Source organism: Eretmochelys imbricata, chromosome 3, assembly GCF_965152235.1.
Source record: "Eretmochelys imbricata isolate rEreImb1 chromosome 3, rEreImb1.hap1, whole genome shotgun sequence".
NCBI lineage: Eukaryota > Metazoa > Chordata > Testudines > Cheloniidae > Eretmochelys > Eretmochelys imbricata.
The window spans coordinates 93397643-93469731 of NC_135574.1; positions in this window are offsets into that span (position 1 = coordinate 93397643).

The following is a 72089-nucleotide window of genomic DNA, read 5'->3' on the forward strand; positions in this document are numbered from 1 at the left end:
CTGCCTCCCTTTCTTGTTCCTTCTTCAGCCGCATGAGTTCTATCTGTCTTTCATGTTCCCTTTGTCTTTCCTCAGCCTGAAATTTGGCTAATTCCAGCTGTAGTCGAGCTGAGGATTTGGTCATTCTAACCTCTCTGTTTTTAACTAACTTTACACCCGAGGTTTAGAAATAAACAAACAAAACTTGGCTGTAAAATTTTGCTGTGCTGGAATAGAATACCTATTCTCTGATAGTGATTGTCAGCCTACAGAAAAAGACAATTCCCTTGTCTCTGTTCTGGGCCCAACTTAAAGCAAAAAACCTCCAAACTACTTGGAAACCTGCTTACCCAGCCCAAAGAAAAAGCAAATGGGTAGAACACACACCCCCTATTTACTTTTAGGAAGAAAAGAAAAAAAAAACCTCTGGGTTGGAAGACTGTGAATTTCCCTGCAGGAGTTAAGTACCCTGCCTCCAGGCAAAGAAAACCTGCAATTCACAAGATAATCCCCTTTTGTCTCTGCTTGGCCACAAAGCAGGGAAAACCCAAGATGCTTTCAGTTTCAAAGCTGCTTCAAAGCCACAGGAAAAAAAAATTCCTTTTTAAAATCTGTATTTCTAGTTCAAAAAATCTCAACTGGATCTCAAAATGATTTCAGGTTAATCCCACCACTATGCCACCATGTCAAGGTTCCTCCCCCACTCTGAACTCTAGGGTACAGATGTGGGGACCTGCATGAAAAACCTCCTAAGCTTATTTTTACCAGCTTAGGTCAAAACTTCCCCAAGGTACAAAGTATTCCACCCGTGGTCCTTGGAATGGCCGCTACCACCACCAAACTAATACTGGTTACTGGGGAAGAGCTGTTTGGACGCGTCTTTCCCCCCAAAATACTTCCCAAAACCCTGCACCCCACTTCCTGGACAAGGTTTGGTAAAAAGCCTCACCAATTTGCCTAGGTGACTACAGACCCAGACCCTTGGATCTTAAGAACAATGAACAATCCTCCCAACACTTGCACCCCCGCTTTCCTGGGAAATGTTGGATAAAAAGCCTCACCAATTTGCATAGGTGACCACAGACCCAAACCCTTGGATCTGAGAACAATGAAAAAGCATTCAGTCTTTTACAAGAAGACTTTTAATAGAAAATAGAAGTAAATAGAAATGAAGAAATCCCCCCTGTAAAATCAGGATGGTAGATATCTTACAGGGTAATTAGATTAGAAAACATAGAGAACCCCTCTAGGCAAAACCTTAAGTTACAAAAAAGATACACAGACAGAAATAGTTATTCTATTCAGCACAATTCTTTTCTCAGCCATTTAAAGAAATCATAATCTAACACATACCTAGCTAGATTACTTACTAAAAGTTCTAAGACTCCATTCCTGTTCTGTCCCTGGCAAAAGCAGCACACAGACAGACACAGACCCTTTGTTTCTCTCCCTCCTCCCAGCTTTTGAAAGTATCTTGTCTCCTCATTGGTCATTTTGGTCAGGTGCCAGCGAGGTTACCTTTAGCTTCTTAACCCTTTACAGGTGAGAGGAGCTTTCCCCTGGCCAGGAGGGATTTCAAAGGGGTTTACCCTTCCCTTTATATTTATGACACCTTCCTTTGAGGCATCTGTGGACACCTCAGTCCATCTCTTGCAATCATAAAATCTAAGGACAGGAGTCTTCTAAATTAGCGATTTCAAATTTTTAAATTCCCTCTCGAGATTGGCATCCCATGTCCACTGATTACGTGCAAGAGTGCTCTAAGGTTGCTGAGTTTAGCAGCCAAATGAGCAACACTAAGTTGACCATCCTAAGAATCGTTGTACTCCCTTATTTGTCTACTGGGGTGGCATGTTTGTAATTGCCAGGACTCTATGAGGATATATTTGGACTCCATGTTCAGTCAATCTTTCTCCCAAGTATGTATTATCTCAGACCTGAAATTTACATTTCTGCTTATTTAATATTAATTTAACTGCCCTATCCTTTTCCAGTGTTCTCTGTAACCTGTGGTTATGTTCTTCTTTTGTTCTTTCCTATATGAGAAACACATTAGCCACACCATCAGGGGCTCGTTCACCTACATATCTACCAATGTGATATATGCCATCATGTGTCAGCAATGCCCCTCTGCCATGTACATTGGCCAAACAGGACAGTCTCTACACAAAAGAATAAATGGACACAAATCTGACATCAGGAATCATAACATTAAAAAACAGGTAGGAGAACACTTCAACCTCTCTGGTCACTCAGTAACAAAGTTAAAGGTGGCAATTTTGCAACAGAAAAGCTTCAAAAATGGACTCCAACGAGAAACTGCTAAGCTTGAATTAATATGTAAATTAGATACAATTAACTTGGATTTGAATAGAGACTGGGCGAGGCTGGGTCATTACACTTATTGAATCTATTTCCCCATGTTAAGTATCCTCACACCTTCTTGTCAACTGTCTAAATGGGCCATCTTGATTATCACTACAAAAGTTTTTTTCTCCTGCTGATAATAGCTTATCTTAATTAATTAGCCTCTTACAGTTGGTATGGCTACTTCCACCTTTTCATGTTCTCTGTATACAGTGATGAGCTGCCAAAATCTTAACAACCGGTTCCCTATAAAAAGTTCTGATTTAAGGGATGTGCCAAGAGGTGGAGGGGGCGGGGGTGTAGTGCCAGGGAAGAGATGGCACAGAGGCAAAAGGGGCTCGTTGCAGGGCGTGCAGTGGCAGGGAGGGAATGGCACAACAGAGAAGTGGGCAGGAAGGGGTTGTTGCAAGGGGTTGGCAGGCGGGGGGTGTGTGTATGTGCCCGGGGTTGTTGCAGGGGGGTGAAGGTGGCAGGGAGGGGTTTGCACAAGGTAGGAATGGGCAGGAGGGAGATGGCAGGTCGGGGGTGGGGTCCAGAGGTTGATGCAGGCGTGAAGGTGACCGTGGCTGGCTGGGGGGCGGTGGGTTGCTGGGTGGAGGTTGCCCAGAGGCAAAAGTGGCAGGACAGGGTGGGTTATTGGGGTGGGGGGTGCACAGGGGAGAAGGTAGCTAGTCAGTGGGCATTGGAGGGGGTGGCACTGGCTGGGGGAAGGGTGCCCTGGTTGCTCAGTGGCAGCAGTGGCAGCCGCCGCTGAGAGCCCCGGGGGTGGCGGGGAGCCCGGCTTGGCCCACAAAGTGGGGAAGAAGGCGTAGCTGCTAGCACTAAACCCTCCCCTTCCTCGCTCCACCGCCGGCTGCTCCCCCAAGGGGAGGGACTGGCCACACCGTGGGCGGCCCCTGGAGCCAGGAGGTGGGCAGCAGCGGCAACCTTGTGCGCCTCTGTTTAAAAAAAATATGGGGGCCCCCAACCACTAGGTGCCCTAGGCAGCCGCCTAATCAGCCTAGTGGTTGCACCGACCCTACCCGACAGACCCCCCGGAACTCCCTCGCCTACCCAACCCCTCCCCATTCCCCGTCCCCTGACCGCCCCCCCAGAACCTCCACCCCCTCCAGCTGCACCCTGCCCCTTATCCAACCCCTCCTCCCAGCCTCAGCCCGGCCCCCTGACCGTGCTGCTCAGGGCAGCGTGTCTGGATGCCGCGCGGGCTGCTGGAGCTCACAGCCCCACCCCCTGACCATGCCGCTCAAAGAGTCAGGAGCTGTAGAGCGGCCCAGGAGCGGTCCAGAGCACTGTCGCCGGCGGCACGGCACGCTGAGGCTCTGCGAGAGGGGGGAGGGCGGGGGAGGGGCCGGGGGGAGGCTTCCCCGCCGGGAGCTCAGGGAGCCGTAACAATTTTTAACAACCGGTTCTAAAACTGGTTCAAAATGTAACAACCCGTTCACTCAAACCCATGAGAACCGGCTCCAGTGCACCACTGTTTATATGCAAAAAGAAAAGGAGTACTTGTGGCACCTTAGAGACTAACCAATTTATCTGAGCATGAGCTTTCGTGAGCTACAGCTCACTTCATCAGATGCATACCGTGGAAACTGCAGCAGACTTTATATATACACAGAGAATATGAAACAATACCTCCTCCCACCCCACTGTCCTGCTGGTAATAGCTTATCTAAAGTAATCATCAGGTTAGGCCATTTCCAGCACAAATTGGGGTGGGAGGAGGTATTGTTTCATATTCTCTGTGTATATATAAAGTCTGCTGCAGTTTCCACGGTATGCATCTGATGAAGTGAGCTGTAGCTCACGAAAGCTCATGCTCAAATAAATTGGTTAGTCTCTAAGGTGCCACAAGTACTCCTTTTCTTTTTGTGAATACAGACTAACATGGCTGTTACTCTGAAAACTGTTTATATGTACATATATATCTTCTTACTGTATGTTCCATTCTATGCATCCGATGAAGTGGGCTGTAGCCCACGAAAGCTTATGCTCAGGTTAGTCTCTAAGGTGCCACAAGTCCTCCTGTTCTTTTTGCGGATACAGACTAACATGGCTGCTACTCTGAAATTTATATCTCAGCACCTTCTATACCTTTGAATATTTGTTGCATTGTCCTATGAAATACCTTGGGTGCAGATCTTAATCTGAATGGCAGCCTGCAAAAGCAGTCTGCAAAAATTCCCAATGGTGAATTAAAAGTGCATAAATATGTGCTACTCACATCTAAGGAGATTTGCCAAAATTCTGCTGATGCATCCAATGTGGAGAAATATTTCGCACCAGCCATTTCTTTAGAAAGTTATTCCCAAATGGGCTTGGGAAAATGTGCTCTTTTGACATATGCGTTAAGTTCTTTATGATCTAAGCATAATCTAAGGATTCCATCTTTCTTTTCTACAATTACTAAGGAAGGAACCCATTCTGCAGGCTCTTCTACTTTCCTGATTATCTCTAGTACCAATAATTTGTCTAGTTCCTCTCAGGTTTTTTTCCCCCACTCAGGGCTAGAGAAGTATTCCTAGGGGAATGTATGATGGGAAAATAAGGCTCTGTTAATTCAATTTGATAACCTACTGGCAGTTTTCCTATGCTCTTAAAGACATCTTGAAACTGCTTCTTAACATCTGCCTCCCCTTGCCCCCTAATGAGTATAGTCTCTGTATTAACCCTCGAGCTTGACATGTTTTCAAGCCCAGTATAGGCACATTTTTTCTTGGCGCAATTATAATTTTTTATTATTTCTCTCTTATTTTTTAACTTTACCTCTAGCTCATATGTGCCGAGAGTCGGAAGGAGGTCGCCAGTGTAAGCCCTTAACTTTACTCATCTATTGTCAATCTACCCCATTTTTTTCTTTAGACCCATTAAAATATATGCTGTTACCACATTTGCTTGAGCACCGCTTAAAAGTCACAAAAGTGCCATTCGTTTCCAAGGTAATAGTCCAAACACTTGGTGCTGCTGCTTCATTCAAAGCTCCTAAAGAAAACTCTTCTCCTGTATTGCTAGCATGGTTCTCTTGGTACACAGCATGCTTACGGTGTTTCTTTTTTTGTTCCTGCTTGCACACTCCTGCAAAATGATTGACTTTGTTTCATTAGTTGCAACCTTGTCCAAAGGTGGGACATTTCTTGGGTCTGTGTTTGCGTCCACACTTTGACCAATTCTTTTTTGTTGCCCTCAACAAACTCCTTTCTTGCAAACTTGCTTTCTGCAGGCTTGTTGTACATTTCTGCTCTGTACTGCCTTTGTGCTTTCCCTTTGCATTGAGGGTTAGTGATTCTGTCCATCAAAGCAGTGTCTTGTTTTCCCTCCAAAAGTGCCAATTTGTTCTGGGTAACCTTTGCTTGGCATATTCTGACTACCTTCTCCAGGTTCAAATCTGGATCTTCCAACTGTCTTTTTCTAATCTTTGAATCTCGAATACCCATCACTATTTGACCTCTGACTATTGAATCTGTGAGCTGTTCCTAATTACATTTGGCTCAATTGTTTGAAATCCAACATACATTTTTCAAACGGTTCTCCTTCTCTCTGAGTTCTGATGTGAAATTTATATCTTTCAAAAATGTAATTTGTCTTGGGTGCACAGTAGTCTTCAAACTTCTGGATAACTGTCTTAAAGCAGACTTGCTTTGCCTGACTGAACTGCACTGTTATAAACATCTATCTCTTCTGGCCCTCCAATATTTTTTAAAAAAATATATTCTGATAATTTTCTTTTTCAATGAAGCTGCTTGCTTTCATGTACAGGCTGAAATCTCTGTTGAAATCTCTTCCTGTTATCTGCTGCATTGCCAGATAACTTCAACTCTGGTGGAGCTCTCAGCTGTTCAATTTTCTACACCTCTTTTGTCCTGTATTCTCTTCTCACTCTTATCCATCCTCTCCTAGTACCATGTGGTGTTTGTGGGTTCTGCGTAAGGACACTCGGTCAGGACTTTAGGAAGATCAAAAGATATCATTTAGTGTAGATTCAGCTTGGCAACTCAGAGTCTAGTGTTACTACTTAGATGGCTATATCAGAACTCCTTGCAGCTCCCCCAGTGTATCTATTCAGCTAAGCTGGGTACAGCTGTTAAAGGGACATAGGGGTCTTGGGGGAAGGGGTGGGGTTGGGTGGCGTGTTGGATCACATTAAAGAAGTTCTGTAGTAAAATCACAAATGAGTTTGATTCCCCATAGTTTAAATTCCAGGGTATTACTAATTAAGAGGTCTCTTGGTTTTTGGTACTGTTTCTCTCCCTCTATGTGTTAAACTTGCAAGCTGCTAATTGCGTTAGTACATTCTAAGACAGAGTCTGTTCTCAAAGCAATTCTTTGTAACAGCAACTACTCACACAGAGAGAGACTCAAAGCAATACTCTGTAACAACAGAAACAGCACCCAGAGACTCCCCGCCCTTTTGTTGTATTCATCTTGCTTTGTTAACAATTGTGATTAAAATAGAAATAGAGGATGTATGTGGATGGGTGCTTGGTGTGGATAAAGAAAAGGAGTACTTGTGGCACCTTAGAGACTAACCAATTTATTTGAGCATGAGCTTTCGTGAGCTACAGCTCACTTCATCGGATGCATACTGTGGAAAGTGTAGAAGATCTTTTTATATACACACAAAGCATGAAAAAATACCTCCTCCCACCCCACTCTCCTGCTGGTAATAGCTTATCTAAAGTGATCAGTCTCCTTACAATGTGTATGATAATCAAGTTGGGCCATTTCCAGCACAAATCCAGGTTTTCTCACCACCCCCCCACCCCCCCACACACACAAACCCACTCTCCTGCTGGTAATAGCTTATCTAACACCTACAAGATCTCTATCAAGCATTCTTACAACTACAGTACCCTCCTGCGGAAGTGAAGAAACAGATTGATAGAGCCAGAAGAGTTCCCAGAAGTCACCTACTACAGGACATTCATTTGCAAATTGGATACAATTAACTTAGGCTTGAATAGAGACTGGGAGTGGCTAAGTCATTATGCAAGGTAACCTATTTCCCCTTGTTTTTTCCTACACCCCCCCTCCTCAGACGTTCTTGTTAAACCCTGGATTTGTGCTGGAAATGGCCCAACTTGATTATCATACACATTGTAAGGAGACTGATCACTTTAGATAAGCTATTACCAGCAGGAGAGTGGGGTGGGAGGAGGTATTTTTTCATGCTTTGTGTGTATATAAAAAGATCTTCTACACTTTCCACAGTATGCATCCGATGAAGTGAGCTGTAGCTCACGAAAGCTTATGCTCAAATAAATTGGTTAGTCTCTAAGGTGCCACAAGTACTCCTTTTCTTTTTGCGAATACAGACTAACACGGCTGTTACTCTGAAACCTGTTGGTGTGGATAATAACTGAATGATCAGGGAGGTGCCAGCCTAAGAATCCAGTGTCCATCGGCTGAAGAAGGCGTCAAGTGGAAATAACCAGAGGACCTCTGGAGGGCAGACTGGAATCCACCCAACAGCCTCAAGAATGGGAGAACCAAAGAACAAGATAACACCTGGCAGCACGGAGCCGTCAGGAATGTGCCATCTGCTGATTGATTCAGCAACAGCATGATGAAGCAATTCCCACAGACTGGCATAGCAAGAAATTCCTATAAAAATGGACTCCAGAAAGTGAGAACTTTGGGGTCTGATTCTGCAAACCAACTTCCAGGAGCACCAGATGTGCATCTGACAAGGCCCTGCTCCCTCCTTATGTCCAGGCCACCTGGCCAGTGGCTTGGCATGAGCAACTCTAAGGCTGGTGACTATGATAACAACCTTGCAGAACCTGTATGTGTGTGTGTGTGTGTGTAAATAAATATGAAATTGAATGGAATGTTATAGCTATAACTTACTGCTTACTATGATTCTTTCTGTATTCACAATAAATGAGGTATTTTGCCTTTTTCCCTTTAATAAGATCCTGCTGGTTTTTATTTTATTGGTATAACAGGCATGGGGTGGGGAAGGGGCAGAGCCAGGGGTTTGTAAGTATCATAGAATCTCAGGGTTGGAAGGGACCTCAGGAGGTCATCTAGTCCAACCCCCTGCTCAAAGCAGGACCGATCCCCAATTTTTTTTTGCTCTAAATCCCTAACTGTCCCCCTCAGGGATTGAACTCACAACCCTGGGTTTAGCAGGCCAATGCTCAAACCACTGAGCTATCCCTCCCCCCTGTGCCCCCCGGCGCATTGGAAAGTCAGCGCCTGTGCTCAGAGCAGCTGGCTGGGCCTGAACGTCTCTTAAAAACCCAGCTAACTTTGAGACAAGGGCCTTGAAGGCCAGACAAGAAGTATAAACATGATTTGCTGGAAAAAAGGGATGATACTGGAGGGATTCAAAGAGAGGCTGAAATGGTCAGATTGTTGAATAAGGAAGTTATTAGTGGTGATGTTTTGTACAGACTGTTTAAGGGCACCTCATGATAGAGGCTAGAGTTTGTAGCATTCAGAATGGGAGATGGTTGCTGGAATAGCAAGGAAGGTCAGGTTTTTGGAATGTTGTCTAGGGAAAATATTTCAAGGTTTGAATGAAGTCCGGCTGTAAGGTTGAGGAAAAGATGGCCAGTGAGTAGAGTACTAGACTGAGGATCAGGACACCTGGATTCAATTCCCTGTTCAATCACAGACTCAGTTTCCCATCTGTAAAATGGGGATAAGGATACTTTGCTACCTCACAGGGATGTTGTGAGGATAAATACATTAAAGATTTGCTCTTTAAGTTGCTCAGACTGTAATTATGGGGGGAGGGCGGTATATAAGTACTTACGTTAGGTAGAAGAAAGAGTTGTGACCCAAGAATCTCTTAATGACAGCTAGCAAGGGGAATACAGGAATATCCTGATTCTGGTTCACCAAAAAATGTCAGGTGAAATCTCAGCTGAAAGCTGTGTCACACTGGCTATTAATATCATGGTGAAATGTATGTACAGCTACTATGTAAGAAGTTAAATATATATATATATATACTGAAAATATGTTCTTAGGGTCTGTATCGAGGTATTAGTCACCAGCAGAGGTGAAAAACAGGTTTTCTGTGAGAAAAGAGATATTTATTCACCTCTCTTTCTGTCGGGATGTAAATTAAGAACTGTAAGCTAACAATGGATGCCCATTCATATACAAAGTCAGACGTTTACATAGAGATATGAAATCAACAGGAAGGACGCACATAGGAAAAAACAAATCATAGAAGTTTATCCTGTCTATGAGCAAAGACAATGAACTTTGGGGGTATAGCTAGAAGGCAAAGAAGACACCCTAGCATTCTGCATTGCGGAAGTAAACAGATAGCATTTATGAAAATGGGATATCAGCCAACCCTGGTTGAAAATGCTGAAGAGGACTTAGGGTCAGATACACTTCTTTAAACTGGAGGTTAACCTCTGGCTTAAGTTTACTCTCCATAAAGTGTGTTATGATTTTGTTTTATATGTAACTATTATTTCCAATATCCTTGATCACTATCTCTTGAATTTCTAGACCTTAATAACAAACTTGTTGTTGTTTTCACTATAAATATATCTCAGTTATATGGTGTTAAGCAAAGTGGTGGGTCTGAGCTGAATCTTACAAGCTCTTGTGCAGTGTTCCTTTGGGAACAGCAGGCCTGGTATTTCTGTGACTGTTGAATGAATAAGAGGCTGGAGATAGGGAATGCTTGGAGAGGGTTCAGGGGCTGGTGGGTGCTATTCACTAACCTGCACAGAGGGAGCAAGGCCTGCAGAGGCCTGGAAGGCAGTCCTTATGCTGCCAGAGGCTGGTGGTTTCAGGGAGCTGAGCCACAGCGAGAACAGACAAGACTCCTTCACACTAAGGACAGGTCGTAGTGAGGTGCCTCACAACCCTGGGTACCCCTGGGGGAGCATCACAGAAATGATTGAAAAGATGCCCGAGTTATAAGCCATGGGGACAAGGAGAATATTGGTGCTGTCAGCAGTGACAAAGAATAAGGAAAATGGAGAGTAGGAGGAAAAATAAATGGCTCACAGTTTTGGCCAAGTTAAGTAAGTTTTACTACTTGTCTTAAGTGTTTCTAATACACCTATCACAGGGGGTGTCATTTGGTTTGTCCCGCAAGCTTTCCATAGGTCCTCGCCAGCCAGTGCTGCGGTGTCTTCCCCGGGGCCACTTTGGAGCTGGCCAAGCCAGGTCTCCTAACCACTGCATTGTCAGCACCGCCCCCACGCCCCCACGCCCCCACCTACCAGACAGAAAGCAGCAGTGGCAGCCTGAGCCAGAGCTGAGCACAGGGAGAATGGGGCCCTGATCCCTTCTCTGGGCCCACCATTGGTGAGACACACCCCTCCCACAGCTACTGCTGCTGGACACCTGAAAGACTGCAAAAGTGGGTTGGGCACACAAGGCTGCAATACCACTCACTGAAATTTGGCCCGGCCACCCCTTTATAATGATCAAGGTGCAGCTGGGCCAAATTTGAGTGATGCCGAAACCCTGCACCTCTGGTTGCAATGCTTCTCAATGAACTTTGGCACACGGTGTAACACCACCACTCAAATTTGGCTCAGACACCTCTCCATCATGCTAGCAGGGAAAGGGCTCTACTTGGGGGCCTATTTAAAAAGTGTGTATGTGGGGGGATTGGCTCTTTCCCCCACCATCACCTCCAAATCCCATGCCCGCAGCTCCCCCCCTCCCTCCACACACCCACACACACTGTCTGGGATAGGTTTCAGAGTAACAGCCGTGTTAGTCTGTCTTCGCAAAAAGAAAAGGAGTACTTGTGGCACCTTAGAGACTGACCAATTTATTTGAGCATGAGCTTTCGTGAGCTACAGCTCACTTCATCAAATTGGTTAGTCTCTAAGGTGCCACAAGTACTCCTTTTCTTTTTGTCTGGGATAGGACAGACATGCCACCTCTCTGCCTCCCTTCAGGATGGGACCAACCCACTAACCATCAAGAGCAGCCATGACCTCAATGGAGAGGCAGAAGCAGGGACGCTGATAGAACTTTGCTCCCTGCCCCCTAAACTTTTTCTGAAATGATGCCACTCCCTACCACCATAGTATCCAAACACTGGATGCAATATTAAGAGTTGCACAAAATTACTCTGTACTTTGTCTATTCCTAGTAAACTTTATATGATAGTCTGTAGTTAGCCTATGCTTTGTAAAGTGCTTTGAGATGTACGGATGAGTATATCAGCAGAGTATACTGGCAGAAATGGGAAAAAACCAAAAAGGCTGTGATCAAAATTCACTGTCAGTTGAGATTTATTTCAAGGTATTCAGACTATTGTGTGAATTTTAGGTTTGATTCTTTTTTACAGGACCCAGTCCCCAGTCTCAGTGAAAAAAGTAACTGAAATCAGACTTCAGTATTTCTGAAGTCAGCAATGCCCTCATTTACAATGTTGCAAACAGTAAGCCCAACTGGCCAATGAATTTGTTAAAGAAATTATTTAATCTCCATTTACAGGTCAGTCAGTCGTCTGTGAAAGTGCATGACACAGGCCAAAGGCAAAGGAATGAAAAACATCAGGATTAAAGTGTCACTTTCCCATGCTATAGTGCCCAGGTGATTTTTTTACTCCCAGGAAAAAAAGGTAGTCCAAGGTCACTTTGTATTAAGCCTGCACACTAATGACCTTATTGGTTGCTCCAAGGAGTCCGATGATTGGGCAAGAAGCCAGGACACTTCAGCCAGCAAAGCGTCTCAATTAGGTACAAACTCCTTGCCAAGTTCCTCGGACTGCTACACGTGATGTGACTCCTTTTTACTCTTGATCTCATTCCATCAAATCCCCTCGAAATCTTAACAAATGGGACCAGGCACAGGGTGGGTTACAGCAGAAACTGAAGGAAACAGATGACATCATACAGTAGCCCTTCTCTAACAAAGGACCAGTCATTCTGTTGGAGATGTTTCAGAGTAGCAGCCGTGTTAGTAGTCTCTAAGGTGCCACAAGTACTCCTTTTCTGTTGGAGATGGAGGTTTTTCTTCTCCAGTCATCTTGCAGGAGAGAGAAATTTTGACAGAAGTTTCATTAATGCCTTCAGGTGATAGATCTCCAGCGATGGAATGTGTTTGTGAAATCAGGCACCATACTGTTCAAATAAGAATATGCACAAGAAATGAATGAAGTATAACAATTTATTTGATGCTGTGAACATTTGGGGAAGTGAATGTCACTTAATAGAGTGAAATGTAGCATTTTTAAAAACAAAATGTTAACAACAGAAACTGAATTATATAGAGTCTCTGCTTTATATGTTTATCTATTTGGGGATCCCTCAAGATCTTGTGTTTTCTCCTTTAACTTCCACCCACTCAACAGCCCCACATTTGGCTACTCTATCTTTATCACCAAGGAGGACTGAATTATTTTTTAACATCTGTATAGCTCCAGAAATGTGCATGACTCTTTATAGCAAACAAGAACAAAAAACAAAAACAAAAAACCCCAACCCAAAGAAACACATGGTCCCTGGTCCAAGGAGCTTCCAATCTAAATAATGCAGCTTACCCAGTGACCCACAACAACACTCCCATCTTGATTAGATAGGGTCACTACAGAGTCATGCTCTGCCACCACAGAACTCCTTGTCCAGGAAACAAAAGAACTAAGGTTAAAATTCAACACTCAAGAAGTCAGCCAGCTCAAGGTAGTCCTTACCACTTAAACCTCCTGTAGGGGATCTGAAGCACTGGTTGAGCAGACATGCGGGATGCCAGTAATCTCCGATGGGCCACAAAACTGGTTTCTATGCTGGCCTATGTGGTGCTGGTGCCAAAGGTCACTTTGGGATCTAGCTTTTCCTACGTTCTATATACTGGGCTTGAGTCTGATCTTCTGCAGTAACTCCACTGGAGTTAGTGGAGCTGCACTGGTATACGTGAAGGGAGAATGCTGGAAAAATGTATCAGTCATGTAAAGAACGCGTGCGACCTACCATCTGTGACTGCCTGAGATGTAAAAATACAGCAGAACCTGCTTATTGTGAACTCAGATATATTCAGACTCTTTTTATAGTAAAGCTGGGTGAAAACCACAGACTTAGTATTAAAGTCTGGATTCTGCTTCTCCCCTCCATTTCGCTACCCAAAGTTCTGGGATATGCAGGGTTGTGGTTAGGCCTCGCTGCAGTGTACAATGAAGTAAAATAAAAGTTCCCAATTTTTTATTGGAACTGCAATATTGGAATGCACTGTGAAAGTGAGCCTCTGCTCACAGTAAATATGTTGCTTGGAAAAAAGTTATTTCACTTTAAGGACGTTCCTCTGTAGACCAAAACTGTAAACACTGTTGCTTGTTACTAAGTAGAGTTAAGAGAATATATACATGAAGCAACCAATGTTCACAAAATAGTCCATACTAGGTAAATCTATTAGAGATGAGCAGTTTCGTGACTTGTTTTGACATGAGATTGATCTTTGTTCATTGTTTTAAGTGGGCTCTCATAAGTCAGCATAATGGACTAGTTTATTCAATTCCAAAGGACATAAAGAGATGAAAAAAGACAGGCTGCTTAGTAATACAAAATACATGTTACCATTTCTAGCCATCATGCAATTAGAAGATCTTTTAAAATGTTTTGCAGTTGGTTTATGTCTTTACATGCCCAAGTGTGGTCATCAGTTAAGTTTGTGTAAGTAACAGAAATTGTGCTAATGCTGAAATATTAAGGACAAAATTTGCAGCCAGATGTCTTTTAGCCTTCAATTATGTGTGTGCACAAAATTGTTCCCTCTCACATACCTGATACATACATTCAGATACATACCTGAATCTAGACAGATGCAAATAAAGTTTACAGTTCTAACACCCGCCAATGCATAAGTCTTGGATATTGGTGTACAAATTCTCTTTGTCCTACTAAATTTTATAATGCCAATTCTAATACAGATATTAAACAGTAGTTTGCATGCAAATGTTTGTACCTGCAGAGTGTAAGCACATATATGTGCTTGTGCAATTTTTCATATGCACAAGTAGAGAGTAGGAGTCTAGAAATTATGTCCCATATGATTGACAGTGACAGTTACAGCTCTTCTATTTAGCTTACAATCACACTGGCTTCTGGAAAAATCTACTTCATACTGGGCATGCTCAGAAGTTGACCATATGTATTAGCATAGTCACTTCCACACCACAATTGCATAATCTCATCTCTATAGTCAGTCCTATACTTATCAATAATACCTATTTTTATAAGGATCAGCAACACACGCAAATTTGTATCATTAGAGGTTGAGGTCTCTTGTTGGAGAGAAGGAGGCCTAAAGAATTCAACCAATGAAGACAGCAACATGAAAAAAAGAGAGAGGCTTCAACAGAGAAAGAAGCAAATATAAAAAAAGAGAGGGGATCCTGGAATAGAGATGTGGGAAAATGGCAGATTACTGACAGAGGGAGATGTCCTGAAGGGTAAGTAGGACAAGTTCAACAGCTGAGACAGAGGGCAAGTCTACACCACAGTGCTACATCAGGCCAGCTGTGCCACTGTAGCATATCTGGGGAAGACATTCAAGGCCAACAGGAGAGCAGTCTCTTGTCAGCATAAGTACTCCACCCCCACAAGAGGCAGAAGCTATGTCAGTGGGAGAGCATCTCCCACCGACATAGTGCTGGGGTAGACAGCACTTAGGTCAATGTAACTTACGTTGCTCAGGGAGGTGTCTTTTTGTAGCGGCCCAGAGAAGCTTAGGTGCTGAGATCAAAAAAGAGACTGGGAAATGAGAGGGAAAGGGCCTGTCATTTGGAAGAAATAGTATGACTGCTGACAGGGAGAGACATGACCTTGAGACTGGAAATTTGTTTCACGTACTGAACGTTGGATAATAACATGAGAACTCTATGCCTGTAAAACTAAACTGGCTCTTTATTACGAGAATTATTTACAGAGGGGCTGCAACTGCAACTAACATTTAAACCACATGTATACAATCTAACTTCCTGGTGCCTCATCCATACTCTTCCCTCCTACAATTTATGGTCCTCCTTCCAAGTTCCATGAAGGTTGCTAAAATTTTATTTGTGTGAGGTGGGGGGTTGGGATGGGTGTACGTGCGTATATGTGTGCATGCATGTGAGCATGTACAAAAGGCAGAGACAGCTGGAGAGAAAGTTTTAAAATTATCAGCAATGCCATTAACCAAATGGTATTTAGTTTCTCATGGCATGTGTGTAAACAATGTATATGGTTTTAAAAAATCAATACATTTATAATTATATTCCAAGACATTTTCATTTGAAAAAAGTTCCCATAAATTCAGTGAAATATCTAGAACATTTCCTAACGCATTTCACAAAACTCCCAAACACTGCAGGTTTCCCACATTTTTAAAGGAAAGAGCTTATAGAAAGAGAAAATACGTTTTAAAAGGATCATGGTCACACTTCACACAAGTGACATATAAGTGAACGTACAATATGTTATAATAATGTGTATCTGACCCAACATTAAAAATCTGTTAATTAACTAAAGGTCACCCACATAATATTGTGTAGTTAATATTTAGCCAATGGGAAAGGTAATAAATATGATAAGAAATGTATAAAAACTCAGAGACACACCAACTATATAGTTTTCCTTAAGAATGAGAATAAAATGAAGGCAGGATAAAGAAATCTACCTTTTTTTATTCAGTTAGGAATAGACATGTACAACTTGGGCGGAAAGATATCTCACCATAAGACTTCCCTTAACCGGATATTTTAATGAATTTTCAGAGAATGTATTTTAAGCTGAAAATGTTGCAAGCAATTTATCACCCACACATGAAAGAGCCTTGATTTTGCATGGTAGATTGTACTCAAGACCTTAAACTGGATTAGCTGTAAATCTGGTAGTTGTTGAACAAGAAAGGCTTTCTGCCAAAGATTATCCAAGTTGGGGACATCAACAGAGGTGCCGACTTCCCTAACTGTAGAGTCTCTGTCTCTCTGCAGTCTTTGTAGAAGTCATAACAGCCATTGGCAACACTCAATTTGCTTGATCCTTTTTTAAAATTTGAACTTCAGTAACAACCATGATAGCAAAAAAAGTGCATTTAGTTCAGACTTGTGCTCTTAAGCCTCATTTTATTATGGGCTGTTTTTTTTTTTTTTTTTGCTACCAAACTTGCTATAAATGAAGCAAATATATATTTATGGCACTGTATTCCTTCCTAGAAAAAGTTAAAGCATTTGCCTGTAAGAGGTATGATCTGCTTTAATTTCTTTATTAGCCATTTTTAAAGCTGAAATAGAAAAAAAGGAATGTAGATTGCATTTCAGATTAGGTGGAGTCAGTGCTTTGGTTAATAATGTATTAACAAAAACCAACCCTGCACTTTGCAAGCAAAATGTTACATTCTGATGCATATTGTGATACTCAGCCCTGATCTATACTAGGAGTTGAGATTGAATTTAGCAGCGTTAAATCAATTTAACCCTGCACCCGTCCACATGATGAAGCCCTTTTTTCCGACTTAAAGGGCTCTTAAAATCGATTTCCTTACTCCACCCCCGACAAGGGGATTAGCGCTGAAATCGGCCTTGCTGGGTCAATTTTTTTTTTTGACCGGGAAAACCGAGAAGTCTGCTGCTTGCCAGGGGCTAAGATTCGCGATGTGACGGAGAGACTGCCGAGACTCATCAAGCCCTCAGATCGCTACCCCTTCCTGCTTCTCCACGTGGGCACCAATGATACTGCCAAGAATGACCTTGAGCGGATCACTGCGGACTACGTGGCTCTGGGAAGAAGGATAAAGGAGTTGGAGGCGCAAGTGGTGTTCTCGTCCATCCTCCCCGTGGAAGGAAAAGGCCTGGGTAGGGACCGTCAAATCGTGGAAGTCAACGAATGGCTACGCAGGTGGTGTCGGAGAGAAGGCTTTGGATTCTTTGACCGTGGGATTGTATTCCATGAAGGAGGAGTGCTGGGCAGAGACAGGCTCCATCTTACGAAGAGAGGGAAGAGCATCTTTGCCAGCAGGCTGGCTAACCTAGTGAGGAGGGCTTTAAACTAGGTTCACCGGGGGAAGGAGACCAAAGCCCTGAGGTAAGTGGGAAAGCGGGATACCGGGAGGAAGCACAGGCAGGAATGTCTGTGAGGGGAGGGCTCCTGCCTCATACTGGGAATGAGGGGCGATCAACAGGTTATCTCAAGTGCTTATATACAAATGCACAAAGCCTTGGAAACAAGCAGGGAGAACTGGAGGTCCTGGTGATGTCAAGGAACTATGACGTGATTGGAATAACAGAGACTTGATGGGATAACTCACATGACTGGAGTACTGTCATGGATGGTTATAAACTGTTCAGGAAGGACAGGCAGGGCAGAAAAGGTGGGGGAGTAGCACTGTATGTAAGGGAGCAGTATGACTGCTCAGAGCTCCGGTACGAAACTGTAGAAAAACCTGAGTGTCTCTGGATTAAGTTTAGAAGTGTGTGCAACAAGAGTGATGTAGTGGTGGGAGTCTGCTATAGACCACCGGACCAGGGGGATGAGGTAGATGAGGCTTTCTTCCGGCAGCTCACGGAAGCTACTAGATCGCATGCCCTGATTCTCATGGGTGACTTTAATTTTCCTGATATCTGCTGGGAGAGCAATACAGCGGTGCATAGACAATCCAGGAAGTTTTTGGAAAGCGTAGGGGACAATTTCCTGGCGCAAGTGCTAGAGGAGCCAACTAGGGGGGGCACTTTTCTTGACCTGCTGCTCACAAACCGGGTAGAATTAGTGGGGGAAGCAAAAGTGGATGGGAATCTGGGAGGCAGTGACCATGAGTTGGTTGAGTTCAGGATCCTGACGCAGGGAAGAAAGGTAAGCAGCAGGATACGGACCCTGGACTTCAGGAAAGCAGACTTCGACTCCCTCAGGGAACGGATGGCGAGGATCCCCTGGGGGACTAACTTGAAGGGGAAAGGAGTCCAGGAGAGCTGGCTGTATTTCAAGGAATCCCTGTTGAGGTTACAGGGATAAACCATCCCGATGAGTCAAAGAATAGTAAATATGGCAGGCGACCAGCTTGGCTTAATGGTGAAATCCTAGTGGATCTTAAACATAAAAAAGAAGCTTACAAGAAGTGGAAGGTTGGACATATGACCAGGGAAGAATATAAAAATATTGCTTGGGCATGTAGGAATGAAATCAGGAGGGCCAAATCGCACCTGGAGCTGCAGCTAGCAAGAGATGTCAAGAGTAACAAGAAGGGTTTCTTCAGGTATGTTGGCAACAAGAAGAAAGCCAAGGAAAGTGTGGGCCCCTTACTGAATGAGGGAGGCAACCTAGTGACAGAGGATGTGGAAAAAGCTAATGTACTCAATGCTTTTTTTGCCTCTGTTTTCACTAACAAGGTCAGCTCCCAGACTACTGCGCTGGGCATCACAAAATGGGGAAGAGATGGCCAGCCCTCTGTGGAGATAGAGGTGGTTAGGGACTATTTAGAAAAGCTGGACGTGCACAAGTCCATGGGGCCGGACGAGTTGCATCCGAGAGTGCTGAAGGAATTGGCGGCTGTAATTGCAGAGCCATTGGCCATTATCTTTGAAAACTCGTGGCGAACGGGGGAAGTCCCGGATGACTGGAAAAAGGCTAATGTAGTGCCAATCTTTAAAAAAGGGAAGAAGGAGGATCCTGGGAACTACAGGCCAGTCAGCCTCACCTCAGTCCCTGGAAAAATCATGGAGCAGGTCCTCAAAGAATCAATCCTGAAGCACTTGCATGAGAGGAAAGTGATCAGGAACAGCCAGCATGGATTCACCAAGGGAAGGTCATGCCTGACTAATCTAATCGCCTTTTATGATGAGATTACTGGTTCTGTGGATGAAGGGAAAGCAGTGGATGTATTGTTTCTTGACTTTAGCAAAGCTTTTGACACGGTCTCCCACAGTATTCTTGTCAGCAAGTTAAGGAAGTATGGGCTGGATGAATGCACTAAAAGGTGGGTAGAAAGCTGGCTAGATTGTCGGGCTCAACGGGTAGTGATCAATGGCTCCATGTCTAGTTGGCAGCCGGTATCAAGTGGAGTGCCCCAAGGGTCGGTCCTGGGGCCGGTTTTGTTCAATATCTTCATAAATGATCTGGAGGATGGTGTGGATTGCACTCTCAGCAAATTTGCGGATGATACTAAACTGGGAGGAGTGGTAGATACGCTGGAGGGGAGGGATAGCATACAGAAGGACCTAGACAAATTGGAGGATTGGGCCAAAAGAAATCTGATGAGGTTCAATAAGGATAAGTGCAGGGTCCTGCACTTAGGATGGAAGAATCCAATGCACCACTACAGACTAGGGACCGAATGGCTAGGCAGCAGTTCTGCGGAAAAGGACCTAGGGGTGACAGTGGACGAGAAGCTGGATATGAGCCAGCAGTGTGCCCTTGTTGCCAAGAAGGCCAATGGCATTTTGGGATGTATAAGTAAGGGGCATAGCGAGCAGATCGAGGGACGTGATCGTTCCCCTCTATTCGACATTGGTGAGGCCTCATCTGGAGTACTGTGTCCAGTTTTGGGCCCCACACTACAAGAAGGATGTGGATAAATTGGAGAGAGTCCAGCGAAGGGCAACAAAAATGATTAGGGGTCTAGAACGCATGACTTATGAGGAGAGGCTGAGGGAGCTGGGATTGTTTAGCCTGCAGAAGAGAAGAATGAGGGGGGATTTGATAGCTGCTTTCAACTACCTGAAAGGGGGTTCCAAAGAGGATGGCTCTAGACTGTTCTCAATGGTAGCAGATGACAGAACGAGGAGTAATGGTCTCAAGTTGCAGTGGGGGAGGTTTAGATTGGATATTAGGAAAAACTTTTTCACTAAGAGGGTGGTGAAACACTGGAATGCGTTACCTAGGGAGGTGGTACAATCTCCTTCCTTAGAGGTTTTTAAGGTCAGGCTTGACAAAGCCCTGGCTGGGATGATTTAACTGGGAATTGGTCCTGCTTCAAGCAGGGGGTTGGACTAGATGACCTTCTGGGGTCCCTTCCAACCCTGATATTCTATGATTCTATGATTCTATGATTCTATGAAATTTGGGGTACTGTGGATGCAATTCGACGGTATTGGCCTCCGGGAGCTATCCCAGAGTGCTCCATTGTGACCGCTGTGGACAGCACTCTCAACTCAGATGCACTGGCCAGGTAGAGAGAAAAAGGCCCGTGAACTTTTGAATTTAATTTCCTGTTTGGCCAGCGTGGCGAGCTGCAGGTGAGTGCAGAGCTCATCAGCAGAGGTGACCATGCAGAGCTCATCAGCAGAGGTGACCATGATGGAGTCCCAGGATTGCAAAAGAGCTCCGGCATGGACCGAATGAGAGGTACGGGATATGATCGTTGTATGGGGAGAGGAATCCGTGCTATCAGAACTCCGTTCCAGTTTTTGAAATACCAGAACATTTGTCAAAATCTCCCAGGGCATGAAGGACATAGGCCATAACAGGGACCCGAAGCAGTGCCGTGTGAAACTTAAGGAGCTGAGGCAAGCCTACCAGAAAACCAGAGAGACAAACGGCCGCGCCGGGTCACAGCCCAAAACATGCTTCTCTTATGATGAGCTGCATGCCATTTTAGGGGGTTCAGCCACCACTACCGCAACCGTGTTGTTTGACTCCTTCAATGGAGATGGAGGCAACACGGAAGCAGGTTTTGGGGACGAGGAAAATGATGATGATGAGGTTGTAGATAGCTCACAGCAAGCAAGCTGAGAAACCAGTTTTCCCGACAGCCAGGAACTATTTCTCACCCTGGACCTGGAGTCAGGATCCCCCAAACCCATCCAAGTCTGCCTCCCGGACCCGCCAGGCAGAGAAGGGACCACTGGTGAGTGTACCTTTTTAAATAGTATACATGGTTTAAAAGCAAGCGTGTTTAATGATTAATTTGCCCTGGCATTTGCGGCCAGTACAGCTACTGGAAAAGTCTGTTAACGTGTCTGGGGATGGAGCGGAAATCCTCCAGGGACATCTCCATAAAGCTCTCCTGGATGTACTCCCAAAGCTTTTGCAAAAGGTTTCTGGGGAGGGCAGCCTTATTCTGTCCACCATGGTAGGACACTTTACCACACCAGGCCAGTAGCACATAGTCGGGAATCATTGCAGAACAAAGCATTGCAGTGTATGTTTGCTGGCATTCAAACAACATCCGTTCTTTATCTTTCTGTGTTATCCTCAGGAAAGTGGTATCATTCATGGTCACCTGGTTGAAATAGGGTACTTTTCTTAAGGGGACATTCAGAGATGGCCGTTCCTGCTAGGCTGTTTGCCTGTGGCTGAACAGAAATGTTCCCCACTGTTAGCCACGGGGAGGGGGGAAGGGCTAGCCACGTGGTGGGAGGAGGCAAAATGTGACTTTGTCACGAAAGCACATGTGCTATATATGTAATGTTAATAGCAAGGTTTACCGTGAAAGAGTGTACCCATTTTTCTATAAAATGTGTCTTTTTAAATACCACTGTCCCTTTCTTTTTCTCCACCAGCTGCATGTGTTTCAATGATCACAGGATCTTCTCCTTCCCAGAGGCTAGCAAAGATTAGAAGGCGAAAAAAACGCACTCGTGATGAAATGTTCTCTGAGCTCATGCTGTCCTCCCACACTGACAGAGCACAGACAAATGCATGGAGGCAGACAATGTCAGAGTGCAGGAAAGCATAAAATGACCAGGAGGAGAGGTGGCAGGCTGAAGAGAGGGCTGAAGCTGAAAGGTGGCAGCAGGATTCAATGCTGAGGCTGCTGGAGGATCAAACTAATATGCTCCAGCGTATGGTTGAGCTGCAGGAAAGGCAGCCGGAGCACAGACTGCCGCTACAGCCTGTGTAACCAACCGCCCCCCTCCCCAAGTTCCATAGCCTCCTCACCCAGATGCCCAAGAACGTGGTGGGGGGGCCTCTGGCCACCCAGCCACTCCACCCCAGAGGATTGCCCAAGCAACAGAAGGCTGGCATTCAATAAGTTTTAAACTTTTAAAGTCCTGTGTGGCCTTGTCCTTCCCTCCTCCACCACCCCTCCCAGGCTACCTTGGCAGTTATCCCCCTATTTGTGTGACGAATTAATAAAGAATGCGTGAATGTGAAGCAACAAAGATTTTATTGCCTCTGCAAGTGGTGATCAAAGGGAGGAGGGGAGGGTGGTTAGCTTACAGGAAAGTAGAGTGAACGAAGGTGGGGGGGGATTTCGTCAAGGAGAAACAAACAGAACTTTCACACCGTAGCCTGGCCAGTCATGAAACTGGTTTTCAAAGCTTCTCTGATGTGCACCGCACCCTCCTGTGCTCTTCTAACCGCCCTGGTGTCTGGCTGCACGTAACCAGTGGCCAGGCGATTTGCCTCAACCTCCCGCCCCGCCATAAACATCTCCCCCTTACTCTCACAGATATTGTGGAGCACACAGCAAGCAGTAATAACAGTGGGAATATTGGTTTCGCTGAGGTCTAAGCGAGTCAGTAAACTGTGCCAGCATGCTTTTAAATGTCCAAATGCACTTTCTACACCATTCTCCACTTTCTCAGCCTGTAGTTGAACAGCTCCTGACTACTGTCCAGGCTGCCTGTGTACGGCTTCATGAGCCATGGCATTAAGGGGTAGGCGGGTCCCCAAGGATAACTATAGGCATTTCAACATCCCCAACAGTTATTTTCTGGTCTGGGAATAAAGTCCCTTCCTGCAGCTTTTGAAACAGACCAGAGTTCCTGAAGATGCAAGCGTCATGTACCTTTCCTGGCCATCCCACGTTGATTTTGGTGAAACATCCCTTGAGATCCACCAGTGCTTGCAGCACTATTGAAGAATACCCCTTCCGGTTTATGTACTCACTGGCTTGGTGCTCCGGTGCCAAGATAGGGATATGGGTTCCGTCTATGGACCCACCACAGTTAGGAAATCCCATTGCAGCAAAGCCATCCACTATGACCTGCACATATTCCTTGACTTTAGCAAAGCATTTGACACTGTCTCCCACAGTATTCTTGCCAGTAAGTTAAAGAAGTATGGGCTGGATGAATGGACGATAAGGTGGATAGAAAGCTGGCTAGATTGTCGGGCTCAACGGGTAGTGATCAATGGCTCCATGTCTACTTGGCAGCCAGTATCAAGTGGAGTGCCCCAAGGGTCAGTCCTCGGGCTGGTTTTGTTCAATATCTTCATTAATGATCTGGAGTATGATGTGGATTGCACCCTCAGCAAGTTTGCAGATGACACTAAACTGGGAAGAGAGATAGATACATTGGAGGGTAGGGATAGGATACAGAGGGCCCTAGACAAATTAGAGGATTGGGCCAAAAGAAATCTGATGAGGTTCCACAAGGACAAGTGCAGAGTCCTGCACTTAGGACGGAAGAATCCCATGCATCGCTACAGACAAGGGACCGAATGGCTAGGCAGCAGTTCTGCAGAAAAGGACCGAGGGGTTACAGTGGATGAGAAGCTGGATATGAGTCAACAGTGTTCTCTCATTGCCAAGAAGCAAATGGCATTTTGGGATTATAAGTAGGGGCACTGCCAGCAGATCAAGGGACTTGATCATTCCCCTCTATTCGACATTGGTGAAGCCTCATCTGGAGTACTGCGTCAAGTTTTGGGCCCCACACTACAAGAAGGATGTGAAAAAATTGGAAAGAGTCCAGCGGAGGGCAACAAAAATGATTAGAGGACTGAAACACATGACTTATGAGGAGAGGCTGAGGGAACTGGGATTGTTTAGTCTGCGGTAGAGAAGAATGAGGGGAGATTTGATAGCTGCTTTCAACTACCTGAAAGGGGGTTCCAAAGAGGATGGGTCTAGACTGTTCTCAGCGGTAGCAGATGACAGAACAAGGACTAATGGTCTCAAGTTGCAGTGGGGGAGGTTTAGGTTGGATATTAGGAAAAACTTTTTCACTAGGTGGGTGGTGAAACACTGGAATGCATTACCTAGGGAGGTGGTGGAATCTCCTTCCTTAGAAGTTTTTAAGGTCAGGCTTGACAAAGCCCTGGCTGGGATGATTTAGTTGGGGATTGGTCCTGCTTTGAGCAGGAGGTTGGACTAGATGACCTCCTGAGATCCCTTCCAACCCCTGATATTCTATGATTCTATGATTTCCCAGGGTCACTACCCTTGATATCAGCAGATCTTTCATTGTGTTGGCTACTTGCATCACAGCAGCCCCCACAGTAGATTTGTCCACTCCAAATTGATTCCCAACTGACCGGTAGCTGTCTGGCATTGCAAGCTTCCACAGGGCTATTGCCACCCGCTTCTCAGCTGTGAGGGCTGCTCTCATCTTGGTATTCTTGCGCCTCTGGGAAGGGGAAAGCAAGTCACAAAGTTCCATGAAAGTGCCCTTATGCATGCGAAAGTTTCGCAGCCACTGGGAATCATCCCAGACCTGCAACACTATGCGGTCCCAGCAGTCTGTGCTTGTTTCCCGGCCCCAGAATTGGCGTTCCACAGCATGAACCTGCCCCATTAGCACCATGATGCCCACATTGCCAGGGCCTGTGCTTTGAGAGAAGTCTGTGTCCATGTCCTCATCACTCTCATCACCGTGCTGACGTCACCTACTCACCCGGTTTCACTTTGCCAGGTTGTGGTGCTGCATATACTGCTGGATAATGCATGTGGTGTTTAATGTGCTCCGTGCTTGCCGTGGTATGGCATCTGCACAGAAAAAAGGCGCGGAACGATTGTCTACCGTTGCTCTGACGGAGGGAGGGGCGACTGACAACATGGCTTACAGGGTTGGCTTACAGGGAATTAAAATCAACAAAGGGGGTGGTTTTACATCAAGGAGAAACAAAAACAAGTGTCACACAGAATGGCCCCCTCAAGGATTGAACTCAAAACCCTGGGCTTAGCAGGCCAATGCTCAGCCCAATGCTCAAGTCACTGAGCTAACCCTCCCCCCAGTATTTCAGACTGAATCTCCATTAAACTTTTCAAGGTGTCCCTGACAGACTTCACCGAAATGATTGTCGGCTGCTGATTTCACGGAGGGAGGGAGGGGGGAGCAAATGAATACAAAACAAATCTGGTGTATTTCTTGTTTTGATCCACTCCATCTATCTTTTACATCTTTGGCTGGCAGCAGTCGGTGCAGTAGGACTGCTAGCCATCCTCATCTCCTGCCTGCTTGCCATAAGACGGTACAATAGGACTGCCGGCAGGACTAAAGAGAATGACCTGGTCGAGTCATTTCTATTTTAGTCCCTGCACCCATGTCTGCCCAGGAGCTCCTGACTGACCTTACCGAGGTGGCCAGGAGCACCTCAGACATAACGATGATGGTTATCAGGCCTATTGCACCGTCTGCTGCCACAAGGCAATGGGTTGCTGCTACTGTGTAGCAATGCAGTACCACATCTGCCAGCACCCAGGAGATGCACGGTAACAATGAGCTGAGCTGGCTCCATGCTTGCTGTGGTATGGCATCTGCACAGGTAACTCAGGAAAAAAGGCATGAAACGATTATCTGCCGTTGCTTTTATGGAGGGAGGAAGAGAGGGAGGGCCTGACAACATGTACCCAGAACCACCCGCGACAATGTTTTTGCCCCATCAGGCATTGGGATCTCAACCCAGAACTCCAATGGGCGGCGGAGACTGAGGGAACTGTGGGATAGCTACCCTCAGTGCAACGCTCCGGAAGTCGACCCTAGCCTCACTTCTGTGGAAGCACTTGGCCGAGTTAATGCACTTAATGCACTTAGAGCATTTTCTGTGGGGACACACACACTCAAATATATAAAAATGATTTCTAAAAAACCGACTTCTATAAATTCGACCTAATTTCATAGTGTAGAAATACCCTCAGATTCACTGTGCTACTACATACCTACATAGCATGTAGATCTATGATATTCACAGACAGAGGGAGTGCATTGCTGGATGATTCTAAGAACAGAATTTTGTCTTGGTGAAACTAATCAGAAGGGAGAACTTGATACATTTCCAAAACATACAAAAAGAAAGGTTTTTTACCTCAGTTTTGCTAACAAACTCCCCTGTACAAAATAAAATTTTAACTAAAGAAAATTTGATATCCAGACTTTCCTCTGAAAATTTTCTCCATATGCAGTCTCCCACAAATCATTTCCATTCTCTTTAATTACTTATGAAAAGAGAAGTTCAATTCAGGCTGTTTTCCTCCACTCTGTGTTTTATTTCAACTGATATTTAAAAAAAACAGATAAGAAAAATGCAATGAGGTATGATAAGAAAAATCTCAGGATTCAGATTTTGGATTCAATTTGGCTAAACACTCTGAAATGCATGGCCCAGAACTTCAGCTGCTGTAAACAGGAGTAGCTCCATAGACCTCAGTGGACCTACATTGATTTATACCAGCTGAGGATCTGCTCCAAAATATTAACATGAACCTTCATGGGCTTCAAACCTCATGAAAAGTAACTTTCTTGGAACTACCTATTCTAATTTATCTGGAAAAAGTCTCCCTCAATTTGTATTAATTTTTAAGACAATTTTTAATGTACCTTCTTATTAGGACCTTCAATGATATCAGCGGAAAGATTCCCTTTAACTTCAATGGGCCCGTAATGAAGTTTTGTTGTTGTTTTTTGCCATGTTTCAATGACATTTAAACTCACTCATACAATTTTGATATCTTCCTCATTCATTAGCTCTCATGAGATTTCTGTATAATTCTGCATCTGGTTAGAAGCAGTTGGAATGAAAAACATTTACCAAACTTCTTTGAAAATACAAAAAAAAATCACATTTGAGTTTGGTTTGAGTTATGGGGGTGATAAGAATAGAAAGTTCTATTAAAGCTGGTTTATTCAACACTGCTCACGCTTTGGTAGTTCCGAAAAAATGGAATTTTGTTTCAATCCATCACGATTTTGCCAGCTCTAGAGATAGAACAAAACTTGCACCTTTTATCCAAATCCACTGAACATTGATGGAGTGAATACAGTGGAACCCAGATATGAAACATCTCTCATTTTGTAAGATCAAAACTGCACCTTGTGTCATCTTTAGTTCTTAATTTATTTGTATTGGGTCACTGATCCACAATAATTGGAGGGCCTGTGGTATCTGGATACAATGCTGAAGCTTGCCTTAGAAATATTATTATAAGAAATAATAGTACTAATACCAATGCTATCAGCGTGATAATGAAAAGCTATATTTTAGGGTGTCATCCTGCAAGATGATGAGTGGGATAATGTGTGGGAGTGAAAGTCCTTGAACACAAGCTGTTTGCAGTATCAGGTCGTTACTGAAGTCTCCTGTGGGCTGACGTACTTCCAGAAGGGAAAATAAACTTGCTATTACTGGTATGAGTAAATGTGAAAGGAAAATACGAAAATTATGTTTATAGGCAATTAATGTCCGTAATTTGTTTTCTTGCATTACAAAGGCACTAGTTTAAAACTAAAAGTAAAGGTAAATTGACAAGAATCCTAATGGTGTTGTTTCTTTTAATCTCCAAACTAGAATAGAAGTCTTGTGGAAGAGGGGGCAAAAAGATGAGGAAAGCCATCTACCAATAAGAAATAATCATATAGGTAGTTATTTTATATAAATATAATATAATATAATAGTTTTATGGTCAGATTACTTGAATTGTTTCATTAACAGGTTATTTTTTTCAAAGATGTGCCTATGGATTTATGTCCAAGAGAAATCTCATTGTGATATAAGGAATGGTGGCTATGATCATAAAAATAACTAAGAAAAGAGACTGCTGCAATAGCAAATATAAATTGAGAAAGAAGAAAATAAAACTATGCATAAAAGAAACCTTCCATTCTATGATTTAAGACCTAATCTAAGTCACTTGTGACTTGCAGGTCAGCAACATTAATGCTTTCTCCCTCAATTAAAAACAAAGTTTAAAGGGAACATTTAAATAAATAGTATTCTCAATGTGAGAGGTAATTTATATGCTGGATTCTGGAAAGTAGTATCTAGTCTCAGAAAATGTACACTCCAATCAATTATTGTGTTCTCTCTAATATGTCTATATAGATTCTTACATAGCCTCCTTCACAAGAGTAGCTGAGATCTATACAACATCCCTGTGAAGAAGAGAGGTACTTAGGCTGTAAGGACCGGATTTTTAAAGATATTTAGGCACCTGGAGATGCAGATAGGCACTTACATTGTGTCTATACAGCAAAGAAAAACCCGCAGCTGGACCATGCCAGCTGACTCGGGCTTGTGAGACTCAGACTGTGGGGCTGTTTCATTGTGGGGTAGACTACTGGGTTTGGGTTGGAGCCCTAGCTCTGGGACCCTCCTACCTCGCAGGGTAGAGCCCAGAATCCAGCCCAAATATGGAAAGCTACACAGTAATGAAACAGCCCCACAGTCCGAGCCCCACAAGCCCAAGTTGGTTGGCATGGGACAGTGACAGGTGTCTATTGCTGTGCAAACATAGCCCTAGTGAGATTTTCAAAAGTACTAGGTACTTAACTCCCATTGAAATAATGAAAATTAAGTTCCTAAACACTTTTGAAAATCCCACTAGGCACCTATCTGCATCTTTAAGCACCTAAATACTTTTTAAAAGTAAGGGCAGGGACCATATTTTCCTGCATACAGCACCTAGGGCAACACGGTGTCCAATCTTGATTGACACTTCTAGGCATTACCCTAATACAAACAATAAATAACCCAACAGAATCTATTCAGCTAACATACATGGAACTCTATCTACAATTATGTTTAATGTGAAAGACATATATCTGAAGGGAAACATAGAACCTTGTGACATGGTAGATATTAGCCTATTGTCTCTCTATTTTATGTTATGGTTTAATGGAAGTTAGTTTGATGTGGTACAGCACAATGTAAGCTGAGAGGAAATGGAATGTGGTATGTAACAAACAAAATGTTTCAAATGAGACTCACTGCATCACCTAAGAAATATAGGGAACTAACAGTCTGATAGCCATGTCTCCAGTGCACTTGCACACTCAGATATGTGTCCTATAAACTTAGCCACAGTTGCTAGTTTTGCAGGAAACTGCAATATATGTCCACAAATCAAAGAGCAGGATCCGTTGTTTTGATTCTAGTTTTGATCAAACATTTTAATTGCTTGTTTGATTTGTTGTACATAAAACATTTCCTACCTGAACTTCTACATCTCACTATCTGCAGAGATGGGGAGGAATGTTTCTTAGTGACATACTTCCTAGTGACTTTCTTCAGCCTAGTGTTCTGTCATTTAAACAGAAATAGGTCTCTCTAGTTTTACTGGAAAGGAAGAGGGTTCTCTAAGGTTCTCTGTTTTATCAGATTTTGACTGACATTAAATGGCAGTATTTTGTACACCTTAAGTGAGATGTAAATATTTCTCTGCAAATGCTGTACCAGTTACTAGCATTTCATGTCATGTAAAATGTCAACTAGAAGATCACCTGTGATCTCAGAAATGAGAGAGAAGCTTTAGCCAGCTATAGGAAGCACTAGACATAAGATAAATTATTTTGTGAGATTACTAGCACAGTTTTGCTGAACCAAGAGTTTTGGGTATTATAGTATGATGGGGTGTACAAAGCCCACACTGAGCAACAAGGCGTTAAGGAGCTGCTCTGAGCTCAGCCAGCCCCGCCCCACCACACCTGTAAAAAATACACCCACTAAAGGAGGAGCTAAAAGGCAGGAGAACAGGGAGGAGAGCAGACCTGCTACCAATAGTTTCCAGGAGATGAGTTGAGGCAAGGCAGAATCTCTCACACAACAACTGCCCAAACCCCCTCCTTAAGAGAGGCCAGGGCCAGCTGCAGAGACATCCTGAGAGGGGAAGCATTGCCCTCTTCTGTGAACTCTGGACTGGATTAATCTCCTTTATTTTTGCTCAGACTATCCCAGCAGGGGAAAGCCTTGGACTGAGCTGGCCCAGGGGGAGGCAGTTGCCCTTGCTGCCTTATCCTCAGACAGCAACCTTGGGACAATTGCAGGGAGGTAGTAGGAAGAGACCTGGAAGGGCTGCCTTAAGCCTCCCTGGCTGTCAGATCACTGATACCCCTCAAACAGGCCTCGGTCAGAGTGGGAGGGCCCAGGCTTCCCTACCAACAACCCCCCCTGCACATAATCAGCCTAAGTCCTAACCACTAGGCAGTGCTCCTCTAGCAAGCAACTCTGGGTGAGGGCTGTCACACATAGATATAACTTTAGGTCACTATCCAAACTTTTGTGAACTTGTGCCAACCTATGAAGTTTCAGTGGTTCATGCATCCATAGGGACACCAAAAATACCAACCATTGAAAAACAGCAACAAAATTAAAAAAACATCAATTTCCAATTTTGTTTTGTGGAACAATTCTTGGTAAACCACACACTGATATTTTGAGTGTTCCTGGCTTATTAGTGATGCATTATACTGACAGGTCCCATTTCCTGCCATGCGTTGTACCAGAAAACTGTAAAGCTCCGGGTTTTACTGAAACCCACAGCTAAGCATGGGGCGGGGGGTAAGTAAAGCTATGCCTTTGTAGTTTGTTTTAAAAAGATCTGATTTTTGTTATTGCTCCTATTATCGTTGTCATTGCTTAATCAGGAATTTTGAGCACATGTAATTGGGACATACCGTATCTCCTGTTAGCTGGATGAGGATATTTCAGAGTAAAATATTACATGCCCTGATGTTGGGGGATGTGACTGCATTTTCTTTAATCAGGGTGTGACATAATGGGACAGACCTGTATTGTTCATTTCTTTTAATTGTCAAGAGCACACACAATGGGGCCTTAAAGGATTACGGTAAAACTGGATAACCCAGGGGATTAGGTAATGTTAGTTATAACTCTTCACCTCTAGATTACCTGTTTGAATCCGTTCAAAATAGTTACATCTGATGACAGTTTAATGTCTTATGTTAAAGGGTAGCTTCAGTCCATTCAGTCCATTTAAACTGGACATGTCCATATCACCAAACCTAAAACAGAGATCATTTATTGGTACTCTTGTGGAAATTCATAAATGACATGTGGCATATTGATGGGTAGAACCTAAACAGGAGAGACAGAAAAGGAGGGATGTTGTTACATGTCAAAAGTATTTACAGTGCCAATGAGCTAGTATCTAGAGACAGTGAAATTCTTTGCATAGGATGAAGGCAAAAAAGCAGAGGAGCAATGACAGTAGGTGCTCCCAACCAATGATAGTTGGTGCTACAGACCACCAAGATTAGGCGATTGAGAAGGGGGAAAAGATACTAAAAATCTCCCACTGTGTTTGAAACCACAAGACATTTTAACTTACAGAAATCTGCTGAGTAACAATTGTAGCCAAATGGGCATAATTAAAAAGATTCCTAAACAATATAAAAGGTAACTTTATAAATCCAGAAAGTAAAGACTAACCAGAGTTGAAGTCTTCTGAGATTTATTTCTCACCAATAGGAAGGAAGTAATTTTGAATGCGACAAAAACAGGGAAGCTTGATGCAAGTGACCACAAGATACTTTAATTCTGCATCCTGTGAGATCCTCTTATTTGATTCAGTTTTTACTGCACATAAAAAACAAAGATGGTGTCAATTCCTGAGAACTTATGGAAGCTTCACAATGGGTCAATGGGAGTTAACCCAGTAGGCCTTTTGAAAACTCCCATGAGCCACTGCTTCAGGGAGCTATGCCAGGAACAGTGGGGAATAAGTAGTCACAGGACAATGCTACTGCAATAGTGCTGTATACCACAAGTATGGACTTGGAGCAAAACTGCTCCTGATATCGGGTGACTAGATACCAAGTGTAAAAAACTCAGACAGAGGATCAGGGGTAATAGGTGCCTGTATAAGACAAAGCCCTGAATATGGTATTGTCCCTATAAAATCAGGACATCTTGTCTCCCCATACTGAATCAGCATGGCTAATGCAGGTCCATGGTTGCCAACTCTTGTGTTTGTATCATGAATCTCATGCCATTTGGTGTGTTTCTTAAAGGCCCAGCTCCTGAAGCCATGTGATTATGGGAGAATCACAGCTAGCTTGTAGAGAAAAGTTTGAAAACATGACCCAAATGCACCCAAAACCTCAGAAACCACAAGGCAAAGAAAAAGAGCACAAATTTATTCTTTTTTTTTAAATATCATGACTTTTAAGTCATTCTCATGATTTTTTAGTACTTGGGGTTGGCAATACTGTGGACATCACCTCGGTTTCAATTACCAAGGGGACACTTCTACAATGCAGAGTGAGCCTCCTTCTCAATACTTCAATACTTGTTCATTTCCCTACTGAGCTCATAATTTGAGAAAAGCCTGCTGTTTCAGAGCAGTGCTAGGCCTCAAGTAAGTGGAATTCCATAGAAGAGACCTTATATTTTCCATATAAGTAATATGTTGGCTGACATACAATTCTCAAATGCAAAACAGTTTAAAAAAACCTATTACTCAGTGGCTTGCACATATGATGGAAGTTATTGAGGGCATTCAAAAAGGTAGGTTGGGTTGAATTAAATATGTTTTGATTCAATATTAACCTTCACACTTAAGATGAAATGACTCCCTACAAAGTTCATTGTTTCCTGTTCACCTTCTTCACTACCTTATTGTGTAATTGCATTTAGGACCAGGACACTGCACACTGAGGAGCTCGGGGTCTATTCTGTCCCTGCTCCCCTGCGTGTGTCTGATGGCCCCAAATGGAACAGGGAGAAGTAGACAAGAGGCAAAACCTTGACTCAAACTTATCCTCGGACCAGGCAGCAATGTTTGCTGGCCAATCTGGAGTGGAAAGCTCAGTCCCACAAAGGGGTGTGTAGTAGTGATGCGCAGCATCTGTGTACCCAGGAACTTTGCCTGCCCATGGCAGAATGGTACCCTTGCACCGCTCTACGCTGTGCTCTGCTCTACGCTCTACTGTGGCCTGCACACAAATGGCATACTTGAGCCCACCGTGACCTCAGGTGTCTCACTTAAGCTTAACCTCATTGTATCTTGGTAAGATGCAGGTAATCTACTCACTGACCTCAAAGGGCCTTATGAGGCTTCATTAACAAAAGTTTGTAAAGGACTTTGAGATCTTTGAGTTAAAAGGATACGATTGCCAAATATTGTATGCAAAGTGACCCTAGAGTAATGTATTCTCTGGATTTCTCCTTAGCTAGTCAAAAGGTGCGTATTTCTGCATCTCATGGGATTTCATTGCTCCTTTTACATACCACTTCTTAAAAAAACAAGCAGCTGTTAAGAGCTTGCATTTTTTTAGTGTACGTGAAAAAACAGCCATATTTGTTAAATGTGAAACAGGAATCTGGAGGGAAGAGGGGAGGGAGGGAATGTTCCATTCATCTGAACTGCATGAAAGCACTCTGAGCTAACCATTCAAAGCACACCATGTACTTAGAATATAGTCATGGTTTAAACCAAGAGTGACTATTCACTCTTGACATTCTATTGGATTTATAATTCACACCTGCATTTTGCTCCCTAATAATTAGAAGTGAGCATTCAGGGGAGGAGGAAAAAAGGGCAAATAGTTAAATCTTCTGCATCTTTTCCTTTATTTATTTATTTATTTTGCCAGCTTACCACACTGAATAGCATGTGGAAAACTGGTACTTCCAATGAATAAAAATTAACTGGCCAGCAACAAAAGGGAAAGGGAAAGCATGCTGCTGAATGCTGTTAAACTTGTCTTGTCTTGTTGGAGAAGGACATGTGTGAATCAATTGGTATAAAATGAATTCCACCTAAATTGCTGGTTCCTGTTCAGATAGCCTAGAATGCTGATGCCAAGTTAGTGTATGTCTTATTAGAGAATGTCGGGAAATTATTTTGTGATTTCAGTTTCCAAGAAAATGCAGTAAATGTTCCATGTAATGCATTTATACCTTTCAACAGAGGGGAAACTTGCTTCCATTTGTTTTCTTTTTGGGAAACACTTAAGGGAGAAAAGAAAACTCAAGGAGCCAGTGAAGCAACAAAAGCACTGGGAATGTTCTGGCTCTTTGAGAAGGTTGCTAATCTGAGCTTTTCAAAGGAAACTTTCCCTTAAAAAAAATCCTTCCCATTTTTAAAGTTCATTCTATTAAATCAGCTATTTGTTACCCTCTTAGACGTGGTTAAAGTATTTTCCAAATCAGTTAAATAATAACACTTTCTCTTCACTCATATCAAAGATCTGCACACTTAATGTACGCTCTAAAGCAGTGGTGGGCAACCAGCGGCCTGTGGGCTGCACGCATCCATCACAGTAATCCACTGGCAGGCCACGAGACAGTTTGTTTACATTGACCGTCCGCAGGCACGGCCCCCCACAGCTCCCAGTGGCTGTGATTCGCTATTGGCCAGGAATGGCAAACCGTGGCCACTGGGAGCTGTGGGCGGCCTGCGGGTGGTCAACATAAACCAACTGTCTTGCGGCCCGCCAGCGGATTACCCTGATGGGCCACATGTGGCCCGTGGGCCGCAGGTTGCCCATCACTGCTCTAAAGCCAATAAAGCCAGCTGATTCCCCTAGAATCTTTTTAGGAAGTTTAACACAGCTTCACTACAATATTCATTGATAAACACAGTGGATTCTTGCTTAATGTGTACTTGGATCTATTCATATGAAACAAAGTACAGGTCCTAAATTGTTTCAGTTTTTGCAATGAAAATTGCAACTCTAGCTATTTAACTTATACTAGTAGATGGCATGCTTGAATATAAGAACAAAGCATGGCCATTCTGGGTCAGACCAATGGTCTATCTAGCCCAGTATACTGTTTTCCAACAGTGGCCAGTACCAGCTGTTTCAGACGGAGTGAAAGAACAGGGCAATTTATCAGGTGATCCATCCCCTGTTGATCAAATAGACATATGAATTCAGTTATGATTAGCAGAAAAGATTGCAACTTCATCAAAAATGTATTCCTCTTCCTACATGTGGAAGGGTTGCATGGATCTCCCTATAAGTTTGGCACCTTCTAGTCAGATACGGCTAGTTTATCTGCATGGTCAATGAACATGGGCCAAATCAACCCTAGTGTGACTGAGTGCATAACTATTTCCCTTAGCCTCATGGCTACCAAAAACAGAAATGTTACCACATCATGCCTGAAGATCTGCAGAGAAGACTCACTTCTTCTCTTCTGCTGTTTTTCAGGTGGCACTTTTGGCAGAATTGGGTAGTTTTCTTGGTAGGCCCCATTAGCTAAAGGATATATAACATGTTGTAAAGATGAACACCAGTGGCTCTGTAGGTGGTAAGGGGGCCAGTCATAGCACCACAAGAACAATCTTTGTGGAAACGTGGAACAACATTTAGTGAAGCTGTTCTGTTACACACAGTGACTTCACCATAAGCAGTATAAGGGGCCTACCATCAATCAAATGTGGGCCCCTCCCCCTTACCTCTCAGGACCCACCCACTTGTCAACCCACCCCCTGGGGGTATTACTTTTGGGGTCAAGACAGACACATGACTGGAAGCAAAGGGTTTCATGTGACCCCTCTAAGAACTCCTCCCATGACGCTCTACTAATCCGGATGAAAAAGGAGTATTTGTGGCACCTTAGAGACTAACCAATTTATTTGAGCATAAGCTTTCGTGAGCTACAGCTCACTTCATTGGATGCATACTGTGGAAAGTGTAGAAGATCTTTTATACACACAAAGCATGAAAAAATACCTCCCCCCTCCCCACTCTCCTCCTGGCAATAGCTTATCTAAAGTGATCACTCTCCTTACAATGTGAATGACAGGTTTCAGAGTAACAGCCGTGTTAGTCTGTATTCGCAAAAAGAAAAGGAGTCCTTGTGGCACCTTAGAGACTAACCAATTTATTTGAGCATGAGCTTTCGTGAGCTACAGCAAGTCTGCTGCAGTTTCCACGGTATGCATCTGATGAAGTGAGCTGTAGCTCACGAAAGCTCATGCTCAAATAAATTGGTTAGTCTCTAAGGTGCCACAAGGACTCCTTTTCTTCTTACAATGTGAATGATAATCAAGTTGGGCCATTTCCAGCCCAAATCCAGGTTTTCTCACCCACCCCCCCCCCCACACACACACACACAAACCCACTCTCCTGCTGGTAATAGCTTATCTAAAGTGACCACTCTCCTTACAATGTGTATGATAATCAAGATGGGCCATTTCCAGCACAAATCCAGGGTTTAACAAAAACGCCTGGTGGGGGGAGGGTAGGAAAAAACAAGGGGAAATAGGTTACCTTGCATAATGACTTAGCCACTCCCAGTCTCTATTCAAGCCTAAGTTAACTGTATTCAATTTGCAAATGAATTCCAATTCAACAGTCTCTCGCTGGAGTCTGGATTTGAAGTTTTTTTGTTGAAGAATTGCAACTTTCATGTCTGTAATCACGTGACCAGAGAGATTGAAGTGTTCTCCGACTGATTTATGAATGTTATAATTCTTGACATCTGATTTGTGTCCATTTATTCTTTTACGTATTTTCTTTGTTAGGCATTTGCTCCAACCCCTCAGACAGAGACAAACACCTACAAGATCTCTAACAAGCATTCTTACAACTACAATACCCACCTGCGGAAGTGAAGAAACAGATTGATAGAGCCAGAAGAGTTCCCAGAAGTCACCTACTACAGGACAGGCCTAACAAGGAAAATAACAGAATGCCACTAGCCATCACTTTCAGCCCCCAACTAAAACCCCTCCAACGCATTATTAAGGATCTACAACCTATCCTGAAGGATGACCCAACACTCTCACAAATCCTGGGAGACAGGCCAGTCCTTGCCTACAGACAGCCCCCCAACCTGAAGCAAATACTCACCACCAACCACATACCACACAACAGAACCACTAACCCAGGAACCTATCCTTGCAACAAAGCCCGTTGCCAGCTGTGCCCACATATCTATTCAGGGGACACCATCACAGGGCCTAATCACATCAGCCACACTATCAGAGGCTCGTTCACCTGCACATCCACCAATGTGATATATGCCATCATGTGCCAGCAATGCCCCTCTGCCATGTACATTGGTCAAACTGGACAGTCTCTACGTAAAAGAATAAATGGACACAAATCAGATGTCAAGAAAGCTTATGCTCAAATAAATTGGTTAGTCTCTAAGGTGCCACAAGTACTCATTTTCTTTTTGCGAATACAGACTAACACGGCTGTTACTCTAAAACCTAATCAGGATGGGTTTCAGTTGCAGAGGACCTCTCCGAGAGTGGATTTGACTAATTGGGGGGAGTTCTGGGGAGGGGTGACCCACCCAGAAGAGGGTCATGTAACCCCTCTAAGAGCTCCCCCTACTGCCCTCTTCCAATCAGAGCACAGCACTGCCCCCAGAAGTCCCAGCACCATGCAGAAGAGACCATTTCATTCCAAGAACATGTGTTTTAGAAATTGTGGAAATGCTGAGAGGAAACATGGACTCCTTCACCACCTCCGTAAGACCTTCAGACTCTGTTTTAGCTCTGAGGGCCTTTGACCACCTGTGGAGGAAGTGGTACATCAGCGACAGTTCCGAGGAGGACTCCCTCATGGTAGGGGTCATTGCGTTCATTTTCACAGGTGGCTGTAAAAGGGCATGTTAAACCAGATGATTAATACAACTTGTTTAAATTTGTCAATATGAATGTGTATATCTTAACAATGATAGACATTCTATCCAAATATGCCTGGGCCTTAGGCCTAAAAGACAAGACGGGTGGTGAGGTATCCAAGGCCTTTAAAGCTATTTTCAGCGAAGGTCCTGTGCCTCAAAAATTACAGACTGATCGGGGGAAAGAATTTTTAAACAAACCTTTAAGCAGATTGTTAAAGCGGCATGAAGTTCACCATTTTGTTACTAATAATGAAGTCAAAGCAGGGGTTGTGGAGTGATTTAACAGAATTTAAAAACTAGGCTGTGGAGATATTTTAGAGCCCATAACACCTTTTGCTACATCAACATGTTACCTGACTTTATAAAGAGTTACAACCAGAGCTTTCAAAGAACTATACATACCAGACTCGCTGATGTTAACCCTTCAAATTCTCTGAAGGTATGGAAAATGGTTTACTGAGATGGTTTTAAAATAAAAATGATTGTTGCCCCTTTTAGAAAAGGCGAGCACATGAGACTATCTAAAACCAAAGAAGCTTTTGAAAAAGGTTATGAACAAAAGTTTACGATGAGATATTCACAGTGGATGAAGCCTTAACCAGGGGCCAGAGACCTGTATATCGATTAAAAGATTACGAGGGTGAGACAGTTACTGGATCTTTTTACCCTGAAGAATTACAAAAAGTAAACCCCATACGAGACAGGATTTTCAGGACTGAAAAAGTTCTAGTGGAGAAAGGAAAAGGGAGAAAAAAGCAGCAACTGGTGAAATAATTGGGGAGGCTCGATAAGTTTAACAGCCGGGTGGAAGCTTCTCAACTCTGTGACATGTAGACGCAAACGAAAATAATTCCTCCTGCAAAGAGAGAGAGAGAGAGAGAGATGGGTGATAGCAAGTTTTACAGCACTTTGCCCAGCAATGCCAGCTCTGGGTATTTTCCCCAAAACACCAGCTTGAACTTTACAATATGGCTAATTAAGCCGTTGGATCTCCCGGGTGCCCGGGAGGTGGGAGTAGTGGAAATACAATACCCACACAGCTGGAACACTATCAACTAAGACACTCCTTTCGAAATCACCTTTGGAAATATGGCATGGAGTTTCACCCTATGACGAAGTTATTACTCATCCATACCCAAATTATTGGATCATATGAACAGTACCGTGGCTTGTCATCCCAGATCGCCTGAGGTGGTCATGAACTATGACCCTGTGGGTAGAAAAGTTAGATGTAAATGCTCTGATTTTACTTACCAGTATATGTTTTCTACCTGTGGGGAGCTAGCTAACATTCTGGGTTTGGTCCCCAAGTGCAGCGTCGAAAAAAGCCCCTTCTCGGCAGACATCACAGGGGGTTTCAACTCCTTGTATCTATACACAGATATCATAGAACATCAGTTTGTGGGGGACTTTGTGGGGGACAAACTGGTTGAAACTATAGTAAAGAACAGAATGATCAGACACACATGGATGAACAAAATTTGTTGGGGGAGAGTCAACATGGTTTTTGTAAAGGGAAATCATGTCTCACCAATCTAATAGAATTCTTTGAGGGGGTCAACAAGCATGTGGACAAGGGAGATCCAGAGGATATAGTGTACTTAGATTTTCAGAAAGCCTTTGACAAGGTCCCTCACCATAGGCTCTTAAGCAAAGTAAGCTGTCATGGGATAAGAGGGAAGGTCCTCTCATGGATCCATAATTGGTTAAAAGATAGGAAACAAAGCTTGGGAATAAATGGTCAGTTTTCAGAATGGAGAGCGGTAAATAGTGGTGTCCCCCAGGGGTCTGTATTGGGACCAATACTGTTCAACGTATTCATAAATGATCTGGAAAAAGGGATAAACAGGGAGATGCAACAGGGGAGAGGATACAAAACTACCTAAAATAGTTAACTCCAAAGCAGACTACGAAGAGTTACAAAGGGATCTCACAAAACTGGATGACTGGGCAACAAAATGGCAGATGAAACTCAATGTTGATAATTGCAAAGTACTGCACATTGGAAAACATAATCACAACTATACATATAAAATGATGGGGTCTAAATTAGCTGCTACCACTCAAGAAAGAGATCTTGGAGTCATTGCAGATAGTTCTCTGAAAACATCCACTCAATGTCCAGCAGCAGTCTAAAAAGCTAACAGACTGTTGGGAATCATTAGGAAAGGGAAGATAGGAAAATGTCGTATTGCCTCTATATAAATCCATGGTACACCCCCATCTTGAATACTGAATGCAGATGTTGTTACCCCATCTCAGAAAAGATATATTAGAATTGGAAAAGGTACAGAAAAGAGCAACAAAAATGATTAGGGGTATGGAACAGCTTCCATATGAGGAGAGATTAATAAGACTGGGACTTTTCAGCTTGGAAAAGAGACAACTAAGGGGGGATATGATAGAGGTCTATAAAAGGAGGATGGGTGTGGAAAAAGTAAATAAGGAAGTGTTATTTACTCCTTCTCATAAGAGAAGAACTAGGGGGTCAGCCAATGAAATTAATAGGCAGCAGGTTTAAAACAAACAAAAGGAAGTATTTCTTCACACATCGCAGTCAATCTGTGAAACTCCTTGGGAGAGGATGTTGTGAAGGCCAAAACACTAACAGGGTTAAAAAAAGAACTAGATCAGTTCATGGAGGAAAAGTCCATCAATGCTATTAGCCAGGATGGGCAGGGACGGTGTCCCTAGCCTTTGTTTGCTGGAAGGTGGGAATGGGCAACAAAGGATGGATCACTTGATGATTACACGTTCATTGCCTCTGAAGCACCTGGCATTGGCCATTGTCAGAAGACGGGATACTGAGCCAGATGGACCATTGGTCGGACCCAGTATGGCCATTCTTGTGCTCTCCCTGTGTGTGTGTATGTGTGTGTGTGGTGGGAGGGACAGTCTCACTTCAGAAAAAACGATACTAGAATTATCAGCATGAATTGTTCTTACTTTGCCGAATTTGATTGTCAGAATATTTGAACTAGCATCTTCAAAAATTCTTTGTGATGAAACGGGATGAGAAGTTTTAATTGTGGGCAAAGGGAAATACAAGAACATAAAAAACGCACCAGTTTTCTACAACTGCAGCAAGAAACAGAAAAATATCTGTCAATCACCATTACTTTACCTTGTTTCCTCAATATTATTGAAAATGGTTCAAAAGAAACTTCTCATGCTGTTAGTGTGTGAAAGAAAATTTGCTCCAAGCACTGATGTGGTGCTGGAGAATATTAGGAGGATCTGTTACAAACAACTGTTAAATTATCCAGTTCAATTCTTCAGCCCTGTTTATTAATGGGGCAAACTTACCACAAAATTTGGAGTCCAGGATGCTTCTAGCAAATAAAATAAATCTTTAAATATCCTTTCCATGACTTGATGACAGCCTGAAAGTGACTTGAATGCTCAATATACCAATAACATCTCTGGAGCTCCAAGAAAACAGCCAGGAAAACAGCACTAATATATTAACTCTTTTAATGCCTCAGGAAAGACATACACAATGTCCAGATCTCCCACACTTAAGCACTGCCACCAACTTCTCTTCAGATGCCCTACTTTTTAGACTCTTTCATATTAAAGATTTCTTTAAAAAAAAAAAGTCTCTCTTTACAAAAAGAATATTCCACGAATGTTAAATGAAAAAACGGCCTCAGTCAGCCTAGTCATTTGAGCAAGCCTGTCAAGTCATTAATGAATATATATCTTAGCACTTCTTGACCTCTTCCCAAAAATGTTCTCATCCTGGCTGTTCCCAGAGACAACGCGACCGAATTGAAATGTCATCACAGAAGTTAGGAACATCAGATTTTCAACACTTCATTATTGTTCAATTGATTGTTACTTTGCAGCCAGCACCAGCAGTATGAGTCAGAATGGAATGGCATGTTGGGCCCTCTGTAGGGGGATTGTCAGGTTTATGAACTGGAACAAGACAATGGTTGATCTAACAAAGTTACCTCCATGCAATGCCAGCTTTCATTTGTAGGTAAATATAATGGGCCAGGTACTCAACTGGTGTAAAACAGCATAACTCCTGTGGACACTAGCACCACAGAAATAATGTTATATCTAACACCAACCTTCATGGTTGGGAGAAGTAGCTCTAGAGATGATCCGAGCTGCATTATTATTATTACTATTACTTTTCTAAAATGTGTGTAATTGTGTACTTGTTAAAACTAGAAGAAAAAGAGAGAGTGAGCTCCTTTAAGAGAATGCTTTAAAGGAATTTATATTAGAGTAGGTCACCACTGGGAATCTAAAAGGTAGGTAGTTGTAGGATCCAGATTCTCTGGCCACTCCTGTTGCATAGCTTAGAAAGTAAAGACTGACCCTAAACTTTTAGCTTGGGAATAAATAAAAGCTTTAGCTGGGTATATCCCTGGCATAGAGGTAAGCTCCTAAGCCTCCTTCCACATAGTGCCTGGTCCAGGGAACATGTTGGGGTAGCAGGCAGAGAGATGGCGAGTGTGTGACATGCCCTGGAATTTGTCAGCTTGTGTATGGAGATGCCCTCACGTGTGCTCAGGGCTAGACAGAGATTCAGGGAGCTGTCACTAACTTCCTGATAGCTCTCCTCTGTGCTGCACCCAGGGATGCAGGAGTTCTAAGGAAGGAATTGAGCCTAGGAGTCCCTGAAACTGTCCATAATAGCAGGAGTCATTTGGAGGGGTATTAATAGAGATAGGCAAGGAGATTGTAAATTACATATGAAAGGAAAAATTCCTGTTTTAGAGAGATTTACAGTTACTGATATCAGTGGTGTGCTGTATTTTTGGCTGTAAAATTTAACTTGAGGTCCAGAAACAACCCCATAAAGTCCATCAAGCCCAGAACTCTCTGAAAATGAATTTACAAATATATTATGTGAAATATTTTTCACCCTGAGTGTGAATCTTGCCATTGTGGTCTCTCTGGGGTATGAAACATATTTATTTTGGGCCACCTTTCCAAACCGCTCAAACGGCAGCAATTGTGAAAGCATTGGGCTGACTAAAAACAGGCCTTCACATGGAAGAGTTGGTGACAGCTGTGCTACATGATCACTTTGAGGCCTGGTCTGCACCTAAAATTTAGATCAACCTAGCTACATTACTCAGGGCTGTGAAATTCTCTGATTAATCTCCAATTTGGACGCAGCTAGGTAGATGGAAGAATTTTTCCATTTACCTACCTAGCACCTCTTGAGGGGGTGGATTTATTACAGCGATAGGAAAACCACTTCCGTGGCTGTAGCATCTGTCTACAGTACAGCAACATAGCTGCAGGGGTGCTGCTGTAGTGATTGTAGTGTAGACATGCCCACAGATTGCAGAAGCTGCAGAAAGTGACAGCCTGATTAACAAGGGGCCTTTACATGGAGGAGTTGGTAACATCTGTGCTCCAAAACCCACACTGCCTGCCTTTTGTTTACGAAGTTCTCTCTAATATTTTCCCAGTAATGTTTAGAGCCATATATAATATCCCATCTACCTGAGGGATGGTTTGCAGCCCTGAGGTAAAATCTGGTGATTTCTGCTCTTAACTGTTACAAGTAATGGAGTGTTTAACTTGTAAAAATTTGCATATGCAATTTATTTTATTCCATTTGTCTGACAATAAATCAATTACTTTGATATGAAACAGATGTTGAATTCTGTCAGCTAACGCATTTGATTCATACATTTTGCATATGTTCCTCTTTTGTCCCTCATGGACTTCAAGAGATTGAAGGGCATTTTTTTAATTGCTTACCCACTTTTGTAATTTTAAATCTTGTGTCTTCATTGGGAAGCTACATTTTCAACTATTACTTTCTATTCTATGTTTCCTCAGAACAAAGAAGCCCACAGCCAAATCTCCTTTGACAATAAAATGTGTGTGTGCCTTCATCCTAAAGATACAATGCATCAATTGAGTGTTCTTTGATCTGTAATTAGTAGGCTTGAGTGAACATCCATTGAGGACATCTGCATTGTTGGTACCCTGGTGAGATCACTTAAAAAGCAAAATGGTTAGTGAGGAGCAAGATGCTAAAATGCCCAGAGGAATTCCGACAGTTAAGTTTTGCCTGTAAACTATTTTATTGGTTTACTCTTTCTAGTGCATGCCATTTATAATTAACGACAGTAATGGTGGCACAGCAAGAGAAAAAAAGATTTATCTGAAAGCCGCTATTCTTTATTCGAAATGCAGGATAGACCATTTTGTACTTACAATTGGCCAGCACGTCCTTTTTGTTTGCAGAAAAATGATAAGATTCTCTCAAGTAATAGCAGAGCTTCTTTGGAAGCTCAAAGATTAAACTTTAGCATAATAAATTTGCGGTCATCTTTGCTGAAACAGTTTCCAAACTGCTGAGAAGTCATTACCTATCCGGGCCAGAAGAGAGAAGTGTGGTGTGATCCAAACATTAATTATCAGATATTTCAGCAGCTTCCTCCCAGGATGAAACTGCATAATTAGGGGCCTTGAATCTTTCAGGGACAAAATAGCCATTAAGGGGTACTATCCACATTGTGCCACCTCTCCTAATGCTCCCTCCTCTTTAGGAAAGTAATTCTTTCGTCAGTGGGAGGCCCTGTGGATCATTTTGCTGTTTTCAGTTACTTCATGTTAGATTGTTGGAACCATAGAGAACTTCTGGTCTTGTGCAGCTTCTGTGTGTGGGGGAGAGTTTTCAGTACGGTAGATACTGTCAGAAAAATGTGTGTAGCACAGACAACGATAGCACACCTTATAACAAATGCGAAACCTTGACTATCTTCCACATTTACTTAACAAGAGCTGGCATGGATACAGATGCAGCAAGCATGCACAGCGTTGCTTAGCAGAGTCAATGCTTCAACAAATCAATACTAAATGATAAATTTCAGAGTAGCAGCCGTGTTAGTCTGTATCCGCAAAAAGAACAGGAGTACTTGTGCGCCTTAGAGACTAACAAATTTATTTGAGCATCAGCTTTCGTCAAATAAATTTGTTAGTCTCTAAGGTGCCACAAGTATTCCTGTTCTTTTTAAATGATAAATGATTGCTTTTACCACAAAAGGCACGGATTCTTGCTAGTTTAATTTACACACATAATTATTATTAGCAGACTGGAGGAACAGCATTGTTCTGAAGGCTGGTAAGGAAATATTGAGCCTTTCATGGGTTCAGGTCCAGCATGGGACATTGCAAATGACAAAATGTGTTGCAGTGGGACCTGTCCATGTGGAAGCAGCAAGTGACACTTATATTTAAAAATAAAGGAATGGATAAAAGCTAACCATCATGAGTAAGAAAATATTGAAGAGAGAACTGGGAGGCTATGTGTACTGTTTCTTTAAATCTGTAGGAAGAAGCAAGCAAGAGAAAGGCTGGTGAAGGTTCTAGGCAGAGGTTTGACTGTGAAACAGAGAGAAACAGGGCAGGTCTACAGATAGTATTGTTTTCCTTATTCTTGTGTTGACCCCTGCCGACCTTTGGTGAATATACACAAAATATTTGTTTGTGACTATGGAACATTTTTAACTGTATTTTTTTTTCAAGTAATAGGAACACTTGCTTTTTAAATCCAGGTAAACAATAATTTTATTTTTTTAATTGAATTTAGAAGAACATAACTTTAGTAGGCACAGATGTAGGATGTCACACTTAGTTTGATCTCAACTACTTCATTATTTATATCTGCTGTATTGTTATGGCCTATTTCATCAGTGTCTTGTGTCTCAGGGCATAAAGTCAAGGCCACTTAGGGCCTTATCCAAAGTCCACAGAAGTCAATAGGAGTCTTTCCAGTAACTTAAATGAGATTTGGATCCAGCTGTTAATTTACAGATCATTGACAAGATGGAGAGTTTGCTTGCTGCCATAACAATATATTGCCTCAGTGAGACCTTGTGTGTTTATAAAAAGTAATGAATTACTGTATTTTGAGCATGGATAAGTTCTGCATCCTAAAAATCCCTTGGAAAAATCACTGTGAATGCACAGCTGCTGTTTAAAACCAGTATTTCAGCTACTGTCCCCCATCCCCACCCCCCCCAGGCACATTTACAAAAATGACAAAACTATATATTTTACCTGAAAGCCATTTTAGAGCTAAGCAAACCCAAAGGTTTGTACATCTACAAACCATTTCCCCATCTTGAGACCTAAAAAAACACCAAACCATGGTTACTCAAACTGAGTTTCAAATAATCACTTCTGCAGCAAGACCATTTTAGTCTAAATTTCAGCAATTCAGGGTGGTTATTTTGGCTGAGTTGTACAACATAAAACAGAAATTATGTAGTGGAATTCTTACAGATAGTTTTTAACTATCACAGCCCTAGTGAGCACTACTAAAAGTACTGTAAAGTTTATTATCTCCAAGCTTTTAAAATGACCTGCATTATCTTGAGTCTTTCCTCACTGAATCATTCAAGGATTTTACAATGTGTTATAAAAGGTAAAGAGAAAATGTTTTGTGAATGCTCAACATGTACAAAATGTTTTTTGCGTAGATTACGTTCCCACATAAAGGATGTTTGGGTTCAGAGTATCTGTGTAACAACAGAACAATATCCCTTACATGAAAAAATGATCAAGACCAATTGCAAAACTAAGTGAAAATTGCAGAGTTTGGTTGTATGGTATTGAAGTAGTAGTTAACTTGGCAAAAACAGAATTTTCACCATCTAAATAACTTTCAAGAACTACATAATTTTCTCCAAACATATGATTTAAAGAATTATCTGTAGCACAATTTTAACATTTTTTTGTAAAGTCGTATCTACCCCTCATGTTTTCTTCATTTTTCCTATGACATATAACACCAGGTAAAGTAAAGTGGTCTGCTAAAAGTCCAGGGCAGCAGATCAGCCACGGCTCTCTGATAGCTGGTTAATGGCCTATTAGAAATGAGCAGATGGTTTCAGTCAAGTTCCTAGCTGACAGGTATCCAGTCCACATTGCCAAAACTAGGGAAAATGTACTATCATCGGATACATATAGAGATAATCCCTCCATTGAAAGGGCAATGTAGGACACTGCAGAAATAGTGGATCAAAGGCTAACGAAAGGGCATATTCTATTCTCTTTTCCACATGTGCAAAAGGATGCTCGGAAGCAGAACCAGTGCTGTCACTTTGTGCAAAGGGAGAGGGCTGTGTATGTGGGGGTGTGTACAGGGAAAGTGTCAGAGTCAGATGATCCGGCGTTAAGTGGATCCTCCTCTCCCTCCTTTGCCCTACAGAGGGCACACTAAGGGATGTGTGAGGTACTGCAGCCTGGAGGTGGTCATGGAATAACTCAGCGGCCACTCTATGCTTCTCCCAGTTCCTGACTGAGCTACTTCAGCTGGGGCCTTGCATTGCCTCTAAATTGTTTTCCAGCTGTAAACCTATTGTATATTTCTCATCATCACCACTGCATGCATTTCCCCCCAGTCTACTTCAGTAAACATCTTTTTTGTTGCTTTAAAGGACCTTCCAAAGCTTTAGTGATATAAATATAGTCAATATTTATCAGGTTTCCTTTGCTTATCTCTCCTTCCCGTCCCCACCCCTCACCTTTGTGAATTAGTTGGTTGTGGTGACATGAGAGCAGAATTTTGTGTGTACTACACTGAAAAACATGTTTAATCACATGATCATCAGCACTTTTAACATTGCAAAAATCAACAGGGTAGCTGAGAAAACATCTGTGAAATAAGAAAAGGAGTACTTGTGGCACCTTAGAGACTAACCAATTTATTTGAGCATAAGCTTTCGTGAGCTACAGCTCACTTCATCGGATGCATAAAAGTGGACTCACTTCATCGGATGCATAAAAGTGGATTCACTTTTATGCATCCGATGAAGTGAGCTGTAGCTCACGAAAGCTTATGCTCAAATAAATTGGTTAGTCTCTAAGGTGCCACAAGTACTCCTTTTCTGTTTGCGAATACAGACTAACACGGCTGCTACTCTGAAATCTGTGAAATAAAGATTCAGTACTAGTAGCATCTGTCACCTATATCTAGTGGGACACTAAGTATACTATCCATGTACTGAATTGAATCATGTTTCCTTGTTTTATAAATATTATATATGGGCCCAGGTGGCAGAGTTCTCACCTGGAGTCTAACAAAGTGAGAATTCAGGGTTCTGATGTAAACTTGGATCTAATTGTCAAACCAAACTGGAGGAACTATCATCAGAACTACAATCCTACAGTTTTCAATCAGACGGCTCATGAGAGTAAGTGTCACAGAGTTTTGTCCACCGACTGTGAGTATACTCTGCCAGTCTGAAAATGACAATCTTTCCTTCAGAATGCCATTTTGCAAAGCAGAAAATGCAATACACGCTTATACTAGAAGCACACATCAGAATCAAACTACAGGGACACCTAGAAAATTTTGATTTGCTTAAAATTATTCTACATAGGTTTACTTTAATCTTATCCACAAAGCACATTTCTATGTTCAACTTCCAGTGTTGCTGTCAGTGTAGGACTATAGCGTGAACAACATAAACTGAAGGGTCACAGCAGGAAACTTTCTATCTTCACTTTTGAACGTGGCATAAATGGTCAAAGATTAGCTTGCGCTTTTATCTTTTAGCTTGCCAGGATTCCCCATCTCAGCTGGGCTGTTCAGTAGAGTTCCTGGGAACACACTGTTCAAATTTCCCAGCAGCTGCTCCTGGCTCCTTCTGTAATTACCTAGAGTCATAGATTTTAGGCTAAAAGGGACCATTAATGATCATCTCGTCTAGTCTGACCTCCTGCAGAACACAGGCCATAGAATCATTCCCCCCATGATTACTGCATCAAGCCCAATAATTTGTGACTGTACAAGAATGTATATTTTAGAAAAATATCTACATGTTGACATTTTCAAACTTTAAAATTTGCAAAATAAAATTTAGTCAAAACTACTTTTTATTTCAAAATTTTAGTAACTGTAGACTAAACAAAGTTAAAGAAAAAAGGTCAGAATCAAAATGAAACATTTTGAAATCTGAAAAATAGTCAGTTTTTGCCAATCAAAATTACCCAAACCTTAAATATTTTCACAAACCAAAAATCTGAAAAAAATTGATTCTGACTTTTTTGCCTGATTCAAAATGGGAATTTTTTTTTTTTTTTGTTAGCTTGAAAATTTTCATGGGGCAAGAAAATCATTTGCCACCCAGCTGTATCCACCATGTCTCCAGGTAAATTGTTCGAGGAGAGTAAATGTTCCAAAGGGTACACACACTGTAAAATATTGTGCCTTATGTCTAATTTCAGCTTGTCTAACTTCAGCTTCCAGCCACTGGATCTTGTTCTGGTTTTGTCTGGTAGATTAAAGAGCCCTATAATGTCAGATATCTGCTTCCTAGAGAGGGACCATGATCAAGTCACCTCTTAAGCTTCTAAATTCTGGAAAGGTTTTTAATCAAAGAATGTAGGGCTGGAAGGGTCCTTGAGAAGTCATTGAGTCCAGTTCTCTTTATTAACACTGGATCAAGTATACCTAGACCATCCCTGACAGGTGTTTTTCTAACCTGTTCTCAAAAACCTCCAACAACAGGGATTCCACAAAGTCCCTTGGACGCCTATTTCAGTGCTTAACGATCCTTAGAATTTTAATTTGTGACTGAACAACAGTGTATTAGGTTTTTCCTAATATCTAACCTAAATCACCCTTGTTGCAAATTAAGCCAATTACTTAGGTCACGTTTTCTAAATCTTTTATCATTTTTCAGAGTAGCAGCCATGTTAGTCTATATTTGCAAAAAGAAAAGGAGTACTAGTGGCACCTTAGAGACTAACCAATTTATTTGAGCATAAGCTTTTGTGAGCTACAGCTCACTTTTTATTTGAGCATAAGCTTTCGTGAGCTACAGCTCACTTCATTGTGAAGTGAGCTGTAGCTCACGAAAGCTTATGCTCAAATAAATTGGTTAGTCTCTAAGGTGCCACTAGTACTCCTTTCCTTTTTATCATTTTTGTTGCTCTGCTCTGGACTCTTTCCAGTTTGTCCACCTGTCATATTCAACTTGTGATCCACTACCAGCCCCAGATCCTTTTCAGCCGTGCTACTGCCTAACCAGTTATTCCCCATTTTGTAGTTGTGCATTTGATTTTTCCTTCCCAAGTGTGGTATTTTGCACTTGTCTTTATTAAATTTCATCTTGCTGATTTCAGGCCAATTATCCAATTTGTCAAAGTTATTTTGAATTCTAATCCTGTTCTCAAAAGTGTTTGCAGTTATCCCAGATTGTATACGCATACTCTCCATCCCACTAACCAAGTCATTAAAGAAAATATTGAATAATACCAGGCCCAGAACTGATCCCTATGGGGACCCAGTGGATAACATTCTCCCAGTTTGACCATGAATCATTGATAACTACTCTTTGAGTACGGATTTTCAACAAGTTATGAACCCACTTTATAGTTATTTCATCGAGACCATGTTTCCTTAGTTTTCTCAGGAGAATGTCATATAGGACTGTGTCAAAAATATTACTGAAAATCAATATACAGCATGGCTACAGTTCCCCCCTCACAACCACCTGCCCCCATCTAATAGGCCTGTAACCCTGTAAAAGAAAGATAGTAGGTTGATTTGGAATGATTTATTCTTTACAAATCCATGTTAGCTATTATTTATTATCTTATTATCCTCTGGGTACATACAAATTGATTATTTAATAATTTCTTCTGCTATTTTTCCAGGTATTGATGTTAGGCAGACTTATCTATAATTCTTCAAGACCTCTTTTCCCCTTTTTAAAAATAGGTACTATGTTTGCCCTTCTCTAGTCCTCTGGGACCTCACCCATCCTCCATGAGTTCTTGAAGATAATTGCTAACAGTTCCAAGATTGATGCAGCTAGTTTGAATTTCACCAGGCCTTGCTGACTTGAATACATCTAATTTACATAAATATTCTTTAATCTGTTCTTTCTCTATTTTGACTTGTGTTCCTCCTTGCTTGTTTATATGAATTGTGTTAAGTATATAGTCACCATTAACCTTTTTTATTGAAGACTGAAGCAAAATAGATATTAAACACCTCAGCCTTCTTGATGTCATCAGTTATTAGCTCTCATTCTCCATTAGTATAGGACCTGCACTTTCTTTTTTCTATTTCTTAATCCTAAAATATATTTAAAGAACTTTTTTATTGCCTTTTATGTCTCTTGCTAGTTGTAACTCATTTTGTGCCTTAACTTTCTGATTTTGTCCCTACCAATAGCAATGAGTTAAAATGTATTGATAAAAAATTATCGATAGTAATACTAGAATATTTAAAATTATGTCATAGTTGGTTAAAAATATAGATGTCTGATTGCATTTTTCAGCTGAAGGATCCTCCTTTACATAACAACAAAGCAGCTTCCAGGAGTGTTTTTGGGATGACATAAACTGAGCCCATGCCCTCTCCTTCTCCCACTCCCCAAATCTATGGATTTGTTTGCCTCATTTTGATTCTGTAATAGTGCTAGGGTCATAGTACTGTTAATTGCTCTTCTGAAAAGTCCTGGTTATCTTCATTTGTTTCACAGGTCTGCAGTCATGATATTTTATTATTATTTATTTTTCCCTAGTGTCTTCTCTGAGACAGTCACTTTTTTAACCATCTTATTTGTTTAAGCTGTTAGGCTATTTAATTTATCTTAAGCAGACGTCCCAGGGCCAAGAGAGGGCCAGGTGTAAGAAGGCCCAGCTCTAGTGGTGTCAGTTACATTGAGACTGTGCCAGCCCTGAATTTGGCCCAGATCACCTCTACTACTGACATGTTTTTTCATGCAATGAATCCATGAAAGTTTCAACAAAGCTCTCTGCAAAGATGGCTGATGGGCTGTGTGTGAGGCTGAAGACTTCAGGATAAACAAATCACCTTTTTACTTATGTTTTAGATTTTGCAATGGATTCCATCAAAACTCAGCATCAGTTTTCACATTTTCGACATTTTACATTTTCTATCATTACTCATTATTTTCTCAGACAGGAGCGGATTAAGGCATAAGATAACTAAGCTACAGCTTAGTCTCTATGCATCTGAACAAGTGGGTTTTTTACCCACGACAGTTTATGCCCAAATAAATCTGTTAGTCTTTAAGGTGCCACTGGACTCCTCGTTGTTTTAAAGCTACAGCTTAGGGCCTCAAAATATGAGGGGCCTCTAAGAAATAAAAAAATTGACTCCATTTCAATTTTAATAAAAATCGGTTGATAAATAAAGGAGATATGGGAAAAAGAAAAATCTCTCTACATATAGACATTTTTGTTCAAATATGATGAAAATATACACATCTGGTTACACAAATACCCACACCCTACCCTGACCCTTCATTAATTGTTCATTATTGACAGGCTGGAGGCCAGAGGTGCGGGGGGAAAAAAGATATTTGCACTTGTTAAATTAGTATTTCTACGAGTAAGTCCACTATCAGTCTCCTAAAGCAGCATTTTGTGGGCCAGCTGCTACTGGTAAAATTCTGACCGTGCCTTCATAACTTATTTAAATAAATAAATAATCTCACTGCCGATAACGTCGGGAAAAATGAGAGGTCGGAGATGGTAAATTCTTTCTTTCTCTATAGCTTGTTGTCACTCTGTGTGTCTGAGGTGTTTACTCAAGATTAATTAGTGGTCCTGGGGGAGACAGAGGGTGGAGAAGCGAATGTGAAGAGAGATCTCTGCCTAGAAAATGCTGTGAGAAAAGCTATCTGCCCTAAACATTCTGTGCATCGAAAGTGACAAACTCCATAGCTTATCATTTGAGGACATCATCAATGACTTTGCTCTCCAAAAATCACGACAGAAAATGTTTTAAATTTCAGTGTTAAAATTAATGTGATGTGCAAACAGACATACTGCGGGTTCAACTGCTTCCATTAAGTAAGCTGGTCTGTGTAACTATAACTGCTTTTATGTTGCTGTAGATATAAAGTTTTCATATCTACTAATTAAGAAATCAGATGAAAATATGTTAATCTGAAACTATTTTATAATGCAAACAGGCAAATTGCAAGACGTGTTTTAGTTAGATTATTATTCTGTTTTTACAACTTCTCCTTTGAATATATGCAAATATAAAGCTTTTGTATTTATATATTCAATGTCCTTTCTGTGAAAATAATAATTTTTTTTAATGGTATGGGGCCTCTTACACTTTACATATCTTAGGGCCTCGGAATGTCATAGTCTGGCCCAGGATACAGAGCATAGAGCTCTCATAAAACATATCAGGTCAGGAGGGCACTAGCCCCCATCCCCTGCATCAATTAAATAAGCTTCTTCTTTAATTTATGTTGTCATAAATATAAAGGGAAGGGTAAACCCCTTTGAAATCCCTCCTGGCCAAGGGAAAGCTCCTCTCACCTGTAAAGGGTTAAGAAGCTAAAGGTAACCTCGCTGGCACCTGACCAAAATGACCAATGAGGAGACAAGATACTTTCAAAAGCTGGGAGGAGGGAGAGAAACAAAGGGTCTGTGTCTGTCTGTATGCTGGGTCTTTGCCGGGGATAGACCAGGAATGGAGTCTTAGAACTTTTAGTAAGTAATCTAGCTAGGTATGTGTTAGATTATGATTTCTTTAAATGGCTGAGAAAAGAATTGTGCTGAATAGAATAACTATTTCTGTCTGTGTATCTTTTTTGTAACTTAAGGTTTTGCCTAGAGGGGTTCTCTATGTTTTTGAATCTAATTACCCTGTAAGATATCTACCATCCTGATTTTACAGGGGGGATTTCTTTATTTCTATTTACTTCTATTTTTTATTAAAAGTCTTCTTGTAAAAAACTGAATGCTTTTTCATTGTTCTCAGATCCAAGGGTTTGGGTCTGTGGTCACCTATGCAAATTGGTGAGGCTTTTTATCCAACATTTCCCAGGAAAGGGGGGGTGCAAGTGTTGGGAGGATTGCTCATTGTTCTTAAGATCCAAGGGTCTGGGTCTGTAGTCACCTAGGCAAATTGGTGAGGCTTTTTACCAAACCTTGTCCAGGAAGTGGGGTGCAAGGTTTTGGGAAGTATTTTGGGGGGAAGGACGCGTCCAAACAGCTCCTCCCCAGTAACCAGTATTAGTTTGGTGGTGGTAGCGGCCAGTCCAAGGACAACGGGTGGAATATTTTGTACCTTGGGGAAGTTTTGACCTAAGCTGGTAAAGATAAGCTTAGGAGGTTTTTTCATGCAGGTCCCCACATCTGTACCCTAGAGTTCAGAGTGGGGGAGGAACCTTGACATATGTACTGACAATTGGATTAGATGTAGCTATATAGGTCCTAAGTAAATGTAAATTCAAACAGAGAGATGTAGAAGACGGTGTCTGAATCATACTTTCCAGTGAAATCCTGCACCTGTCTATTATTTTTAAAGGATACAGCTCCATTTACAGATATACAATATATCAGCTCTTGATAACCCTGTACTGTTATGGAAAAGATAATAGGGCATAAAAAACAATTCTTCTGGAAAAGTCAACACATTTTGAAAGTGATTAGTCATGAATCAGTGTGGAATAGGAATGTGTAATTCCCCTTCCTCTCCTGCTCCGAGAAACCAAATGGAACAAAAACCTGATAATAAACTAGATTAAAAACTGTGAAATCACACTGTCATTTTTATATGCTGTCATTGCATTGGTAGACGGTTAGCCATAAAGATAAGTACAGCTGTACTGAGTACTTCTGCTCTCCCACATGCTACCACCCACATTCAAATTCTGATTCAAATGTAGCCTGACTCCACTGGCTGTTCAGGAAATTGGAGCCCAGAGGTTTCCACAGAGTATTCACAATCAGTATCACTGAAGGAACTTTCCAGAAAGCTTTGAGGGAGGAGGAACTGCTCTTTTGTTCTGTCTATGAAGGATGCCTCAGTGATGTCCAGAGTATTTTGGCATGCTATGATTACAGTAAATACATGTCTTGTGTACAGCTAAAATATATGCATTATTCTGGGGGTGAAAGGGGAAGTCATCTTTGGGAAAGTGAAAGTCTTTCCTAACATAGAATATCAAGGTTGGAAGGGACCTCAGGAGGTGATCTAGTCCAACCCCTGCTTGAAGCAGGACCAATCCCCAATTTTTGCCCCAAATTCCTAAACGGCCTCCTCAAGGATTGAACTCACAACCCTGGGTTTAGCAGGCCAATGCTCAAAACCACTGAGGTATCCCTCCTCCCCCCACCCCCAAACAGATACATTGAACTTAATAGCAGATGGCTGATCTTGAGGCAAGTGATCTTGTGCTTTGCTGGGAATGGACAATGATCTCAGGATGTTTTCATTTAACATCGTCCTCATCATTACTTCTGCTGCACTGAAACTATGTAAGAAAGAACACTTACGAAATCTAATATCTTAAGAGAATGCCCCAAATTGTTTCCAATTATACCTAGTGTGATACTGTTCCACCCCCCACCCCAATTAGAAGATCATCTTCCTTAAGCAACAGACTTTTGTCAGACCTCTGAATGGTCCCAAGCATTGTACAGATAAATAGAGACAAAGTACTTGCCTGGAGAGCTCACAGTCTTCATTAGGACAAAAAAGAAGCAACAAATACTGACAGGGTGGGGGGAAGGGGTAAAAACAATAAGGTAATGGGAAAGCTGTGGTGAGGTGATACTTTTGGGGTAATATTCTTATTTTTATATTTCTTATATTAATTTAGAATATGCCTCTCGAAGAAGTCTCCCCAACCCCAGTTTTAGATCTGCAGGAGGGCTGATATCCCTTATGCAGTTCTGTCTTACTAATGGCAGAAGAGAGTCAATAGCCTGTTGAAGTCCTGGGGAGCCAGGTGCTGGAGCAGTGCTGTGACTTTACAAGGGCTGATGTAGTAGAAAAGCCCAGCATCTGTGGGTTGCTCAAGAACTCTGAGGAAGCTAGTGGCTTCATTGAGAAGTCACTGAGAAAGGGGGACTGGCGATGTCCAAATGGTGGCAGTCCTGCAATGGACTGGGTGTCCCTGGAGTGAGTCTCTTTGGCTCCCAGGACAAAGTTGTGGGAAGGCAAGCCTGGCAGCCCTGGCTGCCACTAGAGGCCTCTGAGGAAGCTGGGTGATGAGCCTGAGGATTTGCTTTTAAAGGCTCTCACCATGACCCAAGGTCCCTGGATCAAAGTCCCCTCAGATCTGGTGGAGGATACAGGGAGAGCTGGCAGTTGGCTCCAGCTGGTGGTGAAGGTCTCTGGGGAAGCTGAGGAACTTCAAGCTTCATCTCCAAAAGGCCCTGATGAAAGGAGGGGCTGGGGAGGGGAGGCCCTCCTGTCAGTGGGTGCATGCAAGCTCTTATTGCTTACAGTTACCTCTGAAAAGCATCTCCTCTTCTTTTCCACCTCCTTTTATTTATGGTGGATATATACAAACATATCACTTCACTCCCATAGTTAATATTCAAACTTCACTCCCATAGTTAATATATCTGCATTTTTAAAAAACCTTAATAAAAGTAATGCAGTGCTCTGTTTTACAGATGGATGTATCCTATTCTCCCTGCTGAGATGTGTATGTATACATCCAAGCGACAATTAGACTTCCAACTGCCTAAATGTTTTCATCCAAGGTAGCTGCTGTTCACTGAAACTTCTGCATCATTCTTAACTAGCAGGAAAATATATTATTGTAATCTGCCTACAATAACCAAAAGATGGCAGCACTCCATTCAACCCACATTTGACTTGTCATGCAATCTATACAGCTATGGAACAGCAAGATTATACAGTGCTTTGGAAATAAACCAACTCAACTTTATAGTCAGCCAGCACATCTATCATCAAGTCAACCCCGCACTCTCATCTAAAAAAGAGGACTAAGGAAACACAGCAAGGAAGAAACAAGTGTTTCACGGAGGTAGGGAAGTCTGATTGTTCATAACAATCACTGCTTTCTCACTATGACATTCTGGATCAATAGCTAAAACATTAATAGAGGCCCCAGCTCTGCTGCCCTTACTCCCTTTGCAAATAGTGGGGCTACTCACAGAGAAAGTACTGGTCAACATGAGAAAGGATGGCAGAACCATGATTGCATTCCAAAATGTAATTTTCAGAAAAATGAGCACAGCAATGTGTGCTCTTTACAACACTCCTGTAGTTTCAGTTGTATAAATTATTCCTCACTCCCTGCCCTAAGTTGTGTAGTAGAAATTAAGGGCCAGATTCTCTACAAGCTTTGCACCTTGTATAGTCATTTGCCCCAGTGCAAAGTGGATGTGCCATTCTGATCTGGCAGCATTTTACACACACTTTGGTCATACTCTGCACAGAGTAAATGATTAGGCAAGGTGAATGACAGGCCCTGTGTGTGAAGTGCTTTGGGATCTCTGGGGATGAAAGCAGCTATGTGAAATGAATGGTTTAAATACACTTTGAAATCAGCCTTGGTTCATCTGTCACTTGCTATGGTATGTTTTCCATATTTATTGTCCATTTTTTTTTTTTTAGTTCAGTGGGGATAGCCATTAGCACTTTGAGACTGCTGTTCACTGATGCAACTTGGGTTCAAACTGTGCTTGTTTGTACAGGTCACAGAAAGTCACATGAAAGACAAAAAGAACAGGAGTACTTGTGGCACCTTAGAGACTAACAAATTTATTTGAGCATAAGATTTCGTGAGCTACAGCCCACTTCATCGGATGCATGCAGTGGAAAATACAGTAGGACGATAGTCTCTAAGGTGCCACAAGTACTCCTATTCTTTTTCCGGATACAGAGTAACACGGCTGCTACTCTGAAACCTGACATGAAAGACAGTCCCTGTGTCCTTAAATGGCTGAGCATATCTTATGAGATCAGGAAGTCATTTTCACTCCATTCCTAAGATTATGTCTTCACTGCCAAAAAGTTCAAGGCCAGGTTGATTAAAACTGTTCTCCGCAGATAGCAGCAGCTGGTGGCCTTCACAAGGGCTCACAATCTCCCTAACATTTGTGGAACTAAAATAGTTTGAGCAACGATGTAGACCAGGGATTGGCAACCTTTGGGATGGGGCCCATCAGGGAAATCTGCTCGTGGGCTGGGATGGTTTGTTTACCTGCTGCGTCTGCTGGTTCGGCTGATTGCAGCTCCCAATGGCTGCGGTTTGCTGCCCCCAGCCAACGGGGGCTGCGGGAAGCGTCGGCCAGCACATCCTTTGGCCCACACTGCTTCCCACAGCCCCCATTGGTTTGTTTACCTGCAGACACTGCAGGTAAACAAACCGTCGCAGCCCGCCAGCGGATTTCCCTGGCGGGCCACTTGCCAAAGGTTGCCGATCTAGACAGAGCTAGACAGTAACCACCACTACTACTCACCACATGTTAAAAGAGACCTCTGTCTTTAAGACAAAGGTCTGGCAATGAATGTTTAAGAAGCCCACGTAAATTCCCATTTAGTGTGGTTACTAAAGCTGGTAGTCCCCCCTCATCACATTTCAGCTACAGTAGATCCTCTCTCTTCTCTGTAGTCCACTAATTTGTACATAAAAATAGCCCTTTCTCCTCAGTTCTTCTCAGCAAAGCCTTCATAGCAGAGACCACCTGGTAGCGAAGTCCCCAGTCACTAAGGATTCATTGTATATAATATAGTACAGCGTATCTGGAATTACATCACGAGGTACAATCATAAGGCCTACCAGATTTCTAATTACCACAAGAGGCTAGGGGCCTGTATCACGTCACCTGAAAGGCAGCCTTACAACAGCACTGCTCTCTCAAAATCGGACAAGGATAATGGATCAGTATTGAGTGCCTGAAAGATTTGTCCTAGTCCTAAAATGGGTGTATAGGGTTTGTGGAGGGTTCAAGTAGCCCACCCCCGCCTCCCTTGTACACTTTGCGCATGAGCCAGTGACAAGTGCAGTTGCTGAGGTCAAGGAAGCACAGATCAAGGTCCCCCCATGCACTCCAGGGGAAAAAAGCACTTCAGAGGGGATGGGGAAGGGAAGGAGGAGGAGAGATGATGACCCAACCTCCTCTCTGTCCTGGTCTTCAGAGCTGAGTGATGGATAGAGTGCACTGAACTATCCCTTGGCACGGTTCAGTGCACACAATGACCCATGTGCACAGCAAACTCTGATAGGAACTGAGACTCCTGAAGAACAGTTATTCCCTATGCTCCCCCAGGGGCTATCACTAAATTATACCATCCAGTTGCGAGTGAGGAGTACCACAATACACCCTGTTTCTGGGTTTTCTCAGTAGTTCTTACCTTCCACCTTTAGTCAGGCTCAGTCATGCTTACCTCATGACCTGAGGCAATATGCCACATTTGATGTACATTAAGTGAAGTATCAGAGGGACTCTTTGCCCCATTAAGTGAAGAGTTGGTTTATTTATGGTGGAGGAGGTAGGGAAGGGAGGAGGGAAGGTTTAGTATTTGAGGGAAGCTAAAAAATTATTCTTATAATGCTTGTGGATTAATATGTTACTGGTCAGAATAAAAGGAAGATAAAATGCCAGATAAAATGTGGCCAGACAAAGTGATAATGAATGTAGCCGGTCAAGAGAGGCTGGGCCAGGGTTGGAAGAACTGACAGATTTGGACAGTAAGGATATCTCTACATGAGTATAAAGGCCCCACAGCATGACCGGAGCTGGCCCAGGTCACCTGACTTTGTCTCATGGGGCTCGAGCTTTGGGGCTGAAAAATTGCTGTAGGTTCCAGACCTAGGACTCCAGCCCAAGCCCAAATGTGTTCACAACAATTTTTCTGCTCTGGAGCCTGAGCCCAGAGAGCCCAAGTCAGCTGACCCAGGTCAGCCAGGGTTTTTTTATCCCCATGTAGACATACCCTAAGAGGGTACTGGAGAAATGGATTTTTTAAAGGCGGATGGAAACATGTGGAATTGGTGTTTCAGGGCGAGGTGGAAGGGAAGGAATATTTTAAATAGACACGTCACTTCAGTTAGTACACTACAGAAAGGAGAAATCAGCAACACCTCACTATTTCCAGCATGATTTCTAGATTAAAGAAGAAGTCCAGATCACTTCTAGATACCAAACTTCATCTTCAGAGCCTTTCACTTGCAAATATTCTAAAGTATATAGATTTTTTGGCAGGGATAAGCACTCTACTGTCAGAAGAGGAGATTGCAGATTAATCCAAATCCAAACTGAAGCAAGTTGTCCAAAGCCAAATTCCTTTTGCAATCCCTTCATATCACCATAAATTTGCCTTCCTTTAAAGTTTTAAAATACATATTAACATGACCAGTTCTGCCAACCCCTTCTCGTATGAACAGTCCTTATGTACACAAGTAGATCCATTCATTTACTCCCGCTGGTTTGCAGGAATTTCCCAATGATTTCACAGGGACCAGGATTTCAACTCATGTCCTTAAATGCAGCAGTGTAGCTACTTAAACGCAACTCCACTATGAATTTCTTGATGTCTAATCATCTGCTCTTGCCATTGTTCAAGAAGTCAGATTCCTTTGCCTTTAAATTCAAAGTGAGGAGACTGGAAAGTACACCTACTTCCTCTTATTAAGATCTGAGTCTCTTTTATATAAAGTAAGGCAAATATTTAATTACCCAAAAAAATCCCTAATTTCCCCAAACCCAGCCTCTTCCCTGCCTGGGAGCAGCATAACCACCGGTGATTTGGAAACGCAGCTGCAAACCACTGATGCTTCAGCTCTGAATAGGCACATAGTGATGGTCTGGCTGGAGGTTCAGAAGTGAAGCATGTAGACCACAGGCTGTTCACGTGGCTCCTGCAGAGTAGATGACCAGCCACTAATAAAACACTGTCTGCCTGATATGCCTTTGGGACTGACATGCTAATTGAAAACAGCAGGGCAGTCTCTTAATTTTACTACTTGGAGTGTGTCATATCCTAATCAGGTTTCAGAGTAACAGCTGTGTTAGTCTGTATTCGCAAAAAGAAAAGGAGTACTTGTGGCACCTTAGAGACTAACCAATTTATTTGAGCATAAGCTTTCGTGAGCTACAGTTCACTTCATCGGATGCTTACTGTGGAAAGTATAGAATATCTTTTTATATACACAAAGCATGAAAAAAATGGGTGTTTACCACTACAAAAGGTTTTCTCTTCCCCCACCCCACTCTCCTGCTGGTAATAGCTTATCTAAAGTGATCACTCTCCTTACAATGTGTATGATAATCAAGGTGGGCCATTTCCAGCACAAATCCAGGGTTTAACAAGAACGTCTGAGGAGGGGGGGTAGGAAAAAACAAGGGGAAATAGGTTACCTTGCATAATGACTTAGCCACTCCCAGTCTCTATTCAAGCCTAAGTTAATTGTATCCAATTTGCAAATGAATTCCAATTCAACAGTCTCTCGCTGGAGTCTGGATTTGAAGTTTTTTTGTTGTAATATCGCAACTTTCATGTCTGTAATCGCGTGACCAGAGAGATTGAAGTGTTCTCCGACTGGTTTATGAATGTTATAATTCTTGACATCTGATTGGCATTTATTCTTTTACGTAGAGACTGTCCAGTTTGGCCAATGTACATGGCAGAGGGGCATTGCTGGCACATGATGGCATATATCACATTGGTGGATGTGCAGGTGAACGAGCCTCTGATAGTGTAGCTGATGTTATTAGGCCCTGTGATGGTGTCCCCTGAATAGATATGTGTGCACAGTTGGCAACGGGCTTTGTTGCAAGGATAGGTTCCTGGGTTAGTGGTTCTGTTGTGTGGTATGTGGTTGGTGGTGAGTATTTGCTTCAGGTTGGGGGGCTGTCTGTAGGCAAGGACTGGCCTGTCTCCCAAGATTTGTGAGAGTGTTGGGTCATCCTTCAGGATAGGTCGTAGATCCTTGATAATGCGTTGGAGGGGTTTTAGTTGGGGGCTGAAGGTGACGGCTAATCAATATCCTAATCAATAATGCTTCACTGAAATGTGTCAAAGCACCCCCAGCCATGTAACTATAGCGAAGGATTTGTCAGCCTTTCCATAAACCCCGTTTTTGAAGATTTTACAACTTGGCTTGTTTTCATCACCTTGAGGTGAAACTTGACCTACACAATTTCAGGCCAGAAGCTTCTTATTTTGCCATTATAAAATTATTCAAAACAAATTTTGACTTTTGATTGAGACAGTCACAGAAACTATCCATTAAATTCTTTGTTTTGATGCTTTAGGTGCATTGTTCAGAACCTCCAAATGAAAATTAGTTGAATTTAAAAAGATGAATTGCATGAATTTGTCCTCAAAACTTTTGTGCTAAATTTTTAACCACTGACTAATGCATTTTGAACACCTTCAGGTGGTGCATGTGTGCACACAGACACACACACACAGAGAATGGCATCAGAAAGTTTTATGGTCAGGAGAAAAAGGGGATATCTGTGGGAGATAATGTTATTCTATTCTATTTTTTTCCTCAGAAGCTAGAAATACTTTTTTTAAATGGCCAGATTTTCAGTTGGTATTATTAACTGTAGCTCCATTCATTTCAAACAGTTATGCTGCTCTGCTCTGTTCAACAGTTACAATGTTCCACCCCAGAGGTGGCTGTATTTCAATTATGCATGAAGTGAACCCTGGCTGTTGGTATATATAGCACTTAAGGATTGTTATATTCATGTACTTATTTATATTCATTAGTTTATCTTCACAAGATTTTTGTTAAAATCCTGATTAGAACATTATAAAACCAATAACCAGTGGAGCTGGCCCAGTGGTCATGTGGCAGTCCAATGCACTGCCATGGGGATGATTTAACTACCAAATCTGTGTAGGTATAGGGTATAGGCCATGACAGGCCCCTTGCCTTATGTACTACAGATGTCATATGATCATGACACCCTTTCTAGGGTTAATATATCCCTTGGTGAATACACAGTGAGAAGGCTTACTTCTCCATGCATTTACTGTGGTGTGCATCAGGAATAACTCCACTTCAGTCAGTGAAGTCTTACAGGTGTAAAACTGATGTAAATGAGAGGAAAATTAGATTTGCCAAAATGTTTACCTTTTCAGGAGAGAAAAGTAAACAAGTGATTTCCTCTGGTCATTTCACAGCGCCATCCCCTGGCATGAGGAAAGGTCATCACAAAAGCTTTGTGGGGAAAGTGGGAGTAAAAAAAGAGAGACAAGGATCTTGTAAAAGCACCTCCAAAATAAAAACAAACAAAATCAGGGAGTTACTAAGAAGTTGGTTACAGACTATCACTGAGGAAAGGTTTCAGAGGGGCAGCCGTGTTAGTCTGCATCAGCAAAAAAAAAAAAAGAGGTGTCCTTGTGGCACTTTAGAGACTAATGAATTTATTTGGGCATAAGAAAGATCCATCTTTTTTATCAGGAAAATAAGAAAATCATATATAGTGTGGTCTCCCTCCCCCCCCGGTTTGGTTTCTTGGGGTATGTCTACATTATAAATGCTACAGTGGCATGGCTGTAGCTATGCCGCCGTAGTCTAGACAATTGCTACAGCGAATTAAGGAGGGTTTCCATCACTGTAGTAAATCTACTCCCTCAAGAGGCAGCAGCTAAATTGATGGAAGAATTCTTCCATCAATCTAGCACAGACTATATGGGGACTTTCACACCCCATAGCTATGAAGCTAGATTGATCCAAGTTTTAGATATAGACCAGACCTTGTTGGAAATGTATGAAACAAATAAAAGCCTAACTTTCTCTGTCTCTTGGATTATCGCTTACATGATGACAACAAAACTTCTTCTAGGACTTCCCTATCAGATTAACCTTGTAGAATGATGAAAAGGCTATATGCAAACAAGGCTCAGCCCTGGCTCACCAAAAGATATGATTTTGGCTTTCATTACAAAAAGACAGGCACAGTTCTGACCCCCCCAGCTCTCACCACTAGACAGTACTCCCACTTTGGTTCTTTTAAACAAAGTCCATGTGAAAAGGATATATATATCCTCTTTAGGGAGTACTTTTTCTTCCCTGATGCATCTGAAGAAGTGTTTTTTTACCCACGAAAGCTTATGCCCAATAAATCTGTTAGTCTTTAAGGTGCCACCAGACTTCTTGTTGTTTTCCTCCCCTTATTTTATTTAGGGCAGGACAATAATTATTCTGCCCAAAGACTATTCCTCAGGGCCTTCCTCTACGTAAGTCTTTTGGAAAGTAAGCTACCTGCTAAAAATCACGTATGCTGCCTTGCAAATGCCTTAGTCAGCCCTGAAGCCAGAGACAAAATGACAATATTTCTAAGCAATAATCCAAGAGGGAGAGAGAGTTAGGTTTTTATTTGTTTCATAAGTTTCCAAGGAAAAAAAAAGGAACCATGATACACAGTTTTCAAATTTCTTCAGCATGATGGAACTCTTTCCAACTGTCAACCTTTCCTTTATTAACTGACAACTTTATATCGACTTATACTTCATTCTCGCATTTCCATAAATCATTTCCTTTCTGTGATACACAGTGGGTAGCAGTTTAAGCCTCTTGGCTTTTTTCCAGCTGTAACTGGAAAAGATTTGATGCTCTGAGGTTCTCAGTGTGTTTCAATGAGAAAGGTACGGTCAGCCTCTTTGCACAGAATGAAGCAGAAGAAAACAGCAGCCAGCTTCAAAAAGCTTCGCTGGCCAAGAAAGGCAAGCACAAGTTTCTGCACTCACCTAGCATAGTCCAACCGAACAGCAATCTAAATTTTATGTACCTAACCCCTGCCCCCTTCAGGCTGTCAAGAATAGCATATACAATGCTAATAACAATGAACAAATCTGTTTTGTGTCAATTCCAACCCCCTCAAATGTAGTTTCTCGGATTAATCTAATCCTGTGCCAAATGCTCTGACTGGCATGGATAATATCATTTATTTTCTCTGCTGTTAAATATCCAAAGCAGCAGTCTTTTCCCAGTATTATAGATGGAAATACCCCTGTAAGCATTCTCCTCTTGGTATTTCCATTGAAAATACCACAGGATTACTGTCCAGCCTGAAAAATAGAAAGGGTAGGAGGAAAGAGATTTGTGTTTTGGGTTTATCTTCTTGTGGTCATTACACAGACGTTAGGCTTTAATAGCAGGCATGCTGACAACAGGGAAACCACTCCATTCTGAAGCATTCCTGCCACTAATGAAACTAAGGCGAAGCCTATTTGGAGCTCATGACCTAGCTTCAAAGCCTCAGCATTAAATAACTGCACCTTGTTAGGACTCCACTCACAAAAGACGTTTACAAGCTTTTTTCTGTATGGCAGCCAGCCTGGACATTTTTGTTTCTCATCCACCATAAACATTTGGCTCTCAAGTCACCACATTTGTGATTCATTTTGTTACAATGCCAGTGGGCACATTTTGGCAGGTAGCCTCCCATGTGCCAATAATGTGAAAATGTGGGCACCGAGAAAGTTTCCTTTTTTGACTATACAAGATGCAGCCTTATCAAACCAGAACACAGAACAAGCAGATTTTCCCAGACTCATAGAAGACGGGAAGGGAACAAGGAGTCTTTCCTCCTCCCGCTGCCATGCAAGAAATTAGAAGTCCTGGCACTAGGAAGAGCACAAATATTAAGGCCATGCCTATACATATAGCGCTGCAGCAGTGCAGCAGTACTGTCAGCATAAAAAATCGCTGCTGTCAGCATAAAAACCCACCTCTGCGAGTGGCATAAGGTATGTCACTGGGAGAAGCTGTCCCACTGACATAGTAGGAGCATTAGGACGTTAGCAGGAACATTGCCAGCAGACCGAGGGAAGTGATTATTCCCCTCTATTTGGCACTGGTGAGGCCACATCTGGACTATTGTATCCAGGTTTGGGCCCCCCACTTTAGAAGGGATGTGGACAAATTGGAGTGAGTCCAGCAGAGGGCAACGAAAATGATTAGGGGGCTGGAACACATGAGGAGAGGCTGAGGGAACTGGGCTTGTTTAGTCTGCAGAAGAGAAGAATGAGGGGGGATTTGATAGCAGCCTTCAACTACCTGAAGGGGGGTTCCAAAGAGGATGGAGCTTGGCTGTTTTCAGTGGTGGCAGATGACAGAACAAGGAGCAATAGTCTCAAATTGCAGTGGGGGAGGTCTAGGTTGGATATTAGGAAACAGTATTACACTAGGAGGGTGAAAAGAAAAGGAGTACTTGTGGCACCTTAGAGACTAACCAATTTATTTGAGCATGAGCTTTCGTGAGCTACAGCTCACTTCATCGGATGCAGTGAGCTGTAGCTCACGAAAGCTCATGCTCAAATAAATTGGTTAGTCTCTAAGGTACCACAAGTACTCCTTTTCTTTTTGCAAAGACAGACTAACACGGCTGTTACTCTGAAACTAGGAGGGTGGTGAAGCACTGGAATGCGTTACCTAGGGAGGTGGTGGAATCTCCATCCTTAGACATAGTTTAAGGGTAGACTCTGTGTAAGCTCGAGAGCTTGTCTCTTCCAACAACAGAAGTTGGTCCTGTAAAAGATATTACCTCCCCTAGCTTGTCTCACTAATATCCTAGGACTGACATGGCTACAACACTGCATACAATAATGTGAAAAATAGGCTTGAAAGCATATGAGTCAATTAGGAAAGAGAAATAAAAGGTATTTGTCAATGTAGATAGCAGAGTTGACACGGCTAACCTGGTGGCTGAACTTTGTGACTTTGTCCTTACCCATAACTATTTTACATTTGGGGACAATGTATACCTTCAGATCAGCGGCACTGCTATGGGTACCCGCATGGCCCCACAGTATGCCAACATTTTTATGGCTGACTTAGAACAACGCTTCCTCAGCTCTTGTCCCCTAACGCCCCTACTCTACTTGCGCTATATTGATGACATCTTCATCATCTGGACCCATGGAAAAGAAGCCCTTGAGCCATGATTTCAACAATTTCCATCTCACCATCAACCTCAGCCTGGTCCAGTCCACACAAGAGATCCACTTCCTGGACACTACAGTGCTAATAAACGATGGTCACATAAACACCACCCTATACCGGAAACCTACTGACCGCTATTCCTACCTACATGCCTCCAGCTTTCACCCTGACCACACCACACGATCCATCGTCTACAGCCAAGCTCTGCGATACAACCGCATTTGCTCCAACCCCTCAGACAGAGACAAACACCTACAAGATCTCTGTCAAGCTTTCTTACAACTACAATACCCACCTGCGGAAGTAAAGAAACAGATTGATAGAGCCAGAAGAGTTCCCAGAAGTCACCTACTACAGGACAGGCCTAACAAAGAAAATAACAGAACGCCACTAGCCGTCACCTTCAGCCCCCAACTAAAACCCCTCCAATGCATTATTAAGGATCTACAACCTATCCTGAAGGATGACCCAACACTCTCACAAATCTTGGGAGACAGGCCAGTCCTTGCCTACAGACAGCCCCCCAACCTGAAGCAAATACTCACCAGCAACCACATACCACACAACAGAACCACTAACCCAGGAACCTATCCTTGCAACAAAGCCCGTTGCCAACTGTGCACACATATCTATTCAGGGGACACCATCACAGGGCCTAATAACATCAGCTACACTATCAGAGGCTTGTTCACCTGCACATCCACCAATGTGATATATGCCATCATGTGCCAGCAATGCCCCTCTGCCATGTACATTGGCCAAACTGGACAGTCTCTACGTAAAAGAATAAATGCAAATCAGATGTCAAGAATTATAACATTCATAAACCAGTCGGAGAACACTTCAATCTCTCTGGTCACGCGATTACAGACATGAAAGTTGCGATATTACAACAAAAAAACTTCAAATCCAGACTCCAGCGAGAGACTGTTGAATTGGAATTCATTTGCAAATTGGATACAATTAACTTAGGCTTGAATAGAGACTGGGAGTGGCTAAGTCATTATGCAAGGTAACCTATTTCCCCTTGTTTTTTCCTATCCCCCCCCCCCACCCGCAGACGTTCTTGTTAAACCCTGGATTTGTGCTGGAAATGGCCCACCTTGATTATCATACACATTGTAAGGAGAGTGATCACTTTAGATAAGCTATTACCAGCAGGAGAGTGGAGTGGGAGGAGGTATTTTTTCATGCTTTGTGTGTATATAAAAAGATCTTCTACACACTTTCCACAGTATGCATCCGATGAAGTGAGCTGTAGCTCGCGAAAGCTTATGGTCAAATAAATTGGTTAGTCTCTAAGGTGTCACAAGTACTCCTTTTCTTTTTGCGAATACAGACTAACATGGCTGTTACTCTGAGAGTTGAGGAAGGAGAAGACAAATCGGTGATCGTGGGATTCACACTTGAGATTCAGCATTTTGTGCATGTACTACTGGAAACCCCAAAAGCAGACAAAGACAGCGATGATTTGCACCATTGGAGTATACTGCGGCTTGAAATCAGTGCAATTTGCTACAGTTGGGGTTTGCACCTGTGCAGCTACACCACCTGCTGAACTGAGGCTAATTCCAAGTAAAGACAAGGCCTTAGCCTGAGACTTTCTACAGAGGCACTCAGAAGCATAGGAGCAGGAGTGGAGGAAATGGATGTAAAGGAAGAACTGAGTCTGTGAATTGATGGAACAGACTAACTGCTCACCTAACTAACACCTCTTGATGGTGGAGGAGAGGGGAGGGAGAGTTAGGGCTAGTCAAAGTTTGGGACCCTGGGCATGTTCCAGTTGGGATTGGAGATTTCTTTGATACAGTTTTGTTTGTTTACAAAGAATGTACAAAGTCCTGTGTCTCTGACCCCAGCATAAATCAAATGGCAGGAAACAGCTTCTTTAGCTCACAACACCAAGCATACTCTTTTAGCCTGCACCTCTGACCCAAAAATCTCTTCCCAGGTTCCATCTAGGGTCAGGCACCATGCTTTCAGATGCTTCTTCAGGCTGTCTCTCTCTGTCCTTGTCTGAGTTCAGTTTCTGTGTAACACACACACACACACAATTCTCAGCCAAAAGCTCCCGGGGTGGGGAGGAGGAGGGGAGGAAATCACACATACCTTTTGTCATAGGGGGAGCTTATGCTTACAGTTCTGTTAATTGAAGGGTGTATTCACACTTACTAATCTCAACCCATAACAAGGTTTCACCCAGCTCCCAACAGCTATCTTGCGGAGCTATAAGGTACCTATCTGCTCAAACAAAAGGATGAAGCAGCATAAAAGTTCAGACCAAATGGTATTTTCTCTCTGGATGGAGAACTGCTAACGAGTCCCATGCTCAGTCTTTGGACAGGCATTTAACAGGCCAGCTGTGAAATATCACAAACACTTGTCAAATGTTTAACAAGCCAGCCCTGGTGTGTTTATCCATTTCAAACAGTACTCTGCTGGGGGCCAGCCCCCCTGGGCAAATGTGTGGAGGGGATGTTCATGGGAGGAAAACCAGAGTGTTATAAAATAGAGACATGCCAGGCTGTGCACAAAAGCACAAGAAGGTCTCTTTAGTTATCTGTGGGCCTTCTGATATGCAGATGAAATTCCCAGAGGCAGTATTGGCAGGTTTGGCTTTAAGCATTGCCTTGACTCACAGATTCATTCTATCATCCAAGTGTGAATGCAGGACCAAACCATCCAGGAAATTAATTGATTAGAACGTTGTATGAATATAAATGATTGCCCAGCATCATGTAAATTGCTATGTTGAGAGCTAATGAAAAGCATTTATTTTGGATAGTCCTGCTGTGGCCTCATTTCACACCAGCAACTATTTTAGCACAGAAACAATGGGAAACTTATTTCACTAGATGGCCAACACAGAAACACATTGATATTTGGCCTCAGCTGCGTGATAACCAAAGACATCAGATTTGCTTTCTCAGACAATGAATTATAAGCTACCTGCCATCACAGTTATTCCTACTTTTAACCCTGAAATCTTCATTTTCAGATTCAGAGCTACTTTAGAGCTACCTAGAGAAACTTCATGTTACTTTATTTTCCTTGATTTTATATGCTTGTAGATCACAGGGGAACATGTGGTGCTAGTTCTTTCCCTGTGCCTTATGCCTCCGTTTTTATTGACATGCCCTCCTTTACTTTGTGTAATGGTGGAGTTGTCTGGATTACACATATTAGGACAAATTCTCTGAAGGTCTAATTCCTTTTTGACACTACCTCACTATCTTTTGGTAGGTTAACACGCTGGCTTTTTTTTTTTTTTTTTTTTCTTTTTTCCCCCAGCTTACATGGAAAGCAGGGACATTAACCCAGAGGGTGCATTGCAGTAATGTAATGTCAGGGTAACAAAGCCAGCACCTTTCTCACCAAACCCAGATGGAAAAAACAGCCATGGTCACTTCAATGACCTGTGCATCCAGGAGCAGTTTAGGATCTAATACGATTCCAGAAGCTGCAAATCTGAGGGTTATGTCTATTCTACAAGTGCTACATTGATACAGCTGCACTGCTGCAGCTGTGCTGCTGTCATGTAGACATTTGCTACAAGAGACAGAGGGGATTTTCTATTGCTGTAGCAAATCTACCTCCTCGAGAGGTGGTAGCTAGGTTGACAGAATCCTTCCATTAACCAAGCTGCCTCTACAATGAGGATTAGGTCAATCTGACTGCAGTGGTGAATTATCCAATGGGCCCATGGGACCCATACCCAGGGACCCCGGCCAACTGGGGGACCCCAGAAAAATGGGCACCCCAGCAGAAATCTGCCGTGAGGCGGCAGAAGGCCAGAGCCCTGGCAGAAGCCCTGGTGGGGACAGGGGCAGCCTCAGTGCCCCAACTCCAGTCCCCTGCAGAAGCACCAGGCAGGCAGGGCAGAACAGGGGAAGTCCAGCGCCCTGACTCCAGCTGCGGCCCTGGGACTGAAGGAGCTCAAGCTCCGTGCTGCGGCCTCAGCTCTGGAGAAGATCTCACTCCCTCCTGAGGCCCCATAGCCGAGGCAAGGGGATGGAGCTTCTCTTGTCTTTGGGCCGTGGGAGGGGATGGGACAGAAATGAGTGAACAGGGGTGAGGCCCCAGGCGAAAGGGGCGGAACAGTGGTAGGACTGCAGGCAGAAGGGGTGGGGTGGGGCCACAGATCTGGTGCGGGGGCCCCCCCACTTGCTCTGGCCCAGGACCCCAGGAGACCTTAATACACCTCTGCCTAGTTATGTTGCACAGAGTATGAAATTTTTTCCAAGCCTTGAGCTATGTCTCTAGGTCAACCCAAATTTTAGGTGTAGACTAGGCCTCAGTAACAAACCAAATGTGCTCCTTCGCTCAAGGGACCTCTGGTAGCTTCCATCAATCTGTCAACTTTAGATCTACAGTATCTTCTACACAAGACACATACTGATTCAACTAAATCTATTTAGAAACTAATTTAGTTAAGTCCATTATGACACAGTCCCATGGAACATTCTGATAAGTAAGCTATAAAAATGGGGCCTCGGAGGAACTACAACTAAGTGGATGCATAATTGGTTAAACAACAACAAACAAGAAGTAACTATTAGTGGAGTGATGTCAGATTGGAAAGAAATCTCAAGTGGAGTTCCACAGGGATCTGTTCTGGGTCCTGTGTTATTTAACATCTTTATTTCATGACTTGGACATAGCAATAAAGAGCATGCTGATCAAATTTGTAGATGACATAAAGGTAGGGGGAGTTGCAAAAACTTTGGAAGATAGAACTAAAATTCAAAGGGATCTTGATAACTTGGAGAATTGGGCTATAGACAACAAAATGAAATTCAATAAAGACAAATATAAGGTGCTACACTTAAAGAAAAAAACAAATGCACAAATACAGAATGGGAGATAACTGGCTTGGCAGCAGCACTGCTCAGAAGGATCTGGAAGTCATGGTGGATCACAACCTCAACATGAGTCAACAGTGTGATGCTGTTGCAAAAAAAAGCTAATGCAATTTTAGGTTGCATTAATAGAGGCATAGCATGAAAGTCACAGGAGGTGATAATGCCACTCTACTCAGCATGGGTTAGACCTTAGGTGGAGTACTGTGTCCAGTTTTGGTCACAATGTATAGAAAAGATGTAGAGAAACTGAAAAGGCTCCAGAGGGCAAGTGACAAATATGATCAAAGGGGTGGGGAATGCAAGACATATGAACAAAGATTGAAGGAACTGGTATGTTTAGTTTGGAAAAGAGGAGATTAAGGGGGGACACTGTCAGAAGACAGGATACTGGGCTAGATGGACCTTTGGTCTGACCCAATATGGCTGTTCTTATGTATGACCTGACCATGGTTTTCAAATACTTAAAGGGCTGCCATGAAAAAAGATGGAGAAAAGTTTCTCTCTTGCCACTGAGGGCAGGACAAGAGGCAATTGGTTCAAACTACAGTTTAGCAGATTTAGATTAAATCTCAGGAAAAAAATTTCTAACTGTAAGAACAGTAGGACAATGGAACAGACTGCCTAGGAAGCTCCTTCACTGGATGTTTTCAAAAGGAGGCTGGATAGCCTTCTGTCTTGGATGGTTTACACAATAAATTCTGCATCTTGGCAGGGGGTTAGACTAGATAACCCTTGCAGTCCCTTCTAATCCTATGACAGGTTTCAGAGTAGCAGCCATGTTAGTCTGTATCCGCAAAAAGAAAAGGAGTACTTGTGGCACC